This window comes from Lacerta agilis, chromosome 3 (assembly GCF_009819535.1).
Source record: "Lacerta agilis isolate rLacAgi1 chromosome 3, rLacAgi1.pri, whole genome shotgun sequence".
NCBI lineage: Eukaryota > Metazoa > Chordata > Lepidosauria > Squamata > Lacertidae > Lacerta > Lacerta agilis.
The window spans coordinates 1,027,223-1,088,170 of record NC_046314.1 but is presented as its reverse complement, the minus strand read 5'-3'; the positions used below and the strand labels follow the sequence as shown (position 1 = coordinate 1,088,170).

General features: G+C 44.9%; 2 protein-coding genes across 2 annotated transcripts; one reads left to right on the top strand and one right to left on the bottom strand.

The window, feature by feature from the left end:
* The first annotated feature begins 427 nt into the window (after positions 1-427).
* MEP1A (meprin A subunit alpha) lies at positions 428-17,614 on the top strand. Its single transcript, XM_033145334.1, is given in 16 exon segments — positions 428-469; positions 1,812-1,836; positions 1,949-1,996; positions 3,254-3,294; positions 3,397-3,472; positions 4,418-4,535; positions 5,833-5,962; positions 5,964-6,015; positions 8,346-8,561; positions 8,731-8,877; positions 10,489-10,704; positions 11,415-11,888; positions 13,412-13,585; positions 14,314-14,404; positions 14,406-14,507; positions 17,381-17,614. Coding segments are annotated over 16 exon segments (2,091 nt in total). The 3' UTR covers positions 17,520-17,614.
* A 1,482-nt stretch (positions 17,615-19,096) lies between these two features.
* On the bottom strand, positions 19,097-51,962 carry ADGRF5 (adhesion G protein-coupled receptor F5). Its single transcript, XM_033145578.1, has 22 exons — positions 51,676-51,962; positions 51,308-51,548; positions 48,802-48,921; positions 48,325-48,385; positions 47,292-47,462; positions 46,701-46,880; positions 44,852-44,970; positions 43,120-43,178; positions 41,460-41,605; positions 40,035-40,238; positions 38,071-38,286; positions 36,453-36,617; positions 35,847-36,068; positions 35,296-35,514; positions 34,034-34,186; positions 33,317-33,510; positions 29,728-29,904; positions 27,065-28,435; positions 26,124-26,165; positions 25,970-26,029; positions 21,909-21,993; positions 19,097-20,686 (listed from the first exon to the last, which is right to left on the bottom strand). Exons 3-22 carry the CDS (start codon positions 48,892-48,894, stop codon positions 20,604-20,606), a joined length of 4,020 nt encoding a protein of 1,339 aa, XP_033001469.1. The 5' UTR covers positions 48,895-48,921; positions 51,308-51,548; positions 51,676-51,962; the 3' UTR covers positions 19,097-20,603.
* Positions 51,963-60,948: the final 8,986 nt, after the last annotated feature.

Genomic DNA, 60,948 nt, shown 5'->3' with positions numbered 1-60,948 from the left:
GGCAAGGTTTCGTACAACAAGAGTTTAGATAGCGGGACTTGCATGTATTATGCCGGCCTTAATTATTAGTTGCTAGATGCTGTCTGTGATGTTAGCAGGCAACCTTGAGCAGATGGGGCACTTTCACACCCAAGTGTATATATGTCACTGTGATTTTCTGATTTTCATAATCTTGAGCCTAATTAGGATGCATCAATTACAGGAAGAAATAGCAAGATCCCACAGACTGCCAAGTATAGAGATATGGGTGTCTGTGGATATTCTTCAAAGACCCCCACCCCCACCCTGATGGACAAATCACTTGACAATGTCTTGTTCTGGGGGAAGAGAGAGAGAGAGAGAGAGAGAGGAGAGGAGAGAGAGAGAGAGAAATATACAGGCAGAACCAGGGTGTGTTCCTGTTACTTTTTAAGGAGGTGCACTAAGGATGCAGAAGGGGCCCAAAGTGGAGGCGCTGAGCCCCGAGAAAGTATTTCAGAGGAATACCTGGAACCTGAAGATACATAAAGGAAAACAACATGAAACCTAGGTTACGTGGAAGCATTCACAAACACACCACAAAGACGTAACCGGCTGTATCAAAATAATAATCATGCAACCTATTTCTCTCTGTATCAAAGGTTCTTCACAGACATGGTCTACTTGTAGAGATCAACAAAGTCCAGCTATTACATTACTTTGCTGAACTTTGTTTTATCTGCATGTAGACCATGTCTGTGAAGAACTTTTGATACAGAGAGAAATAGGTTGCATGATTATTATTTTGATACAGCCGGTTACGTCTTTGTGGTGTGATACATAAAGGAAAGCAAAACCCCCAGCTGGACTATATATTTAGCACTGTGGTTAATGGAGCCTGATTTAAGCTCCAGGGTAGTTATTAACAAGCTCCCTGGGGAGATTATTCTCTCTGTTGGTCCCTCTCCTACTATCAAGGGAGAACTCGCTGACCTATTGAGTGGGACTCTCTGCCCACTCTGCCAGCTTAACCACCTTTCACAGGACATCTAGTGCACTGGAGGCTGATAATAGACACTGAGTTCAGATTTAATCTTATAGGCATAGGATTCTGTTTGCTTCTGTGTTGCAATTAAAATATTAATTGAATTTTGATTTTGCAAGAATTTCAAAATGAAACAAGTAAAATGCACCAATAACTATACATGCATCTAAAAGGTCCTCATTAGCTGCTTTGAACTCACCATTACTTACTAACATGGCTGGACTAGATGATCCTCAGGGTCCCTTCCAACTCTACGATTCTATGATTCTGTGAAAGGACCGCTTTAATCAGAGTCTTTTTGTAGAATATTCTCTTCTACAAAACAAGATTTTAATTCCATTCATTTTGTGGAATAGGGACTGACAGGCAGGCAGATGGCAGCAATAGTCAGAACATATTTTGGCCGGCTTTTTCAGCATGGATTCTTCTAACTGAAGCCTGCTTGCTTTTAGCATACCCCACAGAGGTTCTGCAAGGCAGTGCAGAGAAGCCTGGACATCGCAGCTGCTTTGCTGAGACGTTTCTGACTCTGGTTTTGTTAACGTTCAATGAGGGGTGGGAGGATAAGCTCCAAGCCCCATTTAAAAGTGTTTCTGCAACAAGCTGCTTTGTGCATTGACAAGAAGGGACTAGGAGGTCTGTTTCTTCTGCCATGGCTTCTGGTACAGCCTTCCAGTTTTTCAGTCTCACTGTGCTTTTTGCACATTGCACCTCATTTCAGTAAGTTTCGATCCAGTGACACTCCTCCCTCTTCATTGCCTCTTTCTGTGATTGCCTAAACACAATGAATAATTTTCCTTCTTTTTAGGTCGACCGCTTACTACAGGATGATGGTAAGATGCCGGAACTCATTAAGACGCTCAGAGTAAAACATTTATTATTTCATTTTCTCTTTGTATGTTGAGATGAAGTCTGAAACTTAATATTATTGCTTGTATTGATTAGATGCTGATGCTGGTGAACTGAGAAAGGACATCCCTGAAATAAATTCAGGTGGGTTGCACTGAGACAGTTGCCACTTAGATAAACATACTCCCACCCCCAAAAAACTTTTCTTTTTCAAATAAAGTGGGCTCTATGAACACGCGGGTGGCGCTGTGGTCTAAACCACAGAGCCTATAGGGCTTGCTGATCAGAAGGTCGGCAGCTCGAATCCCCGCGACGGGGTGAGCTCCCGTTGCTATGTCCCAGCTCCTGCCCACCTAGCAGTTTGAAAGCACGTCAAAGTGCAAGTAGATAAATAGGTACCGCTCTGGCGGGAAGGTAAACGGCGTTTCCGTGCACTGCTCTGGTTCACCAGAAGCGGCTTAGTCATGCTGGCCACATGACCTGGAAGCTGTACGCTGGCTCCCTCGGCCAATAAAGCAAGATGACCCCAGAGTCGTCCGCGACTGGACCTAATGGTCAGGGGTCCCTTTACCTTTACCTATGAACATTTTGGCACTTTGCTCAGCTCCTTTCTTTGGCATCAAGGACATTGCATTTTATGGTGTTGTGGGTTTGTGGTGTGCAGTTTGATGTGTGTGTTGGGGTAACACTCCCAAGATCCAAGAGTTGAAACTGTATTCTCTTTCTGCCCCCACCCCATTCCCCTTTGATAAATGTTTTTGCTGGCCAAGAGATAATTTAACTGTTCGGATAAAACTTTGAAAAGTTACAGACGCCAAAGGGAATATTCTCAACAGAAGTTTACCTAGTGGACGTTTCTTTTAGCCGTGGGTTAACTCTTTTCAGCTCTCCTCTGAATGTGTTTCTTTTCTCCCAAGTTTAAAAAAACTTCAGATATTTTTGAGCTTTTCAACAAAAGCTGTGTGTGTGTGTGTGTGTTTCCCACGCCCCTTCTTAAGCAAAATAAAAACTAAACTAAACCACTTACCTTTGAAAGGAAGAGTGGTACTCTGAGTAGGAAATGAAGATTATGAACACGCACAGAAATGGCATTTCCAGTTAAGACTTTCTTTAGTTTAGTCCTTTGGAAGGAAAGGCGAAGCAGTCAGGACCTGGCAGGGAAGGTTGCTAGGAAGGAGGAGAAGCCCTGTTAGAAGTCATACCTGGATTCAGAGCGCTGCTGCTAAATGCATATGGCCGTGTTGCAGATATTAGTTTGGTGCGCTTTGAAGAGAAGTGTTAGCCATGTTGTCAGTCTTTATAGTAAGCATATTCAAAGAGTGAACACATTATTTTAAATATCTGATGAACCATCTCTTGCATTTTGATTATGCCACCTCTTTTTTATTTTCTTCCTTCTAGCTGCTGGACTCACCCTCTTCCAGGGGGATATTGTACTGCCTGTAAGTGGTGTTGTTGTTGTTGTTTCAAGTCATACATTTTTCTTCTTATTTGTGTGCCCAAAGGTAAAGCATCTAATCTTAACCTTTCTCCATTTTCAATAGAGAAGCCGTACTGCGCTCAAAGATGCCGCTTACCGATGGCAGTTCCCTATTCCATTCATTCTGGCTGACAGCCTTGGTAATACAACCTTTGCATCACTACAATACTGCTGAGGTTAAAATCTGATCCCGTTGTCATTCCTCTAGCTGTGCCTCCTGCATTGCACAGGGGGATGGACTAGATGACTCTTGGGGTCCTTTCCAATGCTACAATCATTTGATTCTATGACTCAGAAGATCCCTGTACCTGCACAAATAATTACCCAACCTGTTAAGCAGTTCATCCAAACAATTCCTTGCCTTTTACTTAAAGGTAATCTGATATCCCTCTTTAAGCTGCAGTGATCATGGGGACATGGGGAGCTGCCTTACATCCTAGGCAGGGATCGGCAATGTGCGGTCCATGGGCCAGAAGCGGCCAACGGAGGCCGTTTAAAACCGGCCCATGAGCCGCCCCAGAACCGAGCTGCCCGCTTGGCGAGTCCCAGCGTGCTGCACTAAACTGGTGCAGTGCGCGAAGGGGACTCACTTCCGTGGCGCCGGAAATCACGGGCACGCTCGCTTGTGTGTGCGCGCATGTGATCCAGCGCAATCCGGGCCACAAAGGGATTTCCGCGGGACCGATCCGGCCTAGGCAAAGTAAACCTTCCTGACCCCTGTCCTAGGCAGATCCTGCGTCCATTGAGCTCAGTGTTGCACACTGACTGGCAGCAATGGCTCCCCCAGGTTTCAGGCAGTGGGCCTCATCTCCACCTGGGGATGCCACTAGGGGTTGGGCCTGGGACCTTCTGCATTCCAAGCACGTGTCCTGCTACTGAGCTAAGGCCATCCCTCTCAGTTTTCAGAAAGATAAAGCTAGTGTCAATTTGTCCTGCTCTGGTGCATGCAATGTCTTTTGTTTTGTAGCTGTGTGGTTTGTGATGGACATTGGCTATAAACAATAAAAATGATTGATTGATTGATTGATTGACTGACTGATTGAAAGTGGCAAAACTGATTTCTCATGAACTGCTTTTTTTTAAAGATCTGAATGCCAAAGGGGTAATTCTTAAAACGCTTGAAGGATTCCAGTTAAAATCCTGTGTGGATTTCAAACCATATAATGGGGAGCAGTCGTATATAATATTTCAGAAGTTAGAAGGGTAGGTAAAAATACATTGGTGCTTGGGGCTTTTCTTTTTTTAATTTTTTTTAATTAAAAACACATTTATTCAAAGGTTGCACTTTAGCGTGTTCCACTGCCATAAGACCACAGAATGATCACCTTATTTCCCAGATATATTTCCAGGGGCAATGAATCAAATTGTTCCAGTTTCTTCCAAAAAGATGGAAGCTTATGAAATCTTGGCTGTGAATCATTGCTTAAGTACTCTCTTGTTTGGACAATCTTGTAGAGACAGGCAACCTGTGAATTTCATTTCCCCTCAATTCACCTAACTTCAGCAGCGGGGTTGGTTGTCTGTTTGTTAAAGCTGCATGAAAATTTGTACACTTTTTGTATGTAACTTTGTCTAATAGAGGCACTTTTACAAGAAGCTCCCCCCAGCCCCCGCTATCAAGCTGTTTTAATGATATTTTCACCCATGTTTGCTTTTTTGTGTGCTCTTCCCCCTAATATACGAAAGCATTTTCTGCATCACAAAATTTGGAGAAGCGCGAAATCTGAAGGGTAGCTGTGCTTTGGTTGGTAATGCTTGCTTGACCCTTGAGATGCTGCACCAGAACACCACACAAAGGGAAGCTTTTGCCAGCCTCTTCTTTTCCTTCCTCCCACCTTACTGGACCTGGTGTAGTTGTGCAGATAAGATGGATGTGTTGGGGGGCGGGGTGGATCTGGTGTGCTCACAACCTCATGGAAAAAGAAAAATGGAGAGGAACGATAAAAGGACAGAGGCAGAGGCAGAAGGAGGGCCAGGGAGTGAGTTTGCAGAGGACATAAAGAGGACTCTCTAGCCCTTCAGATACTTTGCTATGAAGGGGACGTGTGGATGGTGGGCGGAAGTGTGGTCCAGAGGAAAAAGGAACACGGGAAGAGTCTGGTTGCTGGATCCAGCCAAACAGGGCTCCGCCTGTCAGAGATTATTGAGCTATTGCTTCTGTATTGCAGGGGGTTGGTCTAGATGACCCTGGGACTTATGTCCTGCTCTACAATTCTATGATTCAACAAAGCCAGATGACAGGAGCTGACCTTGATACAGCCCATCACTATTTGTTTAAAAAAAACCAAACCTGTATTTTACATGCAATGTGGCCCTATGAATGCTGAATACAAAAAGAAGAGGGAACGGAAAGGCAAAGGAATAATTAAAACCAATTTAAAAGGTGTAGTCAAAAGTAGTTACAAATTGTTATTGGTTTCCACGTATAAAGAGTGTTGTCCAAAATGAAAAGCTGAAGTTTATCCCTGTCAAGCACCTTACTTTTTATTTGTGTTTTCAGATGTTGGTCTAAAATTGGAGATGTAAAGGGAGGCCAAAACGTTTCTGTTGGTGCAGGATGTGACACCAAAGGCATCATAGCTCATGAGATCTCACATGCTTTGGGACGTATCCATGAGCAGACACGGGCAGGACCGAGATGATTATGTCGAGATATGGTGGGATCATGTGCGTCCAGGTTGGTGTTCAGGCCCTTGAAATGAATTGGGATATGGACATTGCAGCTTCTTTGTTTCTCCGAAGACATAAAATTCCTCCTGCAGATGCAAGTGAAACGGGGTAAAGACACATACTTTGGAGAACAGATGGGTGATTGATTTCACCTCTGGTGCGATATATTGTTCCTCTGCGTTATACGAAACTCCAAACATTCATTCAAGAGAATATACATATGCATGCTCAGCAGTTACAACAGGCATAGGCAAACTCGGCCCTCCAGATGTTTTGGGACTACAACTCCCATCATCCATGACCACTGGTCCTGTCAGCTAGGGATCAGGGGAGTTGTAGTTCCCAAAACATCTGGAGGGCCGAGTTTGCCTATGCCTGAATTAGAACAATTGAAATGTTTTATTGTCAAGAATTTTGAAGCTACTGAAATGGCTTTACAATTGTTCTATCTTCCTAAGTGGTATTATTATTATTATTATTATTATTATTACCAGGGTGGGTTACAACAATGTAAAAAATACAATATTAAATATTCGTAAATGCCTTTAATTTCATATATTCCTAAATATACTGTCATATTCACACTTATATACCCACAAAAACCAGGGTTCTACTAAGCGTAACTCAACAGGACAATCCCAATTCTCTGATGATTATATATTTATGATGCACATGTTTTCAAGAACTAATTTGTTACCTTTGTGGTCAATTGTTTCTTTAAAGTTTAGTCATTAGCCATAAACAACTACCAAAAATTAATTAAAAACAAAAATTGAATGGCCCTGGGATCTTCAGATGAAAGTGGTATACAATTATTATTATTATTATTATTAGTATTATTATATATTATTATTATTATTATTAGCATTAAGAACAGCCTGACATTTGCAACACAATCCCATTTAGCTGAATTAAGTACATTCGTGCTTGGCTAGTGCCAATTAAAATGACAACTTTTAATTATCCTGGAATCATTATTGAAAAGTAGTTGATCCCTATTTTTAATTCCTGGCTATTGGCCACCATGGGAGTTGTAGCCCACAGCAGCTGGAGGGCACCATGTTGGCTGCCCGTTTAACATATTGTTTATTTACACTTCGCCTTTTTTTCCTGTCAGGACTCAAGGTGGCTTACAGCTAAAAAATAAGGTAAATCAAGTAAATAAATAAAAATTTTAACTAACTGGACGAATTGTGTCACAGATAGCTCAGTTCTCCCCCGCCCCCAATAAATATTGACTTCGCCCATGCCTCTACCTGAATAGGCAGGCATTTAAACCTGGTTGTATTTGACAGAGGTGTGCAAGGAACACACTTTAGAGATCAAAATGAAGGCTTGTTTTCCTCCTGCTCTGGAGGGCAGGACCCAAAACAATGGCTTCCCGTTACAAGGAAGGAGATTCTGACTAAATATCAGGAGGAACTTTCTGGCAGTAAGAGCTGTTGGACAGTGGGACATTGTGGACTCTTGTTCCTTGGAGACTTTGAAGCAGAGGTTGGGTGGCTATCTGTCATGGGTGCTTTAGCTGAGACTCCTGCATTTCTGGGGGTTGGACTAGATGACCCTCAAGGTCCCTTCCAACTCTACTGTTTTTATGAGTCTATAAGACTGGACTCGTATATTCAGGGGGGCAGGATGAAATGTCTCATCCCTGACAATGGGGAGTCAAATTCTCAGGCCTTGTGAGCATGCCCAGTGGTGGGAGGGTTTCTAAATTGCCCAAGAGTTTGGTGGTTCGTGGCAATGAACATTCAGTTCCAAGCAGCCATGGACTGCTGAAGGCAGCCAAGGTTTGTGGAAGCTTGGCTCCTTTCAGCAGTCCCAAGCACTTGTAACTGAATGTTCATTGCCACAAACCACCAAACTCTTGGGCAATTTAGAAAGAAGATTTGGAAAACCCCCAAACCTTGGTAAAAATTTGGGCTGATATGTATTAGATTCCTGCTTATAGGTTTTTCTTGTAAAAGCCATGTGCACTTTTTTAAACATTCCGGTGTGACATTTTCATGCATATTCCTCTGCAGGTGAAAAACAGTGCTTTCTCGTAAGAGGTGACAGCAGTGAGTTCAAGGTTGATGAGAGATTTTAAACTGTGAACTCTAGCAGCATAGTTCATGCTCTTAACTAGCACACATTAGTTGAGGTCATAATTTTTCTACATATATTTGTTCAGAGGGTGACCCCCCCCAAGTCATCTTACGAGTCGAAGGTGGCAGCCGGGGCCTTGATGAAATCATGGCATCTGTTCCATAATCAAGTCACTTGGCAGAGCATGGATTGCAAGCCCTTTGCGAGCACTTCCGGAAAGTAACTGTGTGGTGTTTATTCTGCATGCAGATCAAGAGTACAACTTCAAGAAAAGGGATGATGACGATATCACAGACTTGAATACTCCTTATGATTACGAGTCCATCATGCACTATGGCCCATCTTCATTTAGTAAAAATGAAAGCTTAAAAACAATTACTACGAAAATACCAGAATTTAATAACATTATTGGCCAACGCGTGGATTTCAGCGCTTCTGACCTGGAAAGACTCAATCAAATGTACAACTGCAGTAAGTCATGATGAGACAGTGAAGTTGAATTTGCAGAGTGAAACTGAATACATTGCCTTTGAATAAAACTGATTAAATGACTTTGTTAAATGGAAATGGGAAAGGCGCTTCTCTTTAGTTTTTAAATATTTCTTTCTGTATTTTTACTCTCCCCTCCCTCCTGCCCCAGCGAGAACTGTCACCCTTTTGGACCAATGTGATTTTCAGTCAGCTGATATATGTGGCCTGGTTGGGAAATCCAGTGGAGATACCAACTGGATTCATAAGAAGAGCAGCCACCAAGAGCAAGACCATACCCTCTCTGGACCGTGCAAAGGTAAACTGGGGACAATCCCATCCTTCTTTTATGGGACCAGTTCTGTGCTCCTTGATTTGATCACTGTGTTATCTCCTGTTGACTCAGTGGAAAGTCCGTCACAACTCTTGGCTTTGCCATTTTCCCAAGCTTCCGGTCATCATGGCCCAAAGTGAAGTGGAAGACATGCCAAATGAGTCTTTAATCCAGACAGCGGTTCCGGTAGTTACATTTTATACTTCTAAGAATAGTCTAGTCAATTAAAGTGTGCAAAAGTAACGTAAGGAGCATTTGCAACGGGAGCAATTGCTTCCAGCTCTGCACTTCTATTATCCTAGATTTGCTGTGTTCATCATTCAAGCGAAAAGGAATTGAACGAGGCCACTTAAGGAGCTGGACTCCTGCAGCTTTAATGCAGAGTCTCCCCGTGACGTTTCTGTGGTGTTGGAGAAGGACCACATTTGTGTCAGCAGCAGAGTGTCCTGTTCAACCCCCAAGTGAAAGAATTGGACTTCTTGATGCCAGATTTGCATCAATTTATTGTTTTGTATAGAATCTGTGTGCAAAAGATTAAAAGGACAGAAACCTGACTCCACAAAGGAGAGGCCAGGGAGAGAAGAGTCTTGCAGGAGGGCTCCATTCTGGGTGACCCCAGTGCTGCACCAGATGGGAATACGGGGAAGGTTCCTCTTGATCTGCCTCCACCATTTGATAGAATTCACTGAACTTCAGATCTGTGGGGCTACTTCCACTTCCGGAGCCTAGCCAGAGGCTTAAGCCCTGCCAGTGGTGAGGTGGGGGGTGTTGACCTTTACTCACCTGTCTCCCAGTTCGCCCCCCCTCACATTGCAGCCAGTAGGGCAGAACTGACCATGTCTGCTTGAGGGTTGGGATAGTTGAGGAACCATTTAGCAGGGGTGTCAGGGGGACAAGGATTCTGTAGATCCTCTACTATTCCTCAACACACACACACACACACACACACACACACACACACACACACCTGACCTGACCTGTTTGGTTCCCTCTGCAACTGGGACCAGGGATACCGGCCAAGTCACTGCCTCTCTGCCAGCAAAGCAGCCCTTTTGTCACATCCAACAGCCCTTGGATGGCTTTAGGGCTGCAGCCTTCATTGCATACAATTTAAGAAGAAGGAAAAAACAGAACTTGCCAATATTCGTTGCATTCCTTTTGATAGTTAACTGAAGTGAATGAGGGTCTTGGAAGCCTTAGTGTGGTAAGGAGAATCGAACAGAGAGAGACCCTTAGCCCCTCGAAGAGCCATAGTACCCAGGACTGCTCAGCCATTTTAGTACCATGAATCAGATATGGCCCTAAGTGCTCAGTTTTTGCAAATTTTTGGAACCCAGCTATAATAAATTCTCAGGATTTGTAAGTGAAAAAAATTACAGACATTGTGATTCAGGTTGTACATAGCTCATTCGGTAGAGCATGAGACTCTCAATCTCAGGGTCGCTGGTTCAAGCCCCACATTGGGCAAAAGATTCATGTATTGCAAGGGGTTGGACTAGAAGATCTTTGTGGTTCCTTCTAGTTCTATGCTTCTATGGCTGTAAGAGGTAGCATATGCATGATACGCCTTCAGTAGCACTAGCTTCTTCTCCACAGATGCCGGCTATTTCATGTACTTTAACACCAGTTTTGGGAAGAGAGGCGAAACAGCGATCTTACAGTCCCGCATTCTGTACCCAAGGAGGGGGAACCAGTGTCTCCAGTTCTTCTTCAAAATGACAGGAAGCCTCTGGGACAGGCTTTTCATCCAGGTGGTCAAGGATGATGGCACCGGAAAAGTCCGCAGGCTGGTTAAAGTCAAAACATTTCAAGGTAATGTTGAAAACCAGTAAAAGATTTTTGGAGTGTTCTTGGCTTACAGTGCCTTGTTTTAAGGCCACTGCAAGATTTTATATCCTTTTGGCAGTGACTGCAATGGCCAAGGCCTCTAGTGGGCATATATTTGGAGCAAATTCTCACTCACGAATAACTCCTGCACAGGAAAAAGATGTAGGAAATATGAGGAACATCCTTTATGAAGACCGTGCAAGTGTCTGTTTCACCAGGTTTTCCAGGGTTCTAAAATGCACAGAGCCCTGCTTCAGACAACCACCTTCCATTTGGCCACAGAGGCAAGCTGCTTCTTCCCACTGTCCCCTCATCAGTTTACTGCCTCTGTTCCTGGCATTTGAAGAGAACTAACTTGTGTGAATTATTCCAGGTTAATACAGCATTACTAAGAGCTGGAGTCAAGCAGCAATGGGTTCCAGGAAATAAGCTATGCTTTTACAATTAATGGCAATTTTGCTATCAGCAGATACAGCAGGTTTTAGGGATAAATGATTCAGATAATTTCTGGTTCATTCCACTTCTGCATATTTTGTGGGGTGGGAGTCTCTTTTGTCCAGTTTCAGCAATAATGTGCAGGTGTTTAGTTTTTGGTTTTTTAAGAATTCCACGCAAAACTCTGATACGAGCGCCAACCTGGTCATCTTTCTCATATGCCAACACAGAAGTCACAGCGTCTGTCTTTACTTCCATAGGAGACAGTGACCATAACTGGAAAATTGCCCATGTGTCTCTGAAAAATAAAAAAAAGTTCAGGTATCTCTTCCATGGCCTAAAAGGCAATCCCGATGACTCATCTGGAGGAATTTTCATTGATGATGTCACCCTGAGTGAAGCGCAGTGCCCCAGTGCTGTCTGGCTTATTCGCAACTTCTCTCAGCTTCTTAGAACTGCCCCCGAAGGCTATTCCATGGTCAGTCCACGGTTTTATAGCTCTGAAGGCTATGGTTATGGCATAACGTTGTATCCCAGAGGCCAGAGTGATTCTGCTTCGGCAAACTACACACGGATTTCTTTTCACCTGGCCAGTGGAGAAAACGATGGTGTCCTCGAGTGGCCAGCTCTGAACAGGCAGGTGACCATCAAGGTGCTAGACCAGCATACCAATATCAAGGAAAGGAGGTCCATCGAAAGGAGTTTCACAACAGATGAATCACAGGTTCTGCCAGGTAGGTAGCTTCTGCCTGATAAGGCAAGAGGGCAGAGACTGGCTCAATGTTTTTGCCTCCCTGAGATGCTGGAATACAAAATGCCAGAGCTTTTGCTCAAGATTACAAGCAAATGTCACAGAAGATGCTGAGAGTAAAATTCTTTATTTGTGTGCTGTTAATTCAGCAAAGGAAGAATTTTCTCATTAACAATCCAGGGAGACAGGGAATGAAGCATAAACTGTGATATAAAAAAATCCTTCACAGAAACAAGTTTGTAACTGAAACAAATCTTTGGTGTAAAATGCTTCCTTTAAGGCATATAATAATAGTACCACAACATTTGAAGGACATAAAGCAACTGAAAGCAAAAAAGTAGCAAAAGTAGCAAGGAGGAAGCCATGAGGGGGCTAGTGGGGGTGGGGCTGAGATTCTGCTCTTGGTGCCCCAGAGCTTCCCTCTGCAATGCCTCGCTCATCCTTTGGTCTGATTCATCTCCTGCAGCTTCCCCACCAAATTTGTTCTCAAGGCAGCTTGCTAAAGTTAAATCCAACACAACGGCTTAACAAAGGAATGGTATTTTTTTTCTCCCAGCTACAAAACGCTATCTGGAATTCAACATAGTGCTAAGTGGCATATGGTAAGGTTACCAGACCTCCCCATTTCCCAGGGACAGTCCCCGGATTTACAAATCAGTCCCCTGACAAAATCCATCTATTTAGTAGGCAGTTGAAAAGTGTCCCCAGATTTATTGGAAAAAAATCTGGTAACCTTAGGGTATGAGCCTGCGAAGATGGGAATGCAGGACAGCTCTGCTTTGAAAAACTGTCAGTGATTGCCACGCGTTTCCTTTTGAAAGTGAGCTGGCTTCTGGTGTCACAGGGAAGGCACTCAAATGGAAGGCCCACCAAATTTCTGGTGTCATGGGGACTCATGGCAAGGCCTCAAGTATCCAGGACCCAGATTACTTTTGGGTTTTAAGTGTCAGAGCCAGCACTTCCAAGTCAGCCTAGAATCTAAATTGCAATCCTTGCAGCTCCTCACAGAGTGGATCACATGGTCTCTCAGACCAGTGTCTGTCCACTGTCAGGCTGATGCCTCCTGGACCGACTGGAGTTTCTGAATGCTCTTCAAGGGCAGCCCTGCACAGGCAACATTGCAGTAGTCCCAAGTAGGGTATGTGCACATTGGCAGCTTAAAAGGCAGGTGTTGCTTCGGCCACTGCGTTTCAAGTCACATTTAATAGGAAGCCTCCGAGGGAGCGAGCATGCCGGAAAGCCTGGAGAGGGTAAGATCCTGTGGCTCCTGGATACAATCTGAAGAAGTGTGCATGCACACAAAAGCTCATACCAAGAACAAACTTAGTTGGTCTCTAAGGTGCTACTGGAAGGAATTTTTTATTTTGTTTTGTTTCAACTATGGCAGACCAACACAGCTACCTACCTGTAATCATGACTATAATCAGTAATAGGATTACCAACTTAATTTAGAATTTTTGTGCAGAGAGCAAACAATGTTACTGCATAATTTGTACTATTTTGTAGAAAAAAATGATTCTTCCCGATGGGGAAAGCCTTCTCTTCTGGGAAAATTTGATACTTCATGCAAATGCAGCCGGAGCAGAGATCGAGGATGGAGCAAATTTGTGTCCCATGCACAGCTAAGAAGAAGGAATTATCTGAAAAATGATGATCTTATTATCTTTGCAGAGTTTGAAGGTATGGAAACAGACTCTATTAGAAGATGGGAAGCAGAGTCTTTTCAGTTTTGACTTATTAAAAACAAAGAACAGAAAGTTATTCTTTCTTAACTAAGGAAAAGGAAATAACAGTAAAGTATTGATGGGGCTCCATTTGAGCAAAGATCCCAGTTCCTGGGATAGTGATAGTAAAAAAGGTGTTAGTGAACAGATACATAATGTTTTTCATTCATCCTGAGTAGCCACACATCGATTAGCAGAAAGAACCTCCAGGGAAGGGGTATGAATTTCAGGTAGCTCCATACAAGTCTCATTTTTAGAATTAAGCAATGTGCACCACTGTTCTCATTTATATACATATTTTTTATCCAATAGAGTGTGTATTATATAACGAATGCTTCAGCTTCTCAGTATGTTTTGGGTTTCTCTCCACCCACCCTCCGCAAACTGAGGATTAGGATTCTTACAAACAGCCACCTAGTATTTTATGAGAAAATTACGATTGTGTATAAAGGTTATTTACTTCTTTTTAGTGCAACATTTGACAAAGACATTTAATTTTAGTCTGCTCAGCCTAGTTACAATTTTCATTTCATTTCATTCAACCTAACCTTTGCATGCTGGTTTTTTTGCTGCTGCTTTAAAATAAAATTAAATAAATTAGTAGGTGTAAGTTTTCATTTCAATTTGGTTGAAAAATGTGTGCCACGTTTGTTTGGACCAGTCCTTTCTCTCTTTCTGAGTAAGATTTAACACATCTCAAGAAGACGGAAGACATTTTCCCAGAAATATCACCTGTGGATCAGAATGACTCCCTGGAACGGAAAAAAAAGATCAGCCTCTCTGGAAGACTGGCAGTCCTACCTGAGAGAACGGTGTGACCCAAATCCATGCCAAAATGATGGCATTTGTGTAAAACGAAAAGGAAAAACAAGCTGCAGGTATCCTATGATTTCATGACATTTTTTTCTTTCTCATTTATGTGCCGTATGATTAGATCACAACCACCACCACCACAACAACAATATCATAGGTAGCCTCCACCATGGGAGCAGGGCCGGGGAGGGAGAGTGCTAGAGTCCTGTCTAGTTGAGTTGCATGGAATCAATTCCAATCTGTTACCTCCGAGGATGTGGACAGGCTGCTTGGACGAGTGAAACCAACCACCTGTCTCCTTGATCCTTGCCCATTCTGGCTAATAAAAGCGAGCCAGGAAGGGCAGGGCGATGGGCTCTGCGGGGTGGTGAATGCTTCCCTCTGTGAGGGAGCCTTCCCAGACCCACTGAAAGAGGCGGTTATTAAACTGCTTCTTTAAAAAGCATCTTTGGACCTGGCCAATATCACCCAATCTCAAATCTACCATTCTTGGGCAAGGTGATTGAGCAGGTGGTTGCTGAACAACTCCAGGCACGTCTGGAGGATGCAGACCATTTGGATCCCTTCCAATCAGGATTCAGGCCTCACTATGGAACTGAAACTGCCTTGGTTGCACTGGTTGATGATCTCCAGCAGGCTAGGGACAAAGGTGAGAGCTGTTTCCTAGTTCTGGATCTCTCAGCGACCTTTGATTCCATCAACCTTGACATCCTTCTGGACCATCTAGAGCAGCTGGGAGCGGGGGGGGGGGCATATAGTGGTTCCGCTCCTTCCTCCTGGGTTGTGTCCAGAAAGTGGTGTTGGGGTGAGTTTTCAGACCTCTGGGGTGCCTCAGGATTCCAACCTCTCCCCCATGCTTTTTAACATCTACATGAAGCCTCTGGGAGAGATCATCAGGGGGTTTGGGCTGGGTGTCCATCAGTATGCGGATGATACCTAGCTCTACCTCTCTTTCAAATCAGAACCAGTGAAAGCGGTGAAGGTCCTGTGTGAGTACCTGGAGGCGGTTGGAGGATGGATGGCAGCTGACAGATTGAGGTTGAATCCTGACAAGACAGAAGTACTGTTTTGGGGGGACAGGGGGTGGGTGGGTGTGGGGGACTCCCTGGTCCTGAATGGGGTAACTGTGCCCCTGAAGGACCAGGTGCGCAGCCTGGGAGTCATTTTGGACTCACAGCAGGTCAATTCTGTGTCCAGGGCAGCTGTCTATCAGCTCCATCTGGTACACAGGATGAGACCCTTCCTGCCCGCAGGACTGTCTCACCAGAGTGGTGCATGTTCTAGTTATCTCTCGCTTGGATTACTGCAATGCGCTCTACGTGGGGCTACCTTTGAAGGTGACCCAGAAACTACAACTAATCCAGAATGCGTCAGCTAGACTGGTGACTGCGAGTGGCCACCGGGACCACATAACACCGGTCCTGAGAGATCTACTTTGGCTCCCTGTACGTTTCCCAGCAGAAGTCAAAGTGTTGGTGCTGACCTTTAAAGCCCTAAACAGCTTCAGCCCAGTATACCTGAAGAAGCGTCTCCACCCCTATCGATCATTGAGGTCCAGCACTGAGAGCCTTCTGGCGGTTCCCTCACTGAGGAAAGTGAGGTTGCAGGGAACCAGGCAGAGGGCCTTCTCAGTAGTGGCACCCGCCCTGTGGAACGTCCCCCCCCCCTATCAGATGTCTAGGAAATAAACAACTACTGGTACCTGACTTTCAGAAGACATCTGAAGGCAACCCTGTTTATGGAAGTTTGTAATTCTTGATGTTTTCTTGTGTTTTTAATATTCTATTGGGAGCTGCCCAGAGTGGCTGGGGAAACCCTGCCAGATGGACAGGGTAGAAATTATATCATCATCATCATCATCATGTTTTGCCTTTGCTTTTCTTGCAAAAATTCCAGCCTGTTGATGTTGCACTTGGATAGGGAAGGGGCTTTGTGCCTCGCCTTTCTTCAGCTGAGGGCTGCACTGAGCCATGGTCCTCTCTCCAAGAGCTGCATGTCAAGTGGGCATGGCCAAAAGAAATGTACTACTATTATTATTATTAGACAGATTTGGGCACAAAAGCCATTTGTACTGCAGCAGGGGATGCATGGTCAGTAAAAAGCAACTATATATATATATATATATATATATATATATATATATACACACATACACACACACACACACACACACACACACATATACACACACACACACAAAGGAAGAGTCCGTATCTCAAAGGGGATCTATTTGAGCAGTCGGTTAAAATTTTTTTGCAGGGACCAGGGGGGGTGGCACATAGCACCTGAGGGGGTTTCTTAATTACAAATTTATAGGGGTCTTTGCAAACGCACAGAAAGCCTTGCGGGGGCTCAGATACAGCCCATGGGGTGCCAGTTAGCCACCCCCCCCCCTATGCAGAGGAAGGCTGCTCAGTGTGTGCTTTAGAAGCATAGGTCCATGAAGCAATGTCAGCAGAAGCTGCACCTGTTGAATTTTCTCCTCCCTGAGATCTACGGATGAAGGGCGGTAGATAAATTTAATAAATAATAACAGTAATAAATACCATGCAGCTATTGAAGGCCCCAGACCCTCCAGGCTCTCTATTTAGCATCCACCCCTTTGAAGCAGGCCAGCATAGGCAGTCTGCTTGCTCTGAACATGGAGACCTGCATTAGGTCACAGCTCATATTGGGATTATGGTGGTGACACATTTTCTGGGCTGGGCTTTAAGACCAATAAGTGGCAGGGAAGGGAGGCAAACCTTTCCTTGAGGCAGCGCAGCAGCGCCAAACTACCTTCCACTGGGAATTCCTGAGCTCACATCAATGTTGTCCCTGAAGAGTCTTCAAAGAAGCCTCCTGATTACGCTGTTCATTTGCATTTCGGCTGCTCTAAATTGTCACGGGGAGAAAATCCAAGCTCCAAAATGGACATTTCCCCTTCTTCTTTTTACAGGTGTGCTACAAGCTACCTCTTCTTCTACACAGGAGTGAGATGCCAGGTGACACATGTCCACTGGAACACCCTCGGTCTGTTAGCTGCTGGAGCTATAGCACTTACCATAGTTATGGTTTCCTTATTAGTTAGGCAATAGTCTTCCTTTTCTCCAGAGTGTGGTTTTACAGTGATTTCATACTTTCTGTGAATTTTGTTGTAATTCCAATTCACCTGGACTCAGTCATCTGAATTATGTGATAGCATGATAATCTCCTGTCACCTCAGTCATGTGCTCCAAAACTGGAGGCCAAACAGGGAGGGGATAGAAGGTCCCGACTCCTTGTCTTGGTTTACCTAGACATAACAGATAACTGCCCTTAGAATCTCAATGAAGCCTGAAACATGACTGTGGCGTCTGTTGATTTCATTGTGCAAGCAGAGTCTGTGGAGATGTGAGGCAGATATTATGTGCCTGGTTTAGAAGCCAGAGAAGACCTCTCCAAAGTTGGCTTTGCATTCTTAGAGCATTTGCACTGCACACTTCTATTCCAGGGATAGCAATGTTGCAGTATCCTTCCTCCTTTCCTCCTAAAATGCTTTGCTGTTGGTTTTTATGGGTGTGTAGTCCTCAGCACCAAAGACAATGGGGAAAGGTTACTTGTGAATTACTGTTAACTCCAGATTAAAGTTGTGATACAATGTGTGGTACAATAGTTATCTATAGGCTGCCAAAGGAATGAAAATGAGTATCAAACAGAATACTAGGGATGAAAAAGGGGCCTAGCTCAGCGGTAGAACATCTGCTCTGCATGTAGAAGAGGAACAAGAGTTTGGATTTGATGTCCCGCTTTATCACTACCCGAAGGAGTTTCAAAGTGGCTCACATTCTCCTTTCCCTTCCTCCCCCACAACTAACACTCTGTGAGGTGAGTGGGGCTGAGAGACTTCAGAGAAGGGTGACTAGCCCAAGGTCACCCAGCAGCTGCATGTGGAGGAGCGGAGACACGAACCCGGTTCCCCAGATTACGAGTCTACCGCTCTTAACCGCTACACCACACTGGCTTCATTTGCCACAGCATCTCTAAGTAGAGCAGGGTGAGACCCTTGCCTGAAACCCTGGATAGCCGCTGCCAGTCCATGTGGACAGCACTGGGCAGTACAGACCAGTGGTCTGACTCATTAGAAGGCAGCTTCCTATCATTACAGAAATGGATTCATAAGTTAAAGGCGCCTTTACTTTTTTAGTTTTTCATCCTTTTAAAAGGCTTGTTTTGTTTCTGGTTTAGTTTGCTTAAAAACACACTCTCTGCTTCTCAAAATAAGACCTCATCTCAAACCTTAACCTTTGTGACGTGGGTGTGACCCGCTTAGAAATAATCTGCTTGAGAAACTGTCATGGAGGCCCTGGACGTTCTGGCATGAGAAAGGCTCACAAGGAGGTAGAAGTCACACAGTGTTTCCAGTACGCCTCCAGTTGGGACCAGGAATAGAGCATAGAATAATAATAATGTTTTCTGGACTCCTACTCCATCTCGTCTAGCGCCAGTTAAGAGCCGTCTCTGAATTTATCTGTGGAACTGACTGTTCTGGCATGAAGAACGGAACCATCTGAAGCAGCTTCTCCTGTGAACTGTGTACCTCGGGGAAACTGCTGGCATGAAACAAAAGCTGGCAAGTAGTACTTCAGAAACTATCTACAGTTGGTGTTTTAAAATAAATGGTTAATGGAGGGCAAGGTGTTTGTTTAAACACAGTGCGAGCACCTTTTATTAAGTATGACCATAAATAAATATATATTTACATGTTTACAGAAAAGTTAGACATTTCCCCTTCATTTTAGTAAAGCAAGGTGTACAACTGGAAATTGTTCTCTACTGTAAAAGTAAAGTGCTTTATAGAGGGCAGTTTACACAACTGACATGATAGTCCTATTACTCTTTCTTAAGCAGAAGTCCTACTTCATTCCACTTCACTCTTTCCTGCGCAGGTCAGGGTAGCCTTGTCTCCTGGTGTCCTGTCAGCCCTTGTGGGCGCCACAGCAGTCCCTCCCCTCCCTCGCCCCTTCAAGGCCTCCTGTCCACCTGCTATGCTTTGCTCGGCCTTAGGCTGCTCCTGGAAGCGGAGCCAGCAGGAGACAGAGCCTGTGCTGCCCAGCGCCTGCAGCCTTTGGGCAGTGCCAGGTGCCCCTTTGGAAACTGGAGGGAGTGAAGAGAGAGGAGATGAGCTGGGGAGAGGAAGCCACGGAGCCCAGGGAGAATTTCTTGTCCATAAAATGCCACTGCAGGGGGCTCTACACTGTGTGGTGGTGGGTTCTTAATGGTAGTGCAAATTACAATCCAGATTGAGACTCCAGTAGGGAGCAAAAGGTGAAAACACATTATGCCCCACATATGAGGGTCCTGATGGAGATCAGCCCCTTGGGCCTGCCATTTAGTGTTGAAAACAGCCCAATTCATTTCAGTCAGAACATGTTTCTCATTTTGCAGTTGGCTGTTGCAATGCAAATTGCTGGGGTTTTCCTGTGGTGTGTTCGTGTTTGCACATGCATGCATGAACATCAGTTTTCTTCCAGTGAAGTTGGTATTTTATTGTGCTTTGTGAGAACAAATGCATTGTTTGGCTCAAACTTCACCCGTGTTAGCTCCTTGAGCAATTTACTTGTGCTTTGTACTGGCAAGGCCCTCACAACCACCATTTTGTAGGAGGGCCTTGCCAGTACAACAGTTTTTCTGATTTTCCAGATGTGCCTATACATATGAAAAGTTTGGGCGGTCCTGCTTCAAACATTGCAAAAAGCACAAAAAACAAACCCACCCAGAGATGCTACAATCCAGCAAGGAACTCGTTTGAGGTGCCTGGATACCTACTTTGCTGTGTTGCATCTCTCACTCTGCCCTGAAAGCCAGAGTGCCCAGTTGCTCTGCACATCTACTGGTCCCATGACGACAACAGGGGCTGGAGAAAGCACGACCATGTACTGAAGGATAGGCGGGACTCTGGCACAAGATGGTATCCAGCTTCTTGTGGCATTGGGACCCGCATCACTGAATTTCTTCTAGCATCAAGCAGATATTATAATTAAGTTTCCAGACAGTGCATGGTATACCGAAGAAATATTATGTTAAGCTAATACGCCACAGTTCTTTACAGCCTGTACAAAGTCCATGCTTCCATTATTCACCAATCATTTCCATGCTTATTGCAACATCAGGGGAAAGAGCCCCGAGGTCTTCCAAGCTTCTCAGTTTAGCAAAGAATACACCTTTGAAGTGCTTTCAGAAGCTGAAGAAGATGCTGGTTCTGTAGAAGAGACTTGATATTTTCCTGCAGCACACAAAGGCAAAATAATGTTCAAAAAATGCTGTTTCATTATTGGGCATGTAAAGCACACACACAAACCCCTGCTCTGCCAGTGCTCTTCTTGCTTGTTTAAGAGAACAACAGCATAAAGTTCAACATTAAAGCTTGAACGGTACGCAGGAATAAACCACATTCATTTGTACTGCAGTCACCATCGGTTTCCTTGCCGTGCACAGTATGCTTTGTCATTTCTATCCTCCAGAGCCATATTCATGGAGGAGGGGGCCGGCTATCAGTGGCCCCCTAGCCAGGATGGCTCGGCTCGGCCTGCACAGATGGAGACACCACTTGCTGGAAACCAGGGGAGGGGAGGGAGTTGCTCTTCTGCTCATGTTTTGCTCCCCGATTTCCCACAGGCATCTAGTTGGCCGCGTGGCAATAGCATGCTGGACTAGCTGGGCAGGGCCTCATCCAGCAGGCTCCCACCTTATGCCTGGCTGAAGGGTGGCTTTGATTAAGGCAGAGCTGTCCCTCTGCTCAGCTCTCGCAGCTGCACCAGCCGCCCATGGAATGGGGCCAGGGTCCCTGCAGCTCCATGGACACTCCGCCTCCTTCTCCTGGTAGCAGTGCTGGCCACAGGAAGACCCTGAAATGGGGTAGTGGGGTGGTTCTTGGGCTAGAGAGAGGATGGCGCTGATCCAGCCTGGGATATGCTGGATTGCAAGTCTGTCTCGCTGCTGTTGAGAGGCAGCATATGACCTAATCTGTGCCCAGTTACTGCACCAGGCTCAAGCTCATGCGGCCACCGGGGTCTGTTTGGAGCCCAGGCACCCTCCCCTTCCTCACTGTCTGTTGCCACTGCAGATACAGTGGTACCCTCTAAGGGTGGCAGTTTGAATTGCAGCCTTATTCTGGGTCTCCATTGCTGAAGTGCAGCATTTTAGGCACTGTTAGCGCAGGGGGCCCCAACTGCTTTTGGAGGCTGACGGTAACCATGCTTGGAAAACGCCTTCCCCTCATAATGAACTGATGCGGTTACAGTCAACCTGAACCATCAGGGCATCACTTCCAGCAAGCAATGCTTTGCGCACCTGGCTACTACAGCATATCTGGCTTCTTGTTGTTTTAGCACAGCAATTGGCCTTGCAGTGCATTGAAATCTGCAATGGCATGAATCTGAAGGCCCAACATACAGAAGGACATTTGAAATTGTACAAGGAAGTTGGTTGCTGATTAAATACTGTACCTGTTTTGCCAAACAAGTTGTTTAAAGTTTTTGAGAATGGAGAACTGATGGAAAGCATAGGAGCTGACATGCCTTGGGATGTTGACTGTAAGACACAAGCACATATTAGTGAAGAGCAAGCAGCATTTTCTATAGGACGGGCTTTTATTTAGTCTTAGCTTTAATCTGGCAATTGTAGAAAACCTCAAAGTTAAAACTAAGTTAACCAACTTAAAACTAAGGATTGTCAATTTGAGCCCTGAACCAAATCAGGGGGCCCTTGCACAGTCCTAGTCCAAACCATAACACAGATAGAAAGTGTTGGAGATAGCAAACATGTCCCTTGCACCAGAGTATGTATGGTGGAACCATATGGACCATGGAGGGCAACTGCACTTTTAGCCCCATCCCAAACTTTGTGTTCCCCCCTTTAACTATTCCCCGTGGTGCATATGTATCCTTACAGAAAGTCCAAGGTGTGAACTGCTGCGCACAGCCAAGGGTCCTGATCACATGGAGTCCCCCCCCCCCAAACATACAACCAAAGAAAAAGGATCCAACATTGTCTGAAAGAGTAAAATCCAATAAACTTTTTTTTTTTAAAGTAAAATCCAATAAACTTTAAAAAAACAAACAAACAACATTGTCTGAAAGCAGGGGGGGCCCTGTACACTGGGGGCTGCCAACAGGGCATTTAAAGGTGTCATGGTGCTCAGAAAGGCCTTCATTGGCACCCCAGAGCAGGAGGGCCACTCTGAGCTTGTTTGCTTTCTTTTAAGTATTTAGGAATCGTAGGAAGTTATCAAACAAAACTTGCAAGTCCTCTTCAAGGCAATTTCTGTGAAATGAGACAGACTGGCTGCTCCAATTGATTAGTTGCTCAAGAGTCCTCAAGAGCTGCTAATTTCTCCCTGTCTGTAGTGAACGCTTCCTGCTTTTGGTCTTACTTCTAGTTCTTGGACCCTACAATGTTTGCCCTTCCTTTCCCCTAGATGCTAGGATGCATCTTCCCTGGGGTGAGTTTGTCTGAGATCAGGTAGTCCCTAGGAGTTACCGTATTTTCCGCAAGAACTGCTACAGAATAAACTAAAAAAAAATCCTTCCAGAGCACCTTACTGCTACACAATAAGTGTGAGTGAATGCTGATACAAATGTAAATACTTTACAAAAATGCTGAGGCACATCTCATGTGCTGTGTTGTTGTTTAGTCATTTAGTCGTGTCCGACTCTTCATGACCCCATGGACCAGAGCACGCCAGGCACTCCTGTCTTCCACTGCCTCCCGTGTTTGGTCAGACTCATGTTAGTAGCTTCAAGAACACTGTCCAACCATCTCATCCTCTGCCGTCCCCTTCTCCTTGTGCCCTCCATCTTTCCCAACATCAGGGTCTTTTCCAGGGAGTTCTCTTGGAGCCTCAGTCTTGGAGCCTCAGCTTCAGGATCTGTCCTTCTAGTGAGCACTCAGGGCTGATTTCTTTGAGAATGGATAGGTTTGATCTTCTTGCAGTCCATGGGACTCTCAAGAGTCTCCTCCAGCACCATAATTCAAAAGCATCAATTCTTCGGCGATCAGCCTTCTTGATGGTCCAGCTCTCACTTCCGTACATTACTGCTGGGAAAACCATAGCTTTAACTATACGGACCTTTGTCGGAAAGGTGATGTCCCTGCTTTTTAAGATGCTGTCTAGGTTTGTCATCGCTTTTCTCCCAAGAAGCAGGTGTTTGTTTTTTTTAATTTCGTGACTGATGTCACCATCTGCAGTGATCATGGAACCCAAGAAAGTAAAATCTCTCACTGCCTCCATTTCTTCCCCTTCTATTTGCCAGGAGGTGATGGCATGATCTTAGTTTTTTTTATGTTGAGCTTCAGACCATATTTTGTGCTCCTCTTTCACCCTCATTAAGAGGTTCTTTAATTCCTCCTCACTTTCTGCCATCAAAGCTGTGTTATCTGCATATCTGAGGTTGTTGATATTTCTTCCGGCAATCTTAATTCCAGTTTGGGATTCATCCAGTCCAGCCTTTCGCATGATGAATTCTGCATATAAGTTAAATAAGCAGGGAGACAATATACAGCCTTGTCGTACTCCTTTCCCAATTTCGAACCAATCAGTTGTTCCATATCCAGTTCTAACTGTAGCTTCTTGTCCCACATAGAGATTTCTCATGAAACAAATTAGGTGATCAGGCACTCCCATTTCTTTAAGAACTTGCCATAGTTTGCTGTGGTCGACACAGTCAAAGGCTTTTGCGTAGTCAATGAAGCAGAAGTAGATGTTTTTCTGGAACTCTCTAGCTTTCTCCATAATCCAGCGCATGTTTGCAATTTGGTCTCTGGTTCCTCTGCCCCTTTGAAATCCAGCTTGCACTTCTGGGAGTTCTCGGTCCACATACTGCTTAAGCCTGTCTTGTAAAATTTTAAGCATAACCTTGTTAGCGTGAGAAATGAGCGCAATTGTGCGGTAGTTGGATCATTCTTTGGCACTGCCCTTCTTTGGGATTGGGATGTAGACCTATCTTCTCCAGTCCTCTGGCCATTGCTGAGTTTTCCAAACTTGTAGCACTTTAACAGCATCATCTTTTAAAATTTTAAATAGTTCAGCTGGAATGTCATCACTTCCACTGGCCTTGTTATTAGCAGTGCTTTCTAAGGCCCATTTGACTTCACTCTCCAGGATGTCTGGCTCAAGGTCAGCAACCACACTACCTGGGGTGTATGAGACCTCCATATCTTTCTGGTATAATTCATCTGTGTATTCTTGCAATCTCTTCTTGATGTCTTCTGCTTCTGTTAGGTCCTGCTATATAGGAGCTAAATTAAGAATTCACTATATAGGTAACTCACAGCGCAATGGCAGGCATGTTTACTCAGGGATGCTGAATAGTAGCCTGGACTTTGGTTTAGGCTCTCTCACTATATATAAGGGTCTGGTGACTTCTGTTTCAGTGTCTCTGAAGAAGTGTGCATGCACACAAAAGCTCATACCAAGAACAAACTTAGTTGGTCTCTAAGGTGCTACTGGAAGGAATTTATTTATTTATTATTTTGTTTTGACTATGGCAGACCAACACGGCTACCTACCTGTAACTTTGGTTTAGGGTTAGCATTGGGGGGAGGATTGGGTTCTTATGCTTTTAGCAGCTGTATGACAGGCAGAAATTCAACAGATCAAGCCTTTTCTAGTTTGGAAATACAATTATGAGAAAAGTTTCGCCATGACAATACTCTCTCTAATCGTGTGTTATGCCCGCACAGCAGCCATTCAAATGTTGCCACTGATTCAAAAAGGTTGGCAGCCCCTGCTGTAAACCATTATGCCTTAAACATAGAATCCTAGAATCCTAGAGTTGGAAGAGACCCCAAGGGCCATCCAGTCCAACCCCCTGCCAAGCAGGAAACACCATCAAAGCATTCCTGACAGATGGCTGTCAAGCCTCTGCTTCAAGACCTCCAAAGAAGGAGACTCCACCACACTCCTTGGTAGCAAATTCCACTTTCCAACAGCTCTTACTGTCAGGAAGTTCTTCCTAATGTTTAGGTGGAATCTTCTTTCTGGTAGTTTGAATCCATTGCCCCGTGTCCGCTTCTCTGGAGCAGCAGAAAACAACCTTTCACCCTCCTCTATATGACATCCTTTGATATATTTGAACATGGCTATCATATAACCCCTTAACCTTCTCTTCTCCAGGCTAAACATACCCAACTCCCTAAGCCGTTCCTCATAAGGCATCGTTTACAGGCTTTTGACCATTTTGGTTGCCCTCTTCTGGACAGAAAGAAAGACAGTCCATTAAAAAATCCTGTTTGATGAGGTTGAGGGTGACGGTGATAAGTTTTTTTCATTCCCTCATTCCTTCCCTTTTCCTTATTGTGAACAGTTTCAAACACATACTGTTTATAAAGGTTGATAAAATAAAGGTTTTCTCATTCATCGTTGAGGGATTAAAATTAGAGAGATTCTATTAAAAATTAGGCAGAGTGCAAGATTTAAAACAGTGCTTCCATTAGCAGTGGATATCTTCTGCATTTAGAAGGGCACCTTTGGCTCCAACCCACTATTCATTCCTGGAAATAATATTACCTTTGTGTGTTGTGAACTCCAGCTGGAGAGGGAACACTTATTCCACAGAGCTTCCCGTACCTGCACATTTGAAACAAAGGAAAGCCAATATCAAATAATCTCTCAATTCAATATAATAAAATAAAGCTCTAATATTTCAAAATTAATTTCCTACCTTCCTATCTGAGAGGATTCCAAGCAGCAGAATGAATAATCCCTGCAAAATATTTTCATATTAATATTATACACATTTGTAAAAGGGCACCCTAGATGCTCGAATCTAAAGGCCAAAGGATCTCTCTAATGTAATTCCAAAGGAAGAGCAGCATTTCTGAACACCGACTGCCAAAGTGTATGGGGGGAAACATGGATAATGGATTTGTGAGCCTAGGAGAAAAATAAGCGAGAAGTTTTGGATAAAATTCTGGGGATTACAAACTCATCCTGGTGAAAAGCTTTAAAAGGTCAACAAGCAATATACTGGGGAAAGAGACCTCACATTGCAATTCTATGTGTTTACTACTGAGTTCAATGAGACTTAGTCCCTGTTAAGTGGGATCAGAATTGTACTATAACAGACCCTCCAAGAACCCCTATTTTCCAGGGACAGTCCCAGTTTCTTATTTGATCCTGGAATGCGACCCCCGGGTATAGGGCGGTATATAAAATAAATAAATAAATGAGCACATATATAATGGAACAAGGAATCTTTCACAAACATTTGCTTCGCATGCAATTCTGGATTCAATCTAGAGGTGACTTTGAACTCACAGTCACAGGTGTTAATTTAGGGATCAAGGCTGGCACTACAGTGCTTTGATCTCAGCATTTCTCAGGTCAGGAAATATATACTTATAGTAAGTTCAATAGCAATATGTCCAGGAGAAACAGGCCTGGGTCATAGGTCATGTGATGGCACAGGCTCTAGGAAAGGGGAGAACGGGGCCAGGCTTAGCACAGAAGTCCAAATTCAGTGACATCGCTAGACTCTTACCACATGAAAAATAACAATCACCACCTTGTGTATACAGTGGTACTGAGGAGTCCCAAGAAAGTGTTGACAATATTTTTTATCAGTTAAGCACAGCAAACGGCTGGTATCTTTGATCTACTTACCTGAAAAGCATTGAAAAGAGTAAATAAGTAGTGGAATGCTCTAGGGCTTCCAGGGATAACTGTAGCAAGGCCAAATAACCAGGTGAGGCCTAAGAGTGATGTCAGAACACCGATACACTTGGTGATGCGATACAAAGAGCTCTTTTCTTCATTTATTGATTTTTCACCAATGGAACGTCTTGGTATTTTTGCTATGACCACAATGGTAACAATCACATTGACAGCAACAATGATCATGGCAGGAATGACTAAGGCCAAGAGAGCTCTGCTCTCATCCCAGTTGAGTAAGCAGACCCTTTTTCTCGTGTAATGTGGGTGGGTGCTGCTTAAGGTGATAGCAGATATAGCTAGTGGGCAAAAGTATCCCAAGCAGAAGCCGAGAGCTTTCATGATGGTCTTGCTTGCATTGTGTAAGATAAAGACCAAGTGGTAGAACACCATGAGGCCCAAGGCTAGCATCCAAAAGAAGACACAGAGGTAGAAAAACTGAATGAAGAATGCTGCTGCTATGCAGAGCCAAGCCTGGTCCATTTTCGTGTTTGCGTCATGCATTCCTGCTATCACAATGAACCAGATGTCTGCAATCAGGAGAGAAATCACTATGTTCAGGATGCAAACATGGCGCATGTAGGATATTCTTGCTTTGGTCACTGATTTCCACACGACAAATTCTATGCCAATGCAGGCCACCAGGCTTAATATAGAAATGCTCACACCAATGTAAGACATGTAATCCAACGTGTCCCATGGATCGTTACCGGGAGACATCAAAATGGAGAATGAAGTCAAGTGATTACAAGAGCAAGTGACATTGTCCCCATTCTCTGTGCTTTCACAGCCAGTAGTGTCCCAACCTCCACCATCCTCTGAGAAGCTGAAATTCCAAAATACACATCGAGGATTTTTCAGGGTCTTGTTATCCTTCGTAAATGTCATAATGATCCTGAAATCATCACTTAGTGTGCTGCTGGCATTGATTAGCGTTGTCATCACTAAACCATTTACTACGAATTCATCCATCTCCTTATGCTGTGGAATAATAGGTCCCAAAGTTGAATAAGCCACACTGATGATGGTGGAGCTGGAGTTTCCAGCTTGAATGTTTGCTTTGTTAATTAGCACACTACCATTGAGGTTTGAGGGCTTGGAGAATGTAAAGCTCTCGTCGTAGCCTGAAACCTTGCTTTTGTCAATGACCACACCTTTGAGCTGGAGGTTCTCATAGCTGATGGAAGGAATAGAACTATTAATAGGTTGAAGGGAGTCAGAAAATTGCTCCACTGAAGCCAGTAATTGAGAAGTTCCATTCTCAAAATCCTTCCAAGTTTTTGGTGGACTGCTGATAACCATGTCTACTGTGGATAAAAAATTCTGCAATAATAAGAGAATAAAGAGATATTACTAAAGTCCAGTAACAAAATTATCAGTGTGCATTAGAAATTCCAATCCCTTTTCATTTAACACTAATCCACCTACCAACTTTTCAAATTATTATTTATTATTATTATTTATTGAATTTATATATCACCCTTCATTCAAAGTTCACAGGGTAGTTTACAATATAAAAATCCCAAAATACATAACATAAGAACAAGCAAAACAATAACTCACCCGCCTCGCCCCACCTCCCATTTTAAAGGCCATAGATTGTTTCATTAGCCATTTGGAAGGTCAGATGGTTGAAAGCTCAAGCTCCTCTCATATTTCAAATACATTATTAGGTACAGATACCGATTTTATCATAATGTGATGCTGTCATATCCAACAGTCAATCAACCTATAACATACCAACCTATAGCAAGCAAGCCTGGAGGCTGTAGAACAGTCTGAGGTCCTGCACAAATATTTGTTTCATGGTAAAAACTGAAACTTTGCCTCAGTTTGCTCATTATTATTTAGGGAAAGTATAGTTCCAGATTTAACTTATGTAAGAATTATTGGAACAAACTCTTGATATTTCCACATTGATCCTGATGGTTTCTCATTACTTCTTTCCTGAGCTACTCTGTCATGCCCTTGTGAATAGGTGTGTGAATCTGAACTTATTCCTATGGTTTATCTAATAGCATTCAAATACAAGCTTGACGTAACTGAAATATGACATGAGATTCTCCACCATGAACCTTCCTTGACCTTGGTACAAACCTGACACCAGCCTCATCTCAAAACATGTCCTAAACTAAGGTTACCAGACGTCCCCGTTTCCTGGGGACAGTCCCCGGATTTACAAATCAGTCCCCACAGAAAGTCCATTGAAGTTGAAAAGTGTCCCCGGATTCATTGAAAGAAATCTGGTGACCTTATCCTAAAGGCACTCTGAGAAGCATCCTCAAACCTTGCATAAATCGAGTTGCCAAGTCCAGTCTATTCAACTCCTGAATGGGAATCATCAATATAACAGTAAGACAAAGAGCAGCCACAGCCCACTAAGGTGACTTTCATGCAAACATTTAATTTGCAAGATGGGCGAGGTGAGAAGCAGGCAGAAATTCTGGGATAAATTCAAATGCACAACAAAACTAGCTGAAGGAGAAAACAAGCTTGCGCCATCTTCCGTGTGACAGCCCTTTAGATATTCTCCTCTTTTCCAGGCTAAGCATATCCAACTAGTGCAGATGAAAAGAAAGGAGTTCTCAGCTTCTGCAAAGTCTTCTGTAACTTACTTCCATTGTTGCCCGCTCAGCAGCTACCGGCACGACTGAAACCATATTCAAAATTTCCACAACAGCTTTCAGGTTTGCAACAGCTTTCATACTTTGCTGCTGTTGCTTGACGGTATGGTTCAGGTGGCGGAGGAATTCAGGCAAATTCTTCTGTTGCTCAGGACTAGACACCAAAGACTAGAATTAAAGTTAAATGTGTTAAACAAAGAGTAAATTGCACTTGAGGCTTGTTATTAAATAGAAAGGCCACAGATTCTCTTCAGCCAGCTGGAAGAGGCACAGAATGTTGTGAAATTAATAACAGAAGGGAATCTTGCTTCACAAAAAGTGCAATTTCCTGATTTCCCAAGTGACCATCGCTTGTGGCACAACCATCTTTTCCCACGGCTTCAGCAGCTAAATGACAGAGACACACGGAACAGGCCGTGATTCTCTGTTCAATGAAAGAGGATGGAGCTGGGAGAGGAAAGTGGATTTCTGTTTGAAAAGCTTTGGATGTCCTGGGAGCCTTGCTGCAGAGAGGCGGAAACACTAATCAGCAGTATGCAACTTGGGGCACATCGACGCTTGAGTTTTTAATGTCAGGAAAGGTTAAGGAAGAGTTGTGATAAGGCAGAGGGACAAATGACTTGTTGCTTTTAAACATTCTTAATGTGTTATTAAAATGTGACACCAGAGGGCGCTGCAGAGCAAGTGTTTTGACAAAAATAAACCCATTTCAAGGATAAGTATGCCCTGGGACATTTTAGAACGATAGATCTGATATTATTCTAATAACGTTAAAACTGGTCAGAGTAGATTCAGGGTTTACATCGTTCAATGCTTCCTATTTTGTGTCTATTTCATTACCAGAAATAAAAAGATAACTGTGAAAATTTAGCACATATACCTTTTGAATGCTGGCATTATTACATAAATAAAAATAAAGCCCATAAATATGGAAAAAAGAAGTCCCTGCATGTCCTATCTGTTCTGAAGGGGAGAGGGTCAGGGCTGCCTGGGAGTGGGCCCCAGCCAACAGGGTGGCTGGGGCTGGTTCCACCCGGGGGGGGGGGGAATGCACTGGGACACCTGATTTCAGTGATCACAGGCAGCAGGAGGAGTTACACTAAGACCAAACCATGTCATTACTGAGGAGGCAGTTTTAGTCGTTGTTTGAAGACTATCCTTGCCTCCGGGTCTGGTCCTGACCAGAAGGATACTGGAATCAAGAAGGGAGACCCACACCACCTTAAGCAGCTGTTGTGCAATGCCAGGTCAATGACTCACATGACAGCTGCCACCCACGACCTGATTGTGGATGGAGGACTTGACCTGGCATGTGTGACAGAGACTTGGTTGGATGAAGCAGATGGGCTTGTCCTTGCCGCTGCTTGTCCACCAGGTTTCTCTTACGCACAGCAACCCAAGCCATGTGGGCGGGGAGGGGGGGTTGCAGTGATTTTTAGGAAGTCATTAGTTTGCAGCAGGCATCCTGTTGGGAAGACCGAGTTTTCTGAGTGCATGTTCTGGAAGTTGGGCAATAGGGACAGTACAGGATTCCTTTGGGTGTAATGACCTCCCTGCTGCACCAAGGATTCCCTGCCCAAGCTGCTTCAGGTGATGGTGGATGTTCTCCTAGAGATACCTAGTTTGGTTGTCCTAGGGGATTTTAACATCCATGCCAACAGAACCTTACAAGAGTCCGCTTGCGACTTTGTGGAAAGCATGGCCTCCATGGGGCTGTCCCTGAATGAGTTTGGGCCAACTCATAGCCTTTGATCTGGTGTTCACCTCTATGGTATGGGTGATCTGACACTAAGTAAAAGCGAAACAAAAGAAGTGCCATGGTCAGATCACTTCCTGGTGCAACTGGACTTCTTGTTGGGAAAATGCTCTGGGCTATTAGCACCCCCCCTCTCTGGATCTCCAAGTGAGCATAGCCTTGGAGGAGTGAAATTGCTAACACTTCTCTGCAACCCTTCCCTCTGCAGGGAGGTGGGACCGATTCAGATGGTCCGCCCCTGCCACTTAATGGATCCAAATGGTTTCCAGAGAGTGGTAGGGGATGTTCTATCCCATGTTGATGGCCTTTCAGCAGATTCCCTGGTGGCCCACTGGAATGTGGTGTTAACCAGGAGTGTCTGGCTCCAAAGTGCCCTCTCCAATTGCATGGAGCCCGGACAGCCCCGTGGTTTTCCCGGGAGCTGAGGGTGATGAAACAGTCGCTGAGACGGCTAGAGCGCCGGTGGCGGAAAACTCATTCTGAACTGAACCGGACATGGATTAGAACTCAACATCAAGCCTACCAAGTGGCGATAGCGGCGGCGAAGAGGACCTTCTTCACCGCCTCTATTGCATCTGCAGAAAACAGCAGCTGGAGACTCTTCCAGGTGGCTTGCAATCAAATGGAACCACCTTCATCATCGGGGCCTGGTAAGGACCCCAAGATCTCCTGCAATGATTTTGCAAAGTTTTTTTGCAGATAAGGTCACTCAGATTTGGGAAGAGGTAGACTCCACCGTGGGAGCAGGGCCGGGGCAGGAGAGTGCTAGAGTCCTGTCTAGTCAAGTTGCATGGGATCAATTTCAACCTGTTACCTCTGAGGATGTGGACAGGCTGCTTGGACGAGTGAAACTGATCACCTGTCTCCTTGATCCTTGCCCATGCTGGCTCATAAAAGCAAGCTGGGAAGGTCTGGGCGATGAGCTCTGCGGGGTGGTGAATTACATACAGTACATTTCCGAGCACAATCCAAAGTGTTGGTGCTGACCTTTAAAGCCCTAAATGATCTTGGCCCAGTATACCTGAAGGAGCGTCTCCAGCCCCATCATTCAGCCCAGACCCTGAAGTCCAGCGCCGAGGGCCTTCTGGTGGTTCCCTCACTACGAGAAGCAAAGTTACAGGGAACCAGGCAGAGGGCCTTCTCGGTAGTGGCTCCTGCCCTGTGGAACGCCTTCCCATCACATGTCAAAGAAATAAACAACCGTTGGACTTTTAGAAGACATCTGAAGGCAGCCCTGTTTAGGGAAGTTTTTAATGTTTGATGTTTTATCACTTTATTATTGTTACTATTATTATTGTTGTTGTTGTTGTTGTTGTTGTTGTTGTTAATATATTCTGTTAGGAGCTGCCCAGAGTGGCTGGGGAAAACCAGCCAGATGGGCAGGGCATGCATCAATCAATCAATCAATCAATCAATCAATCAAATGTGCCTCACTTTGGGGCACTTTTGGGCAACTGCTGTATCCTAGCTAGATAAATATTGTGAATCGCTTCCCTCCAAATGAATGCTTCATATTTTGTGCCCTCTCTGTCATCATTTTAAAAGCTCTTAAACCTGCTGATATATCCCAGCAATGTTCTGTTTACTTATGTGCTCAACTTGTTTTGCACAAGGCTGCTAATTTGAGCTGTTGCAGTGTATAATGTATAGTTTTAAAAATCTATTTCGCTGAATAGTCTGGGGCAACCTGTGCTACCTATCGCCCAATCCTAAGCATTTTTACTTGACTTGGAAGGCAACTGGCTTCAGTTGAGCTGACTTCCAGGCAATGCAGCCCAAGTCCCTAAGAAGAGACAGAGGGCCCAGACAAAGGGATGCTTTTACCTCTGCAGAACTGAGAAGGTCATCCACTGGGACGGCTAGGCAGCTATTTCTCACTATTTCCCACAAATTATGTTTGCACTTATAGGTGATACTTCCTCTGACAGGGTGGTTTGTCTCATTCATGCAAGGCCTTGTGAGCTCAGCTCCATCCTCTCCAGTGCCAATCTCTGAAGATTTGCATGCTACCTTCTTTGCTATGAAAGAAAGGAAAAGAGATGCTGTTTTATGTCTTGAAACATCAGGACACCATACAGTGTGGACAAGAATAATGTATGGACAAGTATAAGGACATTTGGATCACATTTATACAAAATATAGTAAGCTGCAAATAAACACACACACACAGAGATAATAATAAGATTTGCATATATGCATAGCAATAGAGTATACCTTCCTCTGCACTTCTTATTTTATTGTTACTTTTTTTGTTCAATTGAAATACAAAATTAATACCCAAAAAGGACACCAGCCGCCTACAAATGCAAAGTGTCTCTCGTCCTTTCCCCTTTGTTATTGATGTAAGACACTTTTAGAGACAACACTTGTCTGAAGAGTGGGATAGAAATACAGTAAATAAATAAAATTAACTGTCAGAAAATGCCCCAATTAATATACTTTATTTGCATCATTAATAAACATTTTGCACAATTTGCAAATATAACTGGGTTATGGCAACTGTAGAGATATCATATGTCATTCCCCACATTTTCTCCTTACCTGGTAAAAGTTTTAGGAATATTGGTGAACTTTTAACATGCCCATCAATTTGGTTACGGAACTCACAATACACTTGTAATAAACGCTCTGTAGAACCGCATTGAGTTTCTATGAAATTTACTGTGTGCTGGTAGCAGCCTGTTCCTCTTCTTTCTGTATAGAATGAGGTAAATTCAGACAGCAAGTAGAATTAGTGAGGGCCAACTTGTGTGTCAGAAATGTAACTGTTTTTTCTCTGTGAACTGCTTTGAGAGCTTTGAATGAGGAGCTGCCACTAAATATTGTAAACATAAATAGAGCCATCGGCTTGATTTATGTTTTTGAATGGTGCCGGGCAAAACTAAGGTGACAGTGTGAGCACAAGTGATACTGAGGTGGTCCATTTAAAATAATATAAAATTGCCTTCTCTCTCATGCACACATAGCATGTGCTCTAACTAGTCCTTTCTGTGCCCAAGGCAGGGCACTAATTCAAAACGGATCAGCACTGAGCTGAGTGAAGGATGGTTTAAGGGAGCTCCTGCTGAAAATCCAAGTTGCCGTTTCTCAAGTAAACTCCTGCTCAGAAGCTGCTATGCAAACACACTGGAGGCAGCTGCTGCCTGATATTGTCGCCTCCTGTTTTCTCATTGCCTTCAGCAGGTTAACGAGTTTTTCTGCGCTACGAAAAGCATAATGCCTCTCTATGTTAACCCATAGGTAAAGGTAAAGGGGTAAAGAGACCTCTGACCATTAGGTCCAGTCATGTCCGACTCTGGGGTTGCGGCGCTCATCTCACTTTACTGGACAAGGGAGCCGTCGTACAGTTTCCAGGTCATATGGCCAACATGACAAAGCCGCTTCTGGCGAACCAGAGCAGCGCATGGAAATGCCGTTTACCTTCCCGCCGGAGTGGTACCTATTTATCTACTTGCATTTTGATGGGTTTCTAACTGCTAGGTGGGCAGGAGCTGGGACCTAAGAAAGGGAGCTCACCCCGTTGCATGGATTGGAACCAACGACCTTCTGATCGGCAAGCCACCCGCATCCCCATGTTAACCCATAACCCACATTAAACCTATGAGCAAGTTGGTTTCTAAGCTCTTCATCGACTGTCTTGAAAAGTTATGTCTGGACTGAAGAGAAAACATTAAAATAATTTTAGCTCTAAAACCTCTGGCGTTCACTGGCACCTCTTTCCACATCCCACACCTGTCACGCCACCACTGCCATTCAGGTTGCCACACACCTGCTTCTCTCCCACCCAGCCAGTGGTTGCTTACCTCTCTGAACAAAGGTAGGCGTTTGTTCAACATAGAACTTCACGGTGTAATTTCCCGTCTTGCTTGTACAGCACCTTAGAACCTGAGTCCCTGGACAAGGGATGGATGCCTTTATGGGATCTCTTATAATGTCTTCTTTCAGTGGCAAAGGAAACACGTCAATTTGCATGTGTGCAGAATTGTTCAGAAATCCTTGGGTAAAGGTGCAGGTATAGTTGCCTAAAAACAATCAAACCAGATGCTCTTTAGCCAACAGCACAAGGAAGCAACTAGATCTTTCTAAATTAGCCACTGCAGCGCATTTAGGGAAGTTTTTAATGTTTGAAGTTTTATTCTATTTTTAGTCCTCTGTTGGGAGCCACCCAGAGTGGTTGGGGAAACCCAGCCAGATGGGCAGGGTATTATTATTATTATTATTATTATTATTATTATTATTATTATTAATTGAGACAATACGGGTACACACATGGTGGAAATTGTATTGCAAAGGTGGTTTTCATTGCTTGCTTTATTTGTTTTTGGTTCTGATGGTGGGAATGCAATTCACTCACCATCCCAGTCCAGATTAGCACTGCCGACCGTAAGCACAGACTTTGCCCCCGGTCCGCTGTGATTGGTGGTGTGCCACACGCTGTCAACCTGCTTCGTAGAGCTTCCACTTTGGATTTGCCAGGTGACGCTGTCAAAGTTGCTCACATCACTGTTGCAGCTTAGACAGAAACGCTGTCCCTCGGAAACCTTGCCATTTGTTCCAGAAGATATGCTCACATTTGCTGGTGAAACATAAACATTGGAGATTTGATTGTGAGTTCGTTATTTTGTTTATTTAGGGAGACTGTCTCCCACTTTGCACATTGTCTCAACATGGCTTACGGTAAAATAGCAGAAACATAAACATCAGAATAGCATGTTGTTGTTCAGTCGTTCAGTCGTGTCCGGCTCTTCGTGACCCCATGGACCAGAGCACGCCAGGCACGCCTATCCTCCACTGCCTCCCGCAGTTTGGCCAAACTCATGCCAGTCGCTTCGAGAACACTGTCCAACCATCTCATCCTCTGTCGTCCCCTTCTCCTTGTGCCCTCCATCTTTCCCAACATCAGGGTCACACACACACATACAAATCAAAGGAGAAACATCCTTCTCAAAGAGATGCTTACCCACTCGATAATATGTAACACCGATAACTTTGTGTTTGCGGGCACCATTGGTAGTGTTCAGCTCACAAGTGTAATCCGTTTTGGTTGCAGACTTGTCTGCTGGGCATTGAGATTCATTAGCCTGAAGGAGGTACTTGGTACAGTTGTGAGTGGCAGTGGTGGTCCCTGCAAGGAAGGGAAATGAGTTAGAATCAGATCAAAGCACTACCTGCAACTGATGCTGAAAACTGGTCAACACCTCGACTCAAAGCAAAGCTGAAGAGTTGCTTCAGTGTCAGTGTCGCTGGGGGGGTCAGAGTACGATGTCACCCCATTTAGAGGTTGGCCGGTATGTTATCAGCTCCTACTCCCAGTAGAGACTTTGGGTCTAACATGTCCTACAAACCAATCCAAAGCTACCTGTTTTAATCCCAGAGGGATGTTTTCAGGGATATGCCAGACACTTGCTCCCTGCCATATCCAAAGCTGCTCTGGGCCAAAGATACCACACTTAGTATCACAGAACTGTAGAGCTGGAAGGGACCAACCCCCTGCTTTGCAGGAATCTTTTGCCCAACATGGGCCTCGAACGCACAACCCAGAGCTTAAGAGTCTCCTGCTCTTCCAACTGAGCCACCGGAAGAAAAGGAGAAGCAGCAGGAATTTGTGACTAGGAATGAGTGAACCCCCCCAGATCCCATCAAAAGCTGTTGGTTTTGTGATAATTTCTTGCGTACATCAGCATAAGGTTACCAGATTTTTCCAATTAATCCGGGGACACTTTTCAACTTCCATGGATTTTGTACGGGGACTGATTTGTAAATCTGGGGACTGTCTCTGGGAAACGGGGACATCTGGTAACCTTACGACTAGCAAACAAACAAAAATCCTCAAAGTGTTTTACAAGGACTCACAAGGAATGCTTACAAAAGTATTATTATCATTATTATTTATTAAATTTGTAACTGCCCTTCATCTGTAGATCTCAGGGCAGATCACAGCATAAAATTAAAATACCGTATAGAAAACACAAAATACATAAGAAAAATAAGAACAAAAACAAATCATCAATCCTCCCCTCCCCCTTGCAGTTTTCTCTCTCCCCTCCCCCACTCTCCTCACAAGGAAAAGAAAGGCCTCTCTTTGTGAAGGAGGCGAAGGGGTACCAGCAGGGAGTGGTGGCAGCATCGCCTTGGCCCTGCTGGCTGACTCCAGAAGCTGCTGTGGCTTTGCCTGCAATCTGAGGCAGGTTTAGGGGAACATGACCAGTTCACCTGCACTGGGAGCTGAGCCAAGAGGGAACCGCAGCGGAGCTTGCAACCATGACAAGCAATGGAAGGTGAGTGACCAGGGTGGGGGCGCTGCTGGAATTTCAAAGCCCAAAGTCCACCACTGCTGTTATTCACCACTCTGTAGAGCCAGCAATGGCGGTGGAGAAACAGGGCAGTGCAGGAGGGGCCTGACTCCTGGCAGGTCTCCTTATGCTTTGCAAATGTTGCTCCCCGCCCCCAAAAAACTTTCCAAGACAATAACACCAGAGAATGAGAGAGCGAGAGTGAGAGAGATGCATGTGTGGAGTTGGGCAAAGAAAAAGTTTTAGGCACACTTAGGAGCCAAGAGAGATTCTTGCGCTTCATACCTGAAATATTTATTGCTCCATTTGTTTTCCAGTAATAAGTGAAGAACTGCATATCTCTGTCTGTGCAGCAACTCAGTTCTTTAGTGTCACCATTGCATACAATCTCAACATCCTCTGAGGGCACAATTTTGATTGGAGAGACTGTTATATTAGTCCCAGCAACATGTATGACTGACACATTATGAGTCCATTCCATAAAGCTGCAACGGTAATAACCTGCAAAAAAGACAAAAATCTGGTATTTAGCTCCATAAAGCATTTCCAGATCCAACTGTGAACCTTCCAGCTTGTCTCATCTCCATGATAACTTAACTCAATTGAATCAAAGCATTAAATGAGTGACAAAACCTTTACATTTACATCGGTGATCTGAATGTGCACAGGATCTGAATAACAGTCAGCCGTGTTGTGTGTGGAGCAGCTCCCCAAAGGGGGCAATTTTAGGCTGTATTAATGGTTTCCAAGCTTTGGTTCCTCTCTATTGTGCTCTGGTCTGTTCTGCTCTGGAGAACTGCCTTCCGTTCTGGGCGTTTCCCTTAAAGGAGGAGATAGACCAGCGGCTCTCAGTGGACGACCTGAAAATGGCTGGTGGCCTTGGTGGACCATTTAAGGGTTTTCTGCTTGTTGCACAATTGTAATGCGCTGTGCTAGACACTACATTTTTAATCATATTTTTATTACTTCTTTTATTTCTTATACAGTAAGACCGCAACGTACTCACATTTACCTTGTGCCCATTCAGCTTTATGCGCTTGGCAAAATAAAATAAAATAAAATAATTAAAAGGGAGACATGCCTCAGGGGGGAAAGACTTTGGCCACACACCCCCATGGCACTCAGTGTGTTTTGACTATATGCAGTTTTGCCTATAGGCACAATCCCCATAAGGTAACCCCTGGGTAAGTCGTGGGCTTACAGTATTATATTTTGTTGCATTGCAATTTACCTTCCACGGTCGCCTGGTGCTATGGAGATTACTCCCACTTTCCATTAATCTAGGAGCTAATATCTGTACAACTGCAGTGTTTAAAGGTCCGCAAGGATCCTTTGGAAGGGAGGAAGACGGGATAATACCCCATCTTCTTGCCCATTGTCCTGGCTTCTCATCCACATCCCCCCCCCAGGTGCAATGGGCACCAGCTGCCTCTGCCTGGGGGTGGGGGTGGGGGTGGCAGGCTCTCCCTTGCTGGGGATTTTCAAGTCAAGGCTGAGTAGCTGTGGAAGGTGTTCAAGCACTGGATTTCCTGTATCCCACAGTTGGGCCGCACCGGCTGCATGTCCCTCTCCAACTCTTATGATTTGATCAAGTGAGGTTGCTCCATAAATAGAAAAGCCATTCCTGAAGCCACCGCTCTAGCTTCACTGCATGAATTAACCAGCAAAAAGCCCACAGTTCCTTCCACAGAATGGAGATTATAGGTAACATAAATATGGCCAACTCGCTAAAGAAACATTAACTAATCATGAGAGATAATCAGGTCACATGGCCCCTCCTGGTACACCCGAGACCACGGGGGACACCTGTTATATGGTCAGACAACTAGATGTGCATGACTCTTGGGAGGAACACCTGCAGAACTGATTTAACAAGACACAGAGAAAGCTGTGGAGCCCCAGTCACGGCTGCGTCCCTTCTCTGAATCTAGGTTTCCATTGCATGTCACTCTGTATGTTACAATCCTAGAATATTATGGTCACTGTTGTTGGAGGGAGGAAACTTCAGGCCATCCAATTCTCTACCAGCCTTGTTTGATGCAGAATATTGCAGTGTTTCCTTGATGTGGTTTTATTCTTTGGAGTATTGTCTTACAGAGGGTAATAATCTGTATTTGTTCCCCATGTTCCCTAGTGACAGACTACTTCTCCTGTCCTCACTTTGGTAGGAGGTGACTGTAAAGCCTGGGTCTGACTCAGTATAGCAATTCTTACACTCTTGACTTAAATACTTTTCTATTTAGAATTACCAGCATCTTCCAATTTAATGTTTGTAATTTTCAGTGTTGATGTTGACTTTCCATCTATAGTGTCATTTTTAAGAATCTCCCTGCCACGGCTGAAAGTTTCTGGGAACTGCCAGGTTGCCCCCGAAGAAGAATTTGACTCGCATGTCATTGTTACCGTATCACCCTCAAAAATCTCGTCAGGAGAAACGGAGATGTTTGTTCCACCTGCAAGGCAAAAAGAGAAGTTCTCAAAACCAAAGAAAAGCAAGCCCTGCTTCATATCTTGCTACACACACAGAGTGCTGCTCGCCTAATGCATCAACCATTCATTTCACAGCTCCACTTGCTGTTGTTCTGAACACACCCAGGAAAGCTTTGGAAAATTAGTTTGCAGAGTCTGGACAAAGGTGGTTGCAGCAAAAGTGAACATGTCTTGCTTTCATTCATGACTGTCATGGAGTTTTATAAGTGGGATTTTCCAAAGCGACCAATGGCCATTTAGCTGAGTGGGTTTAAACTCTCCATGTTTGGAATTAAAACAGCACCAATGCTTCCCACCTTCCAGGGCAAATGAGGAATTTCAATTCCCAATTTCTCTGGCAGAGCATCAGCTGCGATTGCAACCCAAATACATATTCCTGATGTGATACATTGACAACCATGTATGTATGATGCAGGCAACATCGCTCTTTGCTAGGAAGATGAGTTTATCCCTTCCTCCACCAGCAGCCAGAGCCTGGCTTTTCCCACATCAGCAGAGTTAATACCCATTGACTCGTGACTATTAAAAACCCGTCCACCAAAGGCAGGCAGATTTGACTTGATTCTTACTGTTGTGTGGATGCAGGGAAGACTCCTCCCACAGCAAGAAGCCATGGTGCAGAGTACACAGAGCTTTAGATGGCGGGATCCTTCTGGCCTAGAAAGGTTTAACTTTTCCCCTTCGGGAGTGCAGATGTGTTCATACACGTATATTGGGGAAAGTGCATCAGTCTGCATACATAATGGAACGACAAGTTCCTTGCATGAAATTATTTGGAGAGCTCTGTAAAACCAGAACATAAAGCTTCCATCAAAAAGTTCCCAAGACACTCTGCAGCACGCACAGAGGCTACTGAGCACCCGGGACACAGGCTGTGCACATGCTATAACTTTAAAACACACTTTCCCCTCAGATGACTCTGGGCACTGCAGCTTACTCCTCACGGAGCTGCAGTTAGCAGCAACTCTTTAGCAGACCGCAGGGTTCAAAAGTCTTTGAGGGAAAGAATCTGCTTTGAATGTACACAGCCACAGAAGTGCGAGGGGGCTCAGCTTCTCCCTCCGTAATCAAAATGGGGTGGTATGGAGTGTGTTTTATATGTGTATTCATTGTGGGAGAAGAATGGCATTTCTGCCATTAAAATGATAATTTATACATCTCAGTAAGCAAGCTTTTGACATTACCATGCACTTCCATTGAAGACCTCTCAAATGATGTGGGTACAATTTTGTAGGAACGATCTAAGGCTTCAGCTGCATCTGTATTTGCACTTTCAGGTGGCATATTCACTGCTGATGTTAATTCATATTGAACCATGATGCTTCCAGGTCTATGAAAAAGGATATTGCACCTGATTATTTCAGATTCATTATCAGTCTATGGGTATAAATTGTAAGATAAGGGTGGGAAAACAACAGTGACCTTACTGTGGGGGTCTGCTATAGACCGCCAAGCCAGACTGAAGACTTAGATGATGCCTTCCTAGAGCAGATTACCAACATTCAAAAAAGGAGAAATATAGTAGTCATGGGAGACTAAAACTACCCAAATAGCTGTTGGAACTCAAACTCTGCCAATAACATAAGGTGCAACAAATTGCTCCATTGCCTTGCTGAAAATTTCATTTCTCAGAAGGTGGAAGAAGCAACAAGGGGATCACCTATCTTGGACCTGATCCTCACCAATAGGAGGATCCAAGTGGAAGTACTCGGAAACTTGGGAGGAAGTGATCCTGTCCTCTTGGGTTTCATGTTACATAGGCAAGAGAGCAGTGAGTGTAGTCGGACATGCACTCTGAACTTTAAGAAGGCCAATTTCAAAAGGTTTAAGCATCACTGTACATGCAAAGGTGTTCACACTTTGGCTAGAGGGGTGGAGGCAAAATGAAGGTGCCTCCTCCCAAAAGGTCAAGAAACATGTGGTGGGACTAGGCATGTGTTTGTGTGTGCTGCTCCTACTTTTTAAAATTAATAAGGTGTCCAGATGGAATCCTCTAAGAAAGCCCTGTGGTCACTTTCAGGGTGTAGGACTCTTTGCAGATGGGCAGCACTTGGAATGGCCACACAGAACTGTCGAGTTCACGGGGACCTTGAGGGCATCTAGTCCAAGTCCCTACAACTGAGAAATCTCAGCTAAAGCGTCCGTGACAGATGCCTTTGAAACCTCCAGTGAGTCCACCACCTTCTGAGGAAGTCCATCCCAAAACTGCACTTCTTTCTAGGAAGCGCTTTTCTAAAACGTTTAAATGGAAAAGGAAGACCACCTCTTTGAGTTTATAATGCATACACATCCACACACGCCTTCATTCTCCTTCGAAATATTCAAGCTGAAAAGAAAAGCCCCCTCCTTTGGCCCAGCAGGAAGCAGAGTGGCTGCTCAGAGCAGAAGAGCTGTCTCTGCGCGGGGGGGGGGGGGGCAGGAAGCGTGCCTTCACGCCAGAGAGAGAGAGAGAGAGAGAGAGAGAGAGGTCTTCAGCAGTCCTTTCCTCCCTGACACAGGATACTGCACCAGGACCATTTGCTTTAGAGCAGGAACAGATTTCGCTTTCCACATATGGAAAAGCAGCTGGTGACAACAGATATTAATCTATAATTATGAATGTTTGCATTACATTTCCTCCTGCTCATTAGAAGGCACAAGGTCCATATTTTATTACATGTTTTCTGCTGACCCACTCTATTCTATACGTATAATGATTTCAGGCTATTTACCTTTTTCTCATGATTTTGTATATGCTTAGTATTCAATAATTTGACTGATGTACAAAGATCAAAGCATTTTTTTAAAAATTTCTCCAGTAATCCATGTGAGTGCAAAGGGAAAGAAGGTGAAAGGTTTCTATACCTGAATCCTGTAACTTTTACACTTCTGAAGCCTGGCAATGATTTGTATCCCTTGGTAAACTGGAAAAAACACACAATATAAATTATGACATCTTTATGAGAGAATTAAAACCTCATAGGAAACTGGACTGTTTTATTTCAATAATATGGCAGCTGTGTTTTGCACTAATCAGTTTTGAGCAGTCTTCCAAAGCAGCCCATGTCAAGATCCCTTGTGATAGTTTTTGAAGATATTAAATCTATCTTCTGCAGATAGCTATTAGAATCATCTCAGCAGGTATGTTGCACTATAACATGTCCCATGAAGTTTTGACCTATGAAAACCTCAGGACTGCCACACCTCAAGGATCACCTTGTAGGAGGTGTTTCAATAGCTGGGAGAAGATATAAGAATTGCAATTCCAGGTCTCACATGCATGGGCTGAACAGAGTCCCTTCCTCGGCAGCAACATGGAGGCCTGTCAGAATAGGCAGTGAGTGATGCCTTCTTCTAATTAAGTCCAGCTACAAGTCAAGCTGGCTTCCCCCCTTTCTTGCACTGCTTAACATTTAATTGGGCAACTGGAAAGCAAGCTCAAAATATGATTAATTTACGCAATAGGCTTGCGTTGGTTTTCAGCTACAGCATCAGTAAAAACTATGCAGGGGAAATACTTTTATTTACAGTAAAAACAGTCTCAGGCTTGTGCCTGGAACTGGAGCAAGTGCAGGACACGTCTGTCCTCATGGCTGGCTGAGGAGAAAGGAGGGAGGAGGAGGGAACAGGAGAAGAGGGGAAATGACATCACACAGAGCCCTCTCTGCCAATTACATTTTCTGTAGTCTGAGTAGCTGCCTATCAGCAATATAGCTCTGTGGTATTAGCCCCTTCTTATGCTAACTAGCAAGGGATGCAGGTGGCACTCTGGTCTAAACCACTGAGCCTCTGGGGCTTGCCGATCGGAAAGTTGGTGGTTCGAATCCCCGTGACAGGGTGAGCTCCCGTTGTTCGGTCCCAGCTCCTGCCAACCTAGGAGTTCGAAAGCACGTCAAAGTGCAAGTAGATAAATAGGTACCACTCCGGCGGGAAGGTAAACGGTGTTTCCATGCGCTGCTCTGGTTTTGCCAGAAGCGGCTTAGTCATGCTGGCCACATGACCCGGAAAAACTGTCTGCCGACAAACGTCGACTCCCTTGGCCAGTAAAGCAAGATGAGCACCGCAACCCCAGAGTTGTCTGTGACTGGACCTAATGGTCAGGGGTCCTTTACCTTTACCTTATGCTAACTAGCAAGAATATGTGTTTGTTAGGTTTGGCTGCTAATCTCGCACATGCATCTCGTCATATGAACCAACCCAGACCCTGCAGTCATTGTCTGTGGCCCTTCTTTGTGTGGCTCCTCTGTGAGATGCCCAGAGGGTGGCAAGACCAGAACAGGCCTTTTCTGTGGTGGCTCCCCGTTTGTGGAATGCTCTCCCCAGGGAGGCTCGCCAGGCACCATCGTTACATATTTCTAGGCAACAGGCAAAAGCATTCCTCTTCTCCCAGGCCTTTGACTAATTAAACAATCTATAGCCATTTTAACGGTGGCAGCAAAGGGGCTTCATTTTGTTTTCAATAATGTATTTTGGGGTTTTTATATTGTAAACTGCCCTGTGATTTTTGGGTGAAGGGCAGTATAGAAATGTAATAATAATAGAAATGCAATATATCTCTGCCACATGGGAATGATTTGCAGAACCAGCTCAAACATACCGCTTTCTCCAAATCACTTTTGTACCGTTTAAACATGCTGGAGGACAGATTTCTCAGATCATCTTCAAAGTCTTTGTTAAGCCGGACAGACATTTTTATAATGTATATAAACGGAAAACCTAGTGCAGAAAAGAACCAGAAAAGTAGTATTACTAGTGGTAGCTGCTACTGCTGCTTACTACACAGCAATAATTTTTTTTTTTAAGTGACCATAAAATTCTTTCAATCTGTCCTCAAATCTTAAATATCTGTTCATGTCTCGTTGTTTTGCAAACAGTAAAGAAGAGAGACCTTAGACTAAGCCACAGCACTGGAAGCACATGTAATTGCGGGGGCAGGCGGAGTCCCCCAACCCCCAGGCGACCCCCGAGCGGAATAAGGACACAAGACAACATGCTATGGGATTAAAACTGGCCACAACTTTATTAAGATTCAGATGTAGGGAGACCTTGGCTCAGGCATTGGGCATGTATCCTTCCCAGCCCCCAGCCGGGGATCTGGGAAACTGCAGAGTTATCCAGAATGTGTGGGGATTGGGCTGGCTCTGGAGAACATATGTTCAAGCAGAGAGCCCGCCCCCCGTTTGCCGCCACTGGTGGGAGAGAGCAATGACAACCTTTCGGTGTATGGTGAGTGCCTCCCCCCAATACCCCTTTAACGGGGAACCCTGGTATCACCACCGAAATGGGGGTGTGGGGTCACTGCCCCACACCCCCCCCCCATTTAGGAAGATGACTAAAGGATTCTGCCCAAGGCTTGCAACTGCCAAAGTTGTGACGAATTGCTACAGGAAAGGCAAAACCTGCCAATGCAGGGAAATTCCTTTCCGGCCCTTCAGCAGCGGCCTTGACATAGCAGCGCCTGCGTACCTGTGGAGAAGAGGTTAACCTGCAAAATAAGAGCTAATTGAGGGAGTGGAGTGGCCGGGGAGACCCAGCCAGATGGGCGGGGTATAAATAAATTATTATTATTATTATTATTATTATTATTATTATTATTATTATTATTATTATTATTATAGAAGCTCTGGAGCCCAACTGCCACTTACAGGTAAGCTACGCCTTCTATTGTGTGGGCAGGGTGGTCCCTCCCCTTACCTGGCCAATCCCCTGACAACGCCTCCCCCCAGGCGGGATTGGGCACTTAGCTGGGGTAGGCGGAGACCCCAGGTATTCCTCCTGGGGGAAGGCGCAGCCAGTCCGAACTACTAGGTGTCGCTTAGGAGCTCAAGGGGCTGCGCGCGACCACACAAACGTTGCCCCACATTTGATGTGGGGAGCGATCGTTGCATGTAGAGGAAGAGCAGCTTGGCTGCAGGAATAAGATTGGAAATAAAACCTGGTAGAAGGCTTCAGAGAGTGCAGCAATAAGAATAAAGGAGGGCAGGGGAAAGGAGAGGCAAGTCCTGCGGAAGAAAGACCTCTCTTAGGAAGGAGTTCCGTAATACATGGTGCAGGCAAGAGAGACCAGAGAGGTTGCTGTGCAAGTTCCATTGAATTCAGGGCTTACTCCTGGTAAGCGAGTATAGGATTGCAGTCAATCTTAGAGATAATTCACATGGTAAATTGGTGACAAGTCAGAGGCTCAAATGTTACAAAAAGCACTGGGAAGCTGAGTAGATTCTAAAGTTTGAATTCTAAAGCTGAAATGAAATTTCATGAAAGGGCCCTGCCCTGAGTTCCTTGGGGAAAGGGGTAAAAGTGTTTTCAATGAAATGTCAAAATCCAGCAAATTTCAAATTCTGCTGACGTCAAAATCAGATGTCATAATGTGAAATGCTACTCCCCCCCCCCCCCCGGCAGCTGCTACTGTATGATTGCCCTCATTGTCCATTACCCCCTGCTCCTACCTGCAGATTGCGGTTGACAGTAGGTTCCCTGAGGAGGCCGCTGTGCAAGGCAGGTGCAGCTCTCTGCTGCCGGCGCAGCACTGGGACAGGCTGGAGCAGCTCTGCATGCCCTGGCCGGCCATTCATAGCCAGACTCACAAGAGCAGTGGGTGGTGCCCTTAGGGCCATCTGAGCTGCACACTGAGGTAAAAAAAAGCATGAAATAAGAAGGCTGCAGGTGAGACGGGGGATTTGGCTGAGCAACTGCTGCTTCCTAATTATAATTTACTCACACTGCACAAATAGTTCTTCAAAGGTTGTCAACATTATTTGACCAGACAGTTGGACAGTTTCTCTATTATTGGTGAGATATGGCTAAAACTGTAGTAGCAGAGCTCGTCATCTCTTTTTACAATGTAGAAAACCCTACAGTACAGCTGTAAATTACTCTGGAAATATCACAAAATGCCAGCTACATTTAGTCTAATTCAGATATTTTTCCAATCTAGCCTCTTCTCATTGGATTCCCCCTTTTTCTTAAAAACAAAACAAAAACCTAAAACCAGAGAAAGCCAATAAAAAAAATATGGAAACTAGTGACCTATAACCCACCTGTGGTAACATCAATGCTTGAAATGTTCACAGCTGAATCAGAAGCATTTACTGAGATTGGGAAGCTAAGGCTTTTTAAATAACTTCTGAGGGTCTCCAGGAGGGAGGAATCCGGAAGACTTATCTCAACAGCAATTGTGTATTCTACAGGTGAGATGCCTAAGGTCACATCTGGAAAACAATTTGATAAGTTAGGCATGTTATAATTAATCAGAAACTCCCTCTTTCCTTCTCACAAATCGATTATATCTCTCTATACATAAGACAGCCTCAGGATCAGGAACAAGGAAGAGGAGGAGGTGGCTCTTTGTCCAGGGGGCTGCTGTCTTTCTCCTTGTCCCAACAAATTTCCAAGATTTTGAGCCTGAATGTGTTTATTCCCTCGCTCTCTCATGTGGGATGAGCCAAGATCCTTCAGCCCTTGGATGAATATTTTTTAAATGATGATTCAAATGAGGGAGGCATAAAAATCCCATAAAAGCCCCATAAAAATGACTGCAGAGGCACAGGATAGCAATTTAGAGAGGCCAAAACACCTCTGGCCAAAACACAAGTGCCAAAGACACCGTATGCTAATGCTAGAAGAAGATGGGTGAACTGGAGTGCTTGGTTTTAGAGGATGACATTGACATAGTGGACATAATGGGAAATGGAGACAACCAGTAGGACACCGTTATCTCTGGATATAAGCACTATAGGAAGGACAGAGAGGACATTGAGTCCAGCAAGCCAGGAATCCCCCAAAGGCAGACTCCATCACAGAATCAGTTTGGGTGATAATAATTTACTAACGAGGACATGCTATCATCCTCTTGATGAAAATGCTAAGGGAGATACTGAGATGATAAATGAAATCAAGGAAATGTCCAAAGGAGGAAATGTTGTGGTATTGGGTGGTGTTAACTATCCTCACAGAGACTGGCTACAGAGGTGTTCCTGTTGGAGAAATTTGTAAAGGCTTCAGCTGCTTGCTGATCTAAGAATGAAGATTCTACCTTCAAGCAAAACATGCTGTTGAGAAGTATTAACGTACCCTGCCGTTTCTGCCTGTGCAACTCTCTCTGTTCCTCTCCTCCGTTACCTTTGCCGTAAATCTGAAAGAGATGCACCCACAACATCACAACATTAGGGAAATTGGCTAAGAGGAATACAATTGGGGGGAGGGGTTCCAAGAAGAGCTAAACCCATTCATCCCTAGTGAACCGATAGTCTCGAAAGTCAGTGTGCTCAGAAAGAAGCAACATCTGAAGAAATGTGGGACTTTCCAGAGCTCTCTGAAGTAGGAGTCAGAAAACCACAGGTGGTGAATAAGGGGCGGCCACTTCAAGCCCTGATACAGTTTCCGCGGGGGCTCTTCCCCTCCTTCCCCCCCCCCTGTGGTGTGGCGGCTTCAGCCGTGTAGCCACAGGAGGAAAGCTCTGGCCAACCCTGCCATGCTTTCCAGAGTGCCTCTGCATTGAAAGAACAGCCATGTGCTCATGTGCAGCTACACACAGTAAACATTACTCACAGGTGAATGGATGAATGAGCCAAAATTAATATTTTGGGAAGCTGTGCTGACAACTATGAGGGTACAGAACATTGTTATCTTCCAAGGCAGCATTTTCCCCGTGTTTTGTTGCTGTAGAACCTACAAGGGAATCAAAATAAAATATTCTATTATTATTTTTAAATAAAATTAGCATAGTTTCCCTTCTAAAGAGTCAGTGCTATGAAGAATAGGCTGTAGAGAAAGTTAGCATGTTTGTTTGTTTTTAAAAAAAATCCTATATATACACTGTTCCTTCATTATGCCGCTGCTGCTGTTCTGTGGCAAATTCCTTTTCTTATTTTACAATCTTCCTGTTTGTAATCCTTCTTCCCTTTAAAGCCTTCCAATATGGGGGACAGGATCCCATAGCATTAACTCAAGGCACCCCAGAGCCACCTTCTGGAGCTCATCAGCCCAGGGAGAAACAGCACCCCTGCAACTCACTGCCACCAGCCTCCGAGAGCCAGTCGAGCAGAAGACCATGGTCAATGGTATCGAAAGCCACCAAGGGGTCCAGAAGAACTAACAGGGGCACTGCCTCTTGTCTGGTGCAAGCCAACCATCGGAGCAACCGGTGCTGTTTTGATGCCAAAACCAGGCTGGAAACCAGACTGAAGTGGCTCTAGAAACGAGTGTGATGCAAGGGGGGGGGGGGAGGAAGCCAGTCAGTGGAGGAGACCAGGAGTGCCCTATGATGGTGAGGGAGCCCCACATTTCTCTCTGCAAAGGAGGCTGACAGTGGTGGACCTTGCAAGGACTCTCACATTTCAACAGCGCCCTGGACAACACCAAAATGCAGCACACGCGCCCCACCTCCCATTCTACAACATAGTTTGGCGCCTGTGAGGCTCTGCACCAGTGAGACCAAACAGTTCATGCTCCTCTCTGCATCCACCTCTGAGCCTAACTGACCCGTTGCATGGAGCTGCAGCACGTGCTTAACTGTAATGGTTGCAATATGGGAACTAATTGGTGCTTGTGGGACACTTGTGGCTCCTCCCTGGTAACACTCAGGGCTCTTCCAGACGTCCTTTTGTGCCATGTGTCTAGGCACAGGTCCACACTTTAAAGCTCTGCATCTGGTCACTTCCCCACAGCACTGTCCCTGCGAAATACCGCTTTTTACCACTGAAAACAATTCCACAGAAACCCTGAATTGCTGTTTGTTCTGATTCAGCATTAAAGAGTGGGTTTTCCTGGGGAAAACAGGGCGGGGCAGGAAGCAGGGGCGTAGCTAGCTGCTCTGGCAACAGGTGCGGCGGGGGCGGGGCGATCCACCCACGGGATGGGGCAATCTGCGCGTGGGGGCGCTGTGGCAATCCACACATGGGGGCGCTGTGGTGATCCGTTTTGGGCAGTCCCAGGAGAGACATATGGCTTGGGAGCACTGCAAGCCAGGCCCCGCAGTAAGTGCTACTCCCTGCGGTGTGCCATTCTGTCACCCCCTCTCAAGGATGGCACCCGGGGCGGACCACACACACACCCGCACCCCCCTTCCTACGCCCCTGGCGGGAAGCGCTCAAACACAGGCTGGGGAAGTGTGTAGCTGTGCCTAGGAAGCATGGGGCAAAAGGTCAGTGTGGATGAGGCCTCCGTAAATAAGAGTCTGGGCCCAAGTGAAGCTCGAAGCACAGGAGGCAGATCTGATTTGGGGGGGAAGACTGTGACCGGAAACCCCTCTCCTCCTCCACCAGTTTCATTTGCTGATTAAGTTCAGCATAATCCTCACAAAGAAGTCCAGAAGCCCCTTTGCTCTCCCTTGCTGCTGCAGTATTGCAGGGCACCTAGGCTCTTTGAAGGGATGTCAGAGCTTGCTGCTGCTGCCGCTGCTGCTGCCGCCACCCCCTGCCACAGTTTATATGACCGCTCTTGATTTCTGGCATGTGCTGAACACACTGGATAGAACATTTGTGCTACTCAAGTTGCTCATGTTGGTCACAAGAAATGGTGCATGTAAAAAAAAATCAGCTAACGTCTTATCATATTTGCTTAAGGTTATGAATCTCAAATAAAATTAAAACATGTAGATTTTTCTTTTCATTCATTGGCAGAGGAGGTACATGTTTTTGTGACCAATGTAACAGGCACACCCAACATAAATTTTGTTATCTGGAGGTCTTCTGATTCTGCTCCTAGGATAGAATTTATTGTCAGTTCACCAAATGAGAAATATTATCAAAACGATAAAATGTCATTAACCTATTATCTGTTTTCTTGGAGTGGTATTTAACTGAACTTTAGAAAACAATTAGAGAAGTTCTGAGTTATCTTGCATGTTATGCTTCTGATTGTTTTACTCATGTGTAAATTGCCATTTTGAAAATCTGTTGCCATATATATATATATATATATATATATATATATATATATATTCTTTAAAATGATACACAACACTTTAACTATATATGAAAATGAAAATTGGGTCTGTAGATTGGTGTTTTCATGGAATTAATGTTGGCCTTTTCCCTTTCCCCCCAAAACATACCATTCAAAGCAGTGCCTCTTCTCCAAAAACTGTACTAGCTGTGTCTTCAAAGTTGGTTTTGGATTCATTCACAGAGAAAGACAAGACTATTGCTCCTCCTTAATCCAGCTCCTCTTCTAAGCAAACAATCAACCAGACTCTCAGAGCAACTCTATGCTTGGCTGCCCAGACAAGTCCCATTAAGTTCAGTGAGACTTATTCCTAGGTAAGTTCGTTTGTAGCAGATTTCAGATTCCATGACCTGAGGATTGAGAAATGGTTCCCAATGAGCAAATACTCTGTTCAGACTTTTTGCCTTTCCTCCTGCAGTGATGCTACAGCTATCTCTTGGGTTTCAAGCCACACAAGATACATTCCTGCTTTTTTACCTGGTCAGCTTTCTCTGGACGCAGCCCTGCTATGCAGATCCGGGATCTGTGGACATCTCTTTCCCTGCGCAGTCCGGGGCTCTTGCTTGGCTGGTTACTGAAAGGAAGTCATGCCCAAGGCAGCAAGTTAAAGAAAGTGAGCTGCGCGTTGCTGCGTAGGCAGGGTCTGGGCAAGGGAGGAAGTTGAATTTCACTATCTGTTCAGTGGGATTTTCAAAGTTATTTCCTGATGCCATTCACCTGATCTAAGCCTTTTGGTTTATTTTATCTGAGGAAGCAGGCGAACATGTTCCACAGGCATTTTACTTCTGAGAGATGCATTTGTCATGTTTGTTTGTTTGGGTTTTTTTGTACTAATGAAATGGATGAGAAAACGCAAACAAAAAGTTTCAGCCTGGCCTTGCCTCCAAGCAGAGCTAAGGAGGACTTCTACTCACGGCAAATATTTAAATTAAGAACTAATATATTGTTGGCATAGTTTACTTCTCTCACAGCAACAGGGAAGGCACAATAATACACACAGCTTTTCTTTTCTAAGGTTGCTGTTAAAGCCCTGTCCTTTAGTGCACGCAAAGGGAAGCAGGAAGCAGAACTGAACACACGGGTCCCATTAGCCAAGCACTTACTATATGGAAAGCCCCCTTCTCCAAACACAAGGAAGTAGCACCCACACCTCACCTTGCACACCACAGAGTCACATATCCAAAAAGTCAGGTGTGTGTGTGTGTGTGTGTGCTGTAAAAACAAACAAAAAACAAGCAGCCTTAAACAAGCCTTGCTTTTTATGTTTTACTCATCCATGACAGCTGTTTTGTCAGAAACTGAGGGTGGGGGAAGAGATTGGACAAATATATTTTTTCCTTCCTTGTTTGCCTTCTGCAGGGTTTCTGGGGTTTTCTGGGTGGGGTTTCTATCCTTTGGGGTCAAAATTCCATGGGCAGGAATGCATTAGAAATTTCCCCACAGGGATGAATGGAAATCATTGACTTGTTATGTGAATTCTTGCCTAACAAACCATTTCTTTAAAATGCATTGTGTTCATAGCAGGACCTGTGTGTATCGTAACCCTTTCCAGGAAGCTGCCCCCCCCCCCCAGCCTTCCTTACCTGGGTTGTCTTGTGCATTGAACTCTTTCCCTTTAAGGAAGGTTTCCTAGTGGCCCGTACTTTTCCCTGGACTAGTTTGGCTCTGCTTGTTTTCCTTTCTTTGATGTTGGGCTGGGTTTTATTTCCAATTGGCTTGTTGCTGGCTACTGTGTGGAAGTGGCAGTCCTCTTCCCTCCTGATTAGTTCAGTCAGGGAGGTGAGCAAGCCCAAACGTTCCGAGAGAAAGTTTTTGATTGGCCCCAATTCTTTAGTTAACGAGTTTGATGTTCTTCCAACAGATCTTTATACAGCCCTGTCATTATGTAATAATAGCTGCCCAGGTCTGGATGTCGAGCTCTTGTGTCATTTAGCCCACTCCTCCACCTCAGTCGGGGCAGGGGACCCCCCCTTCCCTCTAAGCATAGATTGATGAGTGGGTTCTTTTGACTTGGTTTCTGGGTTTCCCAGTTGAGGCCCCTGTTCCAATCGGGCCTTAAAGGCTGTATTTTCTGTAGTTGCCTGGCCCTGCTTTAACTCGGTTGCCAAGTCGACTCCTTTTCCTCCTCCTCCTCCTCCTCCCTCTGCTTCCATACCCCCCTCCCCCCCGGTCGACAGACCATTCGTGCGGGTGCAGGCTCTCCGTGTTTTTTATTTCTTCTGCTTTTGGTTTAAAATAATATGGGATTTTTGCCTGCTTTTTCTTTGGGGCAGGGGGTACAACAGCTTGTGCATGTGCTAGAGGAATTCCCAGTTCTTTATAATTCTGTCTTGTAAGTACCATTTGAGTTATCTTCTCTAGCCGTGTGCTAGGGGCCTTGTTCAAAAGCAGCTCAGAGGTTGCAATTAGCCTCAAATAGCACTGGGTGGCCTTGGGAAGTTTGAATGGCTTCCACGGGATTACAAAGGGCTGATAAAAAGCTGGTAAAAATCCTCAGGAGAGGAGAAAGGGGAGATTTAAAATACCTCCTGGTAGCTCCCGGATTCTTTATCAGGCTAGGCTTTGATCTTTTCCGAGTGTCTTTCCGTATTGTTATTATTTTGTAAAAAGCTCCTACTCGCTCTGTTGAGGCTCACAGAAGACTTACTGCCGGCGCCATCTTAGTTTCAATTCCTCATTCTACCTGGGTTGTCGGGCGGTTGCCGCAGCTTTCCCGCCTCCAGACCCTTTCCCAAGGCCAAGAATTAAAATAACGGGGAACCCAACCCAGCCAATTCCCTCCATGTGCAGCTGCTGCAGCTATTTAGCCAGGGATAACATGTCAAGCCTTGGTCTCCTGCCACCACCATTTCCTGCAAGCCAAGGAATCCTATATCTCAGGTATCTCCCACCAAGTATTCAAAGCCCAAGATGTCTTAGGATGCTTAGCTGGGAAACATGACCTACCAAGCAATAAAAACAAAATAAAAATGACTGTGTCTTTCATGGGTTAGAAAGAACTGGTGGCCACTTCCTCTGAGGAGAGGGGAGAGCTCCGGCCTCTCCCCATGGGTGGTGGGGCTGACTTCTGCGCCATCCTTTTGACAGCCCTCACTGCCAAATCGGATGGAGATGAAGGTGGTTGTGTCATCAGTAAGTAGCAGAGATGGAATCACGGGGCTCCCTTTGCTTTCAGTATTTCCCCCCCCCCCTTTCTTGCATTCTTAAAAAAGTTCCACAACTGGACTAGTGGAAATTGTGTGATCATTGTTCTCTCTTTCATTTAAAATGGTTCTTTGGGGGGGGGGGGCAGATTTAAACAAAATTAAAACATGAGAAAGAAAAAAAACCACACATATTTTGTTGTCAATGATACAACAGGAATGCATGTGGAAACTAGATTTCATTGAAATTACATATTCTTGGGAATTTTACAGGAAAGATCTGATTAGATCTGGAATACATTTGTTGGCTCCAGTTCAGATTTTCCTGCAAACATTTTTTCCATATTCATTCTATTCAGCTCTGCTGAAACTGAGATAAAAGGATGGTAAATATTATTGATTGTATTGTAGGTCAGGATTGTATTTCCTATGAACAAACTATTAGGCTGCAATCCTGCACACACTTAGCTGGGGTAAGTTTCACTGAAATCGTTGGGGGTTAATTAATTGGTTGAATAATAATAGCCCATAGTTTCACTCCAGTATCAAAATATCAACAGATTAGTTTCCTATGATTAAAATAATTCCCATGTACTATTAAAGCACAATATATTTCTCACAAAAGTAAGGCATTTTAATTGAGCAATAAGGACAATCACAGATACATAAAAATGGTTCAAATTAATTCTAGTCCAGAATAAGGGTTGAGCAATATTTAAAAATTATACAACAACCAAAGGAAGAAATGAAAACAAATCCAAATATGATGCCCAAAATTTCAGTAAGTTATTTTTTTATTAAAAAATCTTTATTTTAGGTGTTAACCAGAGGTCAGAAACCTCCAGTCCATGGGGAACCTCCCCATTTGGCCCCAGAGGTCATTCTGGGGAGGCCACACACACCCAGCCCACTCTTGATGTCATACACAATGTCAGGTAAGGGCAGGGCTTGGCGTAAAGGGGCTTTGTAGGCCCTGCGGATTGGGAGGGCCTGCAAAGGTCCCTTGCGCAGCTTTCAATGTGCTGGATAACTACCTGCCACATTGTGCGAAGCAGGAATTCTGTGCCTCAGCTGCTGTGCAGTGAGGTAAGAGAGAGAGAGCACTCCCTGCACAGAACTCTCTTGCAGACACAATCCCATTTTTGCCTGGCACCTAAACATATATAAGGAAGGCACCAGGCGAACCTTCCTGGGGAGAGCACCCCACAAGCAGGGAGCCACTGCAGAAAAGGCCCTGTTCTCGTGTTGCCACCCTCTGGACAAATAAGGGCCTCAGAGGTTTATATGGGGAGAGGCAGCCCTTGGGGTCATGGTCCTGAGCCACTTGGCTGTTTCCTGGCTTCCCACTTTTCTGTGGTGCTTGCAGCTGGTTATCATGCAGCTGCGAGGCCAATGCAGGACCCCCCCCCCCAAAGCAGGGGGCTCTGAGGGGCAGGCAGAGAGCAGGGCCCCCCTAGGCAGGAAGAAAGGGGGGCAGAGAGGAGTAGAAGGAGTCTTGATTTAAAAATAAATGCTTTGTGCATCCACATCTAATCTTGTCCCTTTCTAAAAGTTGCTTATTGGTGTGTGTTTTTCTTCTTGTCAATCTACCAAATAATAAAATAGAATTGGGATTATGGGTTTTTCTCAGGGTGGTGGGGGGGCCTGTCGGGATGGGGGCACTCACCCTTCCTCTGACAGGAAATGCTTTGTGGGAAGGGGCACAAAAATAGGGGGTTGAGGATGGTCAGTTGGGAGGGGGAGTGAGAAATGTCCCTATTTTCATCTGAGGAATGTTGGAGGGTATGATACAGCTTATTATGACTGGTAAGAAACAAAACCCTACACAAAGCAACAATCAAGGGGAGAAGCTGTGAGAATGAGAGTAAATCTGCACTGACCTTTACAGATAAAGCAGCTTAATCTAAACAGCAACAGCAAAAAATATTACGGTAAGTATTGAAGTGTCAACTTTGCAGTGATAAGGATTTAGAGGTTAAAAAGCAGGCGTTGACGTACAGTATTTCCTGCTTCAATGTGCTGGAACAGGAGAGCCGGCGTCAGTGGGTCACTCCGGTTCCACAGACATGGCAGAAACAGCAGCTCAGTAGTTCTGCCCTTCGCCTGGGGCACAGTGGGGACTTCTCTGCACATGGACTGAGTTGCTGTAGCTTGGGGCTTTTACACACACACACACACACACACACACACACGATTAGGAGTGCAATTTCAGATGTAGAGGGAATGCTCAGTGCCTGATGCACACACACACACACCACACACACACAGACCCCTGCAAACTTTTCTGATTTCCCAAAACTCCATGGTTTGGGGCAGCAGCCGGAGCAAAAAGAAAAAAGAAAGACTCAATGCTTGAAAAGGGGAGGTTTAGGTGAAGATGCAAAGAAGTCCCTCATCAGATCTGGCATTGGATGAGTGGGGAGGAGGCCGGCTGGATCTAGACACATCAAAGAAGCGTTTCAGTTAATCACGTTGCAAACTTTGTACAGTATGAGAAATTGGGTTGGCAAAAATGGAACTCCACAGCACCATCTGGTGTCGTAGTGTTAGAATGCATAAACGACGCCTATAAAGCGTTTTTTCTTTGCCAACGTAGCTCTTCCCTTCTTCACCTCATACTTGCACGGATCATTTATGGGGAGCGGACGTTTGCCTGTGTAAGGGTCTCACAATCAAAGGCACACCCACCCATGGCATGCCAGAAGGTTAGTTCCCTCTGCTGTGTACACTTACCCGGGAGTAAGTCTTGCTGAGTTAAATGGGGCTTGCTTCTGAGTAGGTATGGACAGGTGGATGGTACTGTTAAGTTTCAAAAACAGGGCATTTTGAGGTGCCATTGCCATTTGTTATTTATAATGTATGTACCCCCACCCTTCTTAATGGCCAGCATGGCCAATGGTCAGGGATATTGGGGGTTGGGGGCTGTTGGCGTCTGAGTGGCCACAAGTTCCCCACTCATGCACAAGAGTGGACTACAGGGGAATATTTTTACACAAGTTCAGGTTAAAAATAAAAAAGGAAACTTTCATGCATTTGTTAAACAAATGCCAGGAGTGTTTTTAAAGGGGGAGGGAAAGAATATGTACATTTTTGGTGTACAAAAATATGGGTACATTGTGGGAACTCCACATAAAGATGTACATATTTTTGGAAACAAAACACAAAAATGCAGATTATCAGGGGAAATCACTTTCAAATATTATATATAATACAAAATTGTGTATTAGGAAGAAATGTGCATGAAATGCACAAAGTGATGCAGAAATGAGGTGAACTGAACTTAAGATTAGAATAATTAGAAACAGAAAAACCAACATTCTCTGTCCCTAACATTTATTTTACAAGCACATGCCCTCGAATTTCTTTGATGTTTGAAGCAATCCTAACAGCGGTTGGGGGTGGGGGAATAGCACTGGAATACTCCCTCCCCGCTGGCAAAATCCCCAAATCATGTCACTTGGCCTTAGGACTGAGCTGTAGCTGGGTAGAAAGGAAGGCGGCTTAGGAGGCAGGGGCAGTAAGGGAACAGCTGGCCCCGCCCCCATTGTAGCCACTACCTCAAGTTACTGTGCATTATTATTATTATGCTTTAAAGCGCATTGTTTTGGAAACAATACAATATTGAATCAGTGGGTCAGCAAGCAAGCCCTCGAACATCCTGCAGATATTGGATCTACTCCCTCAGTCGTTCTCCCTTACCCCACCCCAACCCCCCAAGCAACACCCATGCTGAGGGAGGCAGGAGGTGGGAGGGAAGACACCCAAGTTTCCCTTTTCCAGAACTGAGACAAAGACCCAGTTCCTTGCATTCTGAGAGAGCTTTGTGGGATGGGTAGCGTCTGCCCCTTGGAGACTCCCTGGGACTCCCGGCCTAACCTGAAACTGCACTCGTAAGTTGCACAGCATCAGGGATGGACAAAGAGTGCCCACCAGGTTCTTGGGGCAAGTGAAATCTGGATACTTGGCTAAGCACTGGAGTCCTAGAAAGTCCAATGGCAGGATGCTTCCTACTCATTGCAGCTCATTAACCTTTCGAAAACCCCTTTCCTGTTATTGTCGGCAAAGTTGCTGAAAAGACATCAAGGCAGCCAAGCCCAGCAAGCCTTGGAGGAAGCGACCGAGAGGGTCGTGCAGGTGTAGATTGTTCCACATTTACATAACTCAAACAGCAGAGACTGAAGCAGTTTCCTCGACAAAATGTTAATCCTGCCACACCTAGAAACCACATTATCCGAGAACAGATTAGCGTGCAGTTCCTGGCAAGCAATGACGGTCAGGAATGGGGTTAATGGGGCTTACTCCCAGGCAAACATATATAGGATAACAGCAGTTTATTGCAACAAGGGCAGGGGAGACCTCCAAATAAAACTGTCCAGCTTAGGCAGCCTTTTAGAAAGCTTGCATAAGCATAAGCTTCATATATAGTTTGCCCTGGTTTGCAGGCCATTTATACAACAACCCTAGGGACAACAGTAACTGGACCTAAACAGTGGGGGCTCATTCACCCTTCCTCTCGTCCCGCTGTTTTCCCTTGAGGAAAGCCGCTCTTTAGTGCTCAATCAAAGAGCAATTCGAGTTTCCTCTGTATTGACATTTGTTCTGATTTAGCACTAAAGTGTGGGTTTTCCCTGGGAAAGCAGTGGGGCAGGGGGAAAACTGGTCAGACCCACACTTTCTAGGCACAGGACAAGCAGCAGTGTGGACAAGCCTGTCAATCTGGAGAAAACCCAAATCGCTGTTTGCTCTGATTGAGCACTCAAGAGCTGTTTCCCCAGGGGGAAAGCAGAGGAACAAGAGGCCCATTGAAAAGAATGGGACAAGTCTCCTCAGTGAGTCTCCTCTCAGCATGACTCTGAATCCAACCCATTGGAATGGCAATTCAGTTATTCTGCTGTGGACTTGCATGTTGGTCCCGTCCTGCTCCCAAGGAATACCCATCTTTCACCCAAGCAGGGGGAATGTTTTGGCAATTATTCCATGTTTGTTTTTATTGTTTCATTTGAGTTGTGGTGGTGTAATGTCCTGTCCATAGGATGAGAGTGATGCACCCTCTAGTGCGGAAGGGGCTGAAGAAGAATTTTAGCCCACCTCAGACACCAAGCGTGCAGTAAGTGCAGCAGAATGAGAGATCCAGAGGCCTCTGCTTCTCCTCTGTGTGGCTGCTGCAGCTTCTGGCCAAGTGGGCCATTGCTAAAGGTAAGGTCCGAGTGGAGAGAGCAGAGAGACGCTCAGAAGGCAGAGTGGAATTCTCTAAAGGGCAGGAGACATGCTGGCTCTGGGGGCCTGACCAAACCCCTCCTATTTGGTCACTGGCCCCTTCCTTCAGGTGATTCTTAAGATGATGCCAATATATTTCCATCATCTGAATCCTACAGAGATATGGAAAAAGCCTCCGGACAAGAAAATTAGATACCGGATATCCAGCTGAGAGATTGGTGATAGACAAGCTGAGCTCTTTCCATCTGTCGGATTCCATATCACAGTGGGAGGAAGGATTTGGGCAGGCACACAGCCAGAAGGAGATTCACCAAAGGCACGGGAATCACTATCCTTCACAAACATGGTCACATCACACATTCTGCATTCATTCGAGCGGTGGGAAAAACACGGAAATTTAAAAGTGGCCTCATGCTGCTTTGAAATTGCGTGTTTAGACCTTTAATCACGCCCTTAAAATAAATTCAGACAAGACTCAAATTTTTGGTTTGGTTTTTGGCAGAATTTAGGTCACAACTTTATTGATTACAGCAAGTGAGTGATTGCATAGGCTCTGGTTCGACTAGCTCCCTGCACCATTGCAGGTAGCGCTGACCCAGGGCACCAGCATAGGTCAACCTAGGTGAACATCTGGAACAGCGGAAAGCCGGGGTCAGGCTAGTCCACCACCCAGATGTCCCCCTGGACTCAGGCACGGGCACAACCCCCTCTTGGGTTGACCAAACCATCGAGTCCCTGGATTCCTTTAACAGAATACCCTTCACATAGGGATGGTGAGAACGTTCTCCCATCCCTATCGCCTGAACCAGAGCCTATCCACAACCTTACAAGTTGTGACGGTTTGCTACATGGCAGGCGAAACCCAAATGGCAACAGCCAATCAGCCAAGTGGGGAAAATTCCTGCCGTGCCCCTGTCCCAACGACAGACGACACACGACGGCATTTCAAGGTCAAGTGCAAGCCCTAAATATAGGGAGAGGTGGGCGGGTGTTCCGATGCGCTGGCCCAAAAGAGGAAGCTCAGGGACATGTGCATGGGCTGATGTAGGTCCCTCGATCCCTTTAGCTAGTGTCCCATTGGTCTGAGTACACCCAGCATCGAGGGACCTACCAATAGGGTGTTGTGGCTATCCAATCATACCCACCCACAACACAGGGTTTGGTTGCCAGGTCTCACCACAACACGTGCCCCCTTTGAGGGAGGACCCAATTTATCAAATAAAGTGAAGCTGAGCACATTCATTTTGAAAAGTAAACACAGGGAACCGTGTGTTAAATGTGGACTTCTATATACTATGTTTCTTAAATATTGTTTTTAAAAACTTTTTTTAAATGAGGTTTTTGTCTCAATTAATTTTTCCTGATATATTCATAAAATATAAGAAGTAGA

What these genes read in the sequence shown, in the direction of transcription:
- ADGRF5 (XM_033145578.1), bottom strand. Translation starts at nt 48,894, where the DNA reads ATGCTGCCTTGGAAGATAACAATGTTCTGTACCCTCATAGTTGTCAGC. An exon ending in ATTCCTAAAACTTTTACCAG is followed by an intron (nt 33,511 to 34,033) that starts GTAAGGAGAAAA and finishes TTTCTTTCATAG; the next exon opens with CAAAGAAGGTAGCATGCAAA. An exon ending in CAACTTGTTTGGCAAAACAG is followed by an intron (nt 20,687 to 21,908) that starts GTACAGTATTTA and finishes TGTGTGCTGCAG; the next exon opens with GAAAATATCAAGTCTCTTCT.